The 72,089-nt window shown below is 39.2% G+C and overlaps 1 protein-coding gene across 1 annotated transcript; it reads right to left on the bottom strand.

The window, feature by feature from the left end:
- Positions 1-40,647: 40,647 nt before the first annotated feature.
- LOC128641973 (lysozyme C) lies at positions 40,648-56,839 on the bottom strand. Its single transcript, XM_053694597.1, has 4 exons — positions 56,687-56,839; positions 56,257-56,406; positions 55,428-55,506; positions 40,648-40,837 (listed from the first exon to the last, which is right to left on the bottom strand). Exons 1-4 carry the CDS (start codon positions 56,814-56,816, stop codon positions 40,777-40,779), a joined length of 420 nt encoding a protein of 139 aa, XP_053550572.1. The 5' UTR covers positions 56,817-56,839; the 3' UTR covers positions 40,648-40,776.
- Positions 56,840-72,089: the final 15,250 nt, after the last annotated feature.

Here is a 72,089-nt window from a genome sequence, read left to right as displayed (position 1 = left end):
GGAGCCTTACGCAACCCTTCAGAGAACTCTAAATACCAGTGTTGTTTAGAAGCAGCCCTAGAAAAAAAACACGCGTAGCTAACGCACCCCTTTGGCCGCAAAACTCTGAATCTAGGTGTATGTTTTTTAAAGTAGGATTTTAGAATAGACGTAACAGTTTTTTTATTTTTGGTAATTTATGTTTTTCTGTAACGTTAGGTATTTTATTGTCTGTAATGTTAGTTTTTTTTCTGTAATGTTATCTATTTTATTTTTTAGGTAAAGTTAGGGTGGTTAGTTGATTAGGGGGGTTTTGTTAGTGGAAGTTTTTGGTGGGGGTTGTGGAAATTTAGGGGTTAATAGTGTAGAGGGGTATTTTGCGATGTGGGTGTGTGGCAGTTTAGGGTTAAAAGAGTAAAGGGGTAGTTTGCAACCGAGGCTGTGGCCGTTTTAGGGGTTAATGGAATAGATGGGTAGTTTGTGGTGGGGGTCGTGGCAGTTTGAGGGGTTAATAGTGTAGAGGGATAGTTTGCAATGGCGTTTATAGTTGTTTAGTGCAACTGTTTCCTCTGGTCAAACTCTTTTACATGCCTTTAAGGTCTTATAAAAAGTTTGAGCGTTAAATTCGATTGCCTTAGTGTGATCGCATTTACTTTCAACTTGTAATACAAGCGGAAATTGCCGCTCATCGCTGTTCAACGCTGCCTCATAGAAAATATGGGAAGTGCAAATTACAGAAAAACAAAGGATCCGCTTGTCGTCATAAAACGTTTTTTGGTCATAATGTTAAAAAGCCTGAAGCTCACATACATGTAGGACGGACTTGATGAATTGGCTTACACGTTTCGGCCCATGAGCCGTAGTCATAGCCATAATGTTCAGTACATACACTCGCCTAGATTACGAGTTTTGCAATAGGCTGAAAAAGCAGCATTAACAGGTCCTAACGCTACTTTTTCACTACCGCTGTCTTGCAGGTATAGGTGTCCTGCACACTTTTTGGGCCTTACCGCAAAACGACTTATGTAAACTTCGCACACCCTTTTTTCTATGGGACTTCCATAGCGCTGGTATTACGAGTCTGTCCTGGGAGGCCAAAAAGTGAGCGGTACACCCTACCCCGTCAAGAGTCTTACCGCATCTAAAAATCAGTAGTTATGAGTTTTACACTACAACGCCGTAGCATAAAACTCATAACTAAAGTGCTAAAAAGTACACTAACACCCATAAACTACCTATTAACCCCTAAACGAGGCCCTCCCGCATCGCAAACACTATAATACATTTTTTAACCCCTAATCTGCCGCTCCTGACATCGCCGCCACTATAATAAACATATGAACCCCTAAACCGCCGCACTCTCGCCTCACAAACACTAGTTAAATATTATTAACCCCTAATCTGCTGTCCCTAACCTTGCCGCCACCTACATTATACTTATTAACCCCTAATCTGCCGCTCTGGACATCACCGCCACCTACATTATACTTATTAACCCCTAATCTGCTTCCCCCAACATCGCTGACACCGACATTATTTTTATTAACCCCTAATCTGCCGCCCCAATGTAGCCGCAACCTACCTACACTTATTAACCCCTAATCTGCCGCCCCCAACGTCGCCGCCACTATTCTAAATGTATTAACCCCTCAACCTAAGTCTAACCCTAACACCCCCTAACTTAAATATAATTACCATAAATCTAAATAAAAATTAATATTATTACATAAATAATTCCTATTTAAAACTAAATACTTACCTGTAAAATAAACCCTAAGCTAGCTACAATATAACTAATAGTTACATTGTCTCTAGCTTAGGGTTTATTTTTATTTTACAGGGAAGTTTGTATTTATTTTAACTAGGTAGAATAGTTATTAAATAGTTATTAACTATTTAATGACTACCTAGCTAAAATAAATACAAGTTTACCCGTAAAATAAAACCTAACCTAAGTTACACTAACACCTAACACTACACTACAATTAAATAAATTAACTAAATAAAAAATAAATAAATAAATTAAATTAAATTAGCTAAATCACAACCCCCCCACTAAATTACAGAAAATAAAAAACAATTTACAGATCTTTAAACTAATTACACCTAATCTAATTTTAAAAGCATTTCCCAGATATGAAATGGACAGACTGCAAAAAGAAAATATACTGATAAACCTGAATCATGGCAAATATAAGTACAAACATATATTTAGAACTTTATATATAAAGTGCCAAACCATAGCTGAGAGTGTCTTAAGTAAATGAGACATACTTACTAAAAGACACCCATCCACATATAGCAGATAGCCAAACAGTACTGAAACAAGAATCAGTAGAGGTAATGGAATATAACAGTATATCGTCGATCTGAAAAGGGAGGTAGGAGATGAATCTCTACGACTGATAACAGAGAACCTATGAAATAGATCCCCGTTAGGAGGACCATTGTATTCAATAGGTGATACTCCCTTCACATCCCTCTGACATTCACTGTACTCTGAGAGGAACCGAGCTTCAACATGCTGAGAAGCGAATATCAACGTAGAAATCTATCACAAACTTACTTCACCACCTCCATAGGAGGCAAAGTTTGTAAAACTGAATTGTGGGTGTAGTGAGGGTGTATTTATAGGCATTTTGAGGTTTGGGAAATTTTGCCTCTCCTGGTAGGATTGTATATCCCATACGTCACTAGTTCATGGAGTCTTGCCAATTACATGAAAGAAATAAAAAACAAATTACAGATCTTTAAACTAATTACACCTAATCTAATAGCCCTATCAAATTAAAAAAAAGCCCCCCTAAAATAAAAAAAACCCTAGCCTAAACTAAACTATCAATAGCCCTTAAAGGGACATAATACTCATATGCTAAATCACTTGAAACTGATGCAGTATAACTGTAAAAAGCTAACAGGAAAATATCACCTGAGCATCTCTATGTAAAAAAGGAAGATATTTTACCTCACAATCTCCTCAGTTCAGCAGAGTTAGTTCTGTGTAAAAAGTTATACTTCACCTGCTCCCAGCTGCAGGTAAAAATAAAAATAAAATGAAGAAATGAACAGCAGCCAATCAGCATCAGCAGTGCTGAGGTCATGAACTCTTACTGTGATCTCATGAGATTTGACTTAACTCTCATGAGATTTCATACTAAGCTTCCTTTACCTGATTGGTGAAATAATATGAGAGTTCACGAGGCTCATCCTTTCAGCTGTCCCAGGACAGACACACTAAAATGCTGCTTAGAAATCCTTTACAATAGGAGGTGGCTACTGAGGAACTTTTGAGGTAAAATATCTTTCTTTTTTACATAGAGATGTTCAGGAGATATTTTCAGCTTTTTACAGCTATGCTGCATCACTTTCAAGTGTTTAAACATTTGGGTATTATGGCCCTTTAATGCCCCAAAGTAATCAGCTCTTTTACCTGTAAAAAAAATACAAACAACCCCCCAACAGCCAATAGGATTGAGCTTGCATCAGCCAATAGGATTTTTTCTCCATTAATTCCGATTGGCTGATAGAATTCTATCAGTCAATCGGAATCGAAGGGACGCCATCTTGGATGACGTCACTTAAAGGAACCGTCATTCAGTAAGAAGACTCCAGATGAAAAGGATGCTCCGCTTCGGATGTCTTGAAGATGGAGCCACTTCGCGTTGGATGGATGACGATAGAAGATGCCGTCTGGATGAAGACTTCTGCCCGTCTGGAGAACCACTTCGCCCGGTTGGATGAAGACTTCTGCCGCTTCCTTGAGGATGGATGTCCGGTTTTCAGAACAGTAAGTCGATCTTCAGGGGGTTAGTGTTAGGTTTTTTTAAGGGTGTATTGGGTGGGTTTTATTTTTAGCTTAGGTCTTTGGGCCGCAAAAGAGCTAACTGCCCTTTTAAGGGCAATGCCCATCCAAATGCCCTTTTCAGGGCAATGGGGAGCTTAGGTTTTTTTAGTTAGTATTTTATTTGGGGGGGTTGGTTGCGTGGGTGGTGGGTTTTACTGTTGGGGGGTTGGTTTTTTGTTTTTTTTTTTACAGGTAAAAGAGCTGATTACTTTGGGGCAATGCCCCGCAAAAGGCCCTTTTAAGGGCTATTGATAGTTTAGTTTAGGCTAGGTTTTTTTTATCTTTTGGGGGGCTTTTTTTATTTTTATAGGGCTATTAGATTAGGTGTAATTAGTTTAAAAATCTGTAATTTGTTTTTTATTTTCTGTAATTTAGTGTTTTTTGTGATTTTTTAATTTAGTTAATTTATTTAATTGTAGTGTAGTGTTAGGTGTTAGTGTAACTTAAGTTAGGTTTATTTTACAGGTAAATTTGTATTTATTTTAGCTAGGTAGTTATTAAATAGTTAACTATTTAATAACTATTCTACCTAGTTAAAATAAATACAAACTTGCGTGTAAAATAAAAATAAACCCTAAGATAGATACAATGTAACTATTAGTTATATTGTAGCTAGCTAAGGGTTTATTTTAAAGGTAAGTATTTAGTTTTAAATAGGAATTATTTATGTAATAATATTAATTTTTATTTAGATTTATGGTAATTATATTTAAGTTAGGGGGTGTTAGGGTTAGGGTTAGACTTAGGTTTAGGGGTTAATACATTTAGTATAGTGGCGGCGACGACATTGGGGGCCGGCAGATTAGGGGTTAATAAATGTAGGTAGGTGGCGGCGATGTTAGGTATGGCAGATTAGGGGTTAATAATATTTAACTAATGTTTGCGAGGCGGGAGTGTGGTGGTTTAGGGGTTAATATGTTTATTATAGTGGCGGCGATGTCTGGAGCGGTAGATTAGGGGTTAATAAGTATAATGCAGGTGTTGGCGATGTCGGGGGTGGCAGATTAGGGGTTAATAAGTGTAAGATTAGGGGTGTTTAGACTCGGGGTTCATGTTAGGGTGTTAGGTGTAAACATAATTTTTATTTCCCCATAGTAATCAATGGGGCTGCGTTACTGAGTTTTACGCTGCTTTTTTGCAGGTGTTAGACTTTTTCTCAGCCGGCTCTCCCTGTTGACTCCTATGGGGAAATTGTGCATGAGCACGTATGACCAGCTCACCACTGACTTAAAAAGGACTGGTATTGAAGTGAAGTGTGGAGCAAAATTTTGCTCTACGCTCACTTTTTGTCTTTTAACGCCGGGTTTGTAAAAACCCGTAATACCAGCGCTGTAGGTAAGTGAGCGGTGAGAGAAAACTGCTCATTAGCACCGCATAGCCTCTAACGCAAAACTCGTAATCTCGCCGACTGTTATTTAAAAGTGTTAACATTTTTGCAATTGCTTAACACAACCTACTAACTCCGCCCCAATTTAAATTCACAGATGCAATTACAAGTGCTGCAGGTGAAACAGTACAAATAAAATTAATAAAAATATAGACTCCTATGAAGGAAACAATGGACAAATCGATACAGATTAATGATAACAGTAAAACTATATGTATTATAGATGTACTCCACTATATAAAATAAAAATAAAATAAAAATTGTGCAAATTATTTCCTTATATACTTATATGGTGTAATTTGAAATCTATAATTTATACAAAAAAAAAGCTGGAGAAGTTCAGCCAAACTTAGATGCACACTGTAGCATTCTAAGATAGTGGTAATATTGTGTATATAATGTTTATTATTTACTTACTCACTAAAACTCAAGATATAATATTATATGAATGGAGAAACCTAAAAAGGGGGGTATATATATGCAAACATAATCTCCTAAAACATTTAAAAAATATGAATGTCAAACATTGGGAAAATCAATAAACAAACAACAATGATCGCAATGAACAAACAACACTGAGCGCAAATTACAACCCCATTTCTGAAAAAGTTGGGACAGTATGGAAAATGCAAAAAAAAAAAAAGTCATCTAAAAATTCAATTCACCCTGTATTATAGTAAAAACACATTATTTACACATTATTTTATGTTTTACTTTGTGAATTTAATGTATTTTTGAAAATATACACTCATTTCAAATCTGATGACTGCAACGCGTTCAAAAAAAGTTAGGTATATATAGCAGAGGGGAAATTTAGGGTTAATTGTATGTGACCAGTTGAAATAAGAAGGTGATGTGAAACAGGTGAGGCAATCGTGTAATCATAGTATATAAGGAGCCTCCAAAAAGCCTAATCCTTCAAGAGCAATCTGCCAACAGATGCGTTGGCGAATAATCCAACACTTTGAGGACAACATTTCCCAAAGATAAATTGGTAGGATTTTGGGCATTTTACCTTTTACAGTACACAATATAATTAAAATATTCAAGAAATCCGGTCAAATCTCGGTGCATAAAAGGCAAGGACGAAAACTTTACATTCGTTTTCAGACTGACAGTATCACTACAGTGGCATATGTCAATCATCAAGGAGGGACTCGCAGTCCTTCAGCAATGTTAGAAGTATCTCTGATACTTTCTTGGATGGAATCCAACTCTTGTCAAATTTCTGCAATTCATATCCCAGATGTGGAAAATTGGGAAGCAGATTATCTCAGCCGTCAGACTTTACATCCGGGGGAGTGGTCTCTCCATCCAGATGTGTTCTTGTACAGATGTGGGGTTTTCGAGAAATAGATCTGATGGCCTCTCTTTTAAACAAGAAGCTTCCCAGATACCTTTCCAGGTCCAAGGATCCTCAGGTGGAGATGGTGGATGCTTTAGCAGTTCCTTGGTTTTACCAACCTGCTTACATTTTTCCGCCTCTGGTACTTCTTCCAAGGGTGATCTCCAAGATTATAATGGAACAATCTTATGTGTTTCTGATAGCACCGGCATTGCCTCACAGGTTTTGGTATGCGGATCTTGTCCGGATGTCTAGTTGCCAGTCTTGGCCATTTCCTTTAAGGCCAGACCTTCTGTCTCAAGGGCCATTTTTCTATCAAGATCTCAAATCTCTAAATTTGAAGGCATGGAAATTGAATGTTTAGTGCTTAGTCATAGAGGATTCTCTGACTCAGTGATTAGCACTATGATATAGGCACATAAGTCTGTTTCAATGAAGATTTATCATCGGGTTTGGAAAACCACTATTTCATGGTGTTCCACTCATGATTATTCTTGGCATTCTTTCAGAATTCCTAGGGTTTAACAGTTTCTTTAGGATGTTTTGGATAAAGGGTTGTGTGCAAATACTTTGAAAGGTCAAATCTCTGCTCTTTCTGTCTTATTTCATAGAAAGATTGCTAAGTTTCCTGATATTCACTGTTTTGTTCAGGTTTTGATTTGTATAAAACCTGTTATTAAATCTATTTCTCCTCCTTGGAGTCTTACGGCTAGATTTGGAGTTTTGTCGGTAACGACCCGAAAAGCTAACGCCGGCTTTTTTCTGGCCGCACCATAAAAATAACTCTGGTATTGAGAGTCCACATAAAGGCTGCGTTAGGCTCCAAAAAAGGAGCGTAGAGCATATTTAACGCAGCTTCAACTCTCGATACCAGAGTTGCTTACGCAAGCGACCAGCCTCAAAAACGTGCTCGTGCACGATTCCCCCATAGAAAACAATGGGGCTGTTTGAGCTGAAAAAAAACCTAACACCTGCAAAAAAGCCGCGTTCAGCTGCTAACGCAGCCCCATTGTTTGCTATGCGGAAACACTTCCTACGTCTGCACCTAACACTCTAACATGTACCCTAAACATCCCTAACCTTACACTTATTAACCCCTAATCTGCCGCCCCCGCTATCGCTGACCCCTGCATATTATTATTAACCCCTAATCTGCTGCTCCGTAAACCGCCGCTATTTACATTATCCCTATGTACCCCTAATCTGCTGCCCTAACATCGCCAACCCCTATATTATATTTATTAACCCCTAATCTGCCCCCCACAACGTCGCCTCCACCTGCCTACACTTATTAACCCCTAATCTGCCGAGCGGACCTGAGCGCTACTATAATAAAGTTATTAACCCCTAATCCACCTCACTAACCCTATAATAAATAGTATTAACCCCTAATCTGCCCTCCCTAACATCGCCGACACCTAACTTCAATTATTAACCCCTAATCTGCCGACTGGAGCTCACCGCTATTCTAATAAATGTATTAACCCCTAAAGCTAAGTCTAACACTAACACCCCCCTAAGTTAAATATAATTTACATCTAAATCTACATCTGATTGGCTGATAATAATAATTACAAAGTTGCCTGTAAAATAAATATTAATCCTAAAATAGCTATAATATAATTATAATTTATATTGTAGCTATATTAGGATTTATTTTACAGGTAAGTATTTAGCTTTAAATAGGAATAATTTATTTAATAAGAGTTAATTAATTTCGTTAGATAAAAATTATATTTAACTTAGGGGGGTGTTAGTGTTAGGGTTAGACTTAGCTTTAGGGGTTAATACATTTATTAGAATAGCGGTGAGCTCCGGTCGGCAGATTAGGGGTTAATAATTGAAGTTAGGTGTCGGCGATGTTAGGGAGGGCAGATTAGGGGTTAATACTATTTATTATAGGGTTATTGAGGTGGATTAGGGGTTAATAACTTTATTATAGTAGCGGTGCGGTCCGCTCGGCAGATTAGGGGTTAATAAGTGTAGGCAGGTGGAGGCGACGTTGAGGGGGGCAGATTAGGGGTTAATAAATATAATATAGGGGTCGGCGGTGTTAGGGGCAGCAGATTAGGGGTACATAAGGATAACGTAGGTGGCGGCGCTTTGCGGTCGGCAGATTAGGGGTTAATAAGTGTAGGTAGCTGGCAGCGACGTTGTGGGGGGCAGATTAGGGGTTAATAAATATAATATAGGGGTCGGCGGTGTTAGGGGCAGCAGATTAGGGGTACATAAGGATAACGTAGGTGGCGGTCGGCAGATTAGGGGTTAAAAAAATTTAATCGAGTGGCGGCGATGTGGGGGGACCTCGGTTTAGGGGTACATAGGTAGTTTATGGGTGTTAGTGTACTTTAGAGTACAGTAGTTAAGAGCTTTATAAACCGGCGTTAGCCCAGAAAGCTCTTAACTACTGACTTTTTTCCTGCGGCTGGAGTTTTGTCGTTAGATTTCTAACGCTCACTTCAGACACGACTCTAAATACCGGAGTTAGAAAAATCCCATTGAAAAGATAGGATACGCAATTGACGTAAGGGGATCTGCGGTATGGAAAAGTCGCGGCTGAAAAGTGAGCGTTAGACCCTTTTTTGAGTGACTCCAAATACCGGAGGTAGCCTAAAACCAGCGTTAGGAGCCTCTAACGCTGGTTTTCACGGCTAACGCCAAACTCTAAATCTAGGCCTTAATTTGGTATTAAAGATTTTACAGGCTCCTTCTTTTGAGCCTATGCATTCTCTGGATATTAAATTAATTTCTTGGAAAGTGTTATTTCTTTTGGCTATCTCTTCTGCTAGAAGAGTTTCTGAATTGTCTGCTCTCACTTGTGAGTCTCTTTATCTGATTTTCCATCAAGATAAAGCTGTTTTGCGGACTTTGTTTAAATTTTTGCCTAAAATTGTGAATTCTAACAACATTAAAAGGAAATTGTTGTTCCTTCCTTGTGTCCTAATCCTAAGAATACTCTTGAAAGGTCTTTACATTCTTTGGATGTGGTAAGAGCTTTGAAATATTATGTTGAGGCTACTAAAGATTTCAGAAAGCCTTCTAGTCTATTTGTTATGTTTTCTGGTTCCAGGAAATGTCAGAAAGCCTCTGCTATTTCTCTGGCATCTTGGTTGAAATTTTTGATTCACAAAGCTTATTTGGAGGCGGGGCAGTCTCCACCTCAGCGAATTACAGCTCATTCTACTAGATCAGTTGCCACTTCTTGGACTTTTAAAAATGAAGCTTCAGTTGATCAAATTTGCAAAGCAGCAACTTGGGGCACGATCCGATATACGGCGCAGGTTTCGGCGCAAGCGTGGAAACCTGCGCTGCCCATAGCTTCAGCTTGCACATCGAGCTATCTCATATACGGCGCCGGCAGTTGCTAAAGTGCCGTAAGTCTGACAAACTAGCGATGTCCAGAAATCTGCGTCAGTACAAATTTCTGGAGTCGCCAGTGACTTACGGCACTTTATAAACTGCTGCCGCCTACAAAAACTGACTAAAGTATAAAATATCCCGTAACTGTCTAACACGCCTCCCAAACATCATCCCGACACGTGTACCCCTCTATCCGCAATCCCCCCCTCTCACTCCTAACAATAAATATATTAACCCCTAATACTCACTCCGGCCTTTTAACAGCGCTAAAACCTCTACCGCATGGGAACTACAACTTTTTATTGAGCATGCCGACCGATGTGTGAATAACCCTGAAGGGCTGGGGTACTTCTTGGATTCTTCACACTACGCATATTACTGCAAGGAGAAGTCCAATTTAGATAATCACAACCGACTCCCCAGATTAGGAGTGGGATAAGCCAGAGGCCCGCTGCAGACGAAGCCGGTTCCTGTAGGTACTGTAGGATCGAGCTATTTCCCACAGATATCGAGGGAATTGACCACTTGCCCTGAGTTAGAACATGAGTGCACTGATGGGGTAGCGAGTTCTACTCTTGAAGACATATAACCAGAAAGGCACAGCTCAAGTTCAAACTATTTACGGTACAGAAACACTATGGCCATCTGGGTAACTATTGCTTCTCCCTGGCTAGAATAACTTTTACCCTAAGGTCGTCACCCTGAGCCTGATATTCCGTGGACTAGCTTTTGATATGCCAATTATTTTTCTGTTTTGTTCTTATAATGTATATGGGGTCTGCATATCTATAATTTAATTGGATTGCCCTTATCTTCACATGCCTAGGTCATTATATAACACCCCTATCATGGTTTAGAATCTAGTTAGGAATGTATGGTTCCATGTTTAATAGGTATTAGTATAAAATGGAAGTTGTCAGATGCATTTGTTGTGTGCCCTTTTTCCCCTTTATTTCAGAATTGCAGGCTAGCATGGTAGATATATCTGATTTTGACGGCCACCTTTTATGTAGTTACTGAGTCATTTTACTTGTTTGTACTATCTCTTCTAAAATATAGGAACACTAACTGACTTTTACTAATTATAACAACATTTCACTATCTTGCCCAGCTTAACTCAGGGCCAACCCTATATTACGATGATATGGTGTGAGGAAGTTTATTAAGGGGGTTTACTTCACTTGCCCTAATGTAAGTAATGGCACATAATTATTTTTATTCAACAGACCTCTGTTTATAAGATAGCTATGCAGCCAAAGGTGTAGGGCTAGGTTGCCAAAGCATGGTAAAGAAAAGTTATAGTATATCCCATTCCTATTTGCCTATAATCAGACTACTTATTAAACTCCATGCTCCTGAGCATCTCAAGTTAAATGCCATAGCACCCAAAACATATTTATAAAGATTGCCCTGAGTTAAAGAGATCCCTCTTCTCATATGTCAATGTCTGTATATTTCTCCGCCAATAACCTGGGCTGACTTATACCATATTATTGTAGTGTAGTTTATAGCAGACCATTATTATGTCCCTCTTACGCTCTGCTTCTCTTAGTGGATAATTATTTTTGTGTGTTTATAAGATGTGTCTTTTTTAGGCATACCTTACAAATTAGAACTATATACTACTCCTATAATTGATGTTATTAGCACATTAAAGGTCCAAAAGAGGCCTGATATTAATGTTACCCTCCTGCTACCCTAATTTACATGTCAGAGGTCCAAGAGCGGCCTCATTTATGTCAAGGAGGTAGAAAACTGAGGATTTTAATTTATTTTACACTTTACCATGCAGGCGGTATTTTTGCATTGGATTGTATGTTGTTGTATCTCATTCTTATTTGCATGCTCTGTCTAGGTTTTCGTGCTATTATTGTGAAACATGTTATTGCAGATAATGTAACCTGATTCTGCGCCTGTAAATTTATTTTTTATTTTTCCTCAATAAAAAGTGTTAAAATAAAAAAAATAAAAAAATATATATATTAACCCCTAAACCACCGCTCCCGGACCCGCCGCCAGCTACATTAACTATATTACCCCCTAATATGATCCCCATACACCACCGCCACCTATTTTAACTACATTACCCCCTAATCTTATCCCCCTACCCCACCGCCACCTATATTAACTATATTACCCCCTAATCTAATCCCTCTACCCCCGCCGCCACCTATATTAAAATGATTAACCCCTAATCTAATTCCCCTACACCGCCGCCACCTATAATAAATGTATTACCCCCTAAAATACTAAAATGTCCCTACCCTAAACTAAATTACAAATAGCCCTGAAAAGGACCTTTTGCGGGGCATTGCCCCAAAGTAACCAACTCTATTACCAGCCCTTAAAAGGGCCTTTTGCGGGGCATTGTCCCAAAGTAATCAGCTTTTTTACCTGTAATCTAATCCCCCTACACCGCCGCCACCTATATTAAATATATTAACCCCTAATCTAATCCCCCTACACCGCCGCCACCTATATTAAATATATTTACCCCTAATCTGACCCCCCTACACCGCCACCACCTATATTAACTATATTAACCCTAATTATATTAGGGTTAATATAGTTAATATAGTTATTATATTATATATATTATTAATATACGCCTAGATTTAGAGTTCTGCGGCCAAAGGGGTGCGTTAGCTACGCATGCTTTTTTTCCCCCGCACCTTTTAAATACCGCTGGTATTTAGAGTTCACAGAATGGCTGCGTTAGGCTCCAAAAAAGGGAGCGTAGAGCATATTTACCGCCACTGCAACTCTAAATACCAGCGTTGCTTACGGACGCGGCCAGCTTAAAAAACGTGCTCGTGCACGATTCCCCCATAGAAAACAATGGGGCCATTTGAGTTGAAAAAAAACCTAACACCTGCAAAAAAGCAGCGTTCAGCTCCTAAAGCCCCCCTAAAATAAAAAAAACCCTAGCCTAAACTAAACTATCAATAGCCCTTAAAGGGACATAATACTCATATGCTAAATCACTTGAAACTGATGCAGTATAACTGTAAAAAGCTAACAGGAAAATATCACCTGAGCATCTCTATGTAAAAAAGGAAGATATTTTACCTCACAATCTCCTCAGTTCAGCAGAGTTAGTTCTGTGTAAAAAGTTATACTTCACATGCTCCCAGCTGCAGGTAAAAATAAAAAAAAATGAAGAAATGAACAGCAGCCAATCAGCATCAGCAGTGCTGAGGTCATGAACTCTTACTGTGATCTCATGAGATTTGACTTAACTCTCATGAGATTTCATACTAAGCTTCCTTTACCTGATTGGTGAAATAATATGAGAGTTCACGAGGCTCATCCTTTCAGCTGTCCCAGGACAGACACACTAAAATGCTGCTTAGAAATCCTTTACAATAGGAGGTGGCTACTGAGGAACTTTTGAGGTAAAATATCTTTCTTTTTTACATAGAGATGTTCAGGAGATATTTTCAGCTTTTTACAGCTATGCTGCATCACTTTCAAGTGTTTAAACATTTGGGTATTATGGCCCTTTAATGCCCCAAAGTAATCAGCTCTTTTACCTGTAAAAAAAATACAAACAACCCCCCAACAGCCAATAGGATTGAGCTTGCATCAGCCAATAGGATTTTTTCTCCATTAATTCCGATTGGCTGATAGAATTCTATCAGTCAATCGGAATCGAAGGGACGCCATCTTGGATGACGTCACTTAAAGGAACCGTCATTCAGTAAGAAGACTCCAGTGAGAAAAGGATGCTCCGCTTCGGATGTCTTGAAGATGGAGCCACTTCGCGTTGTATGGATGACGATAGAAGATGCCGTCTGGATGAAGACTTCTGCCCGTCTGGAGAACCACTTCACCCGGTTGGATGAAGACTTCTGCCGCTTCCTTGAGGATGGATGTCCGGTTTTCAGAACAGTAAGTCGATCTTCAGGGGGTTAGTGTTAGGTTTTTTTAAGGGTGTATTGGGTGGGTTTTATTTTTAGCTTAGGTCTTTGGGCCGCAAAAGAGCTAACTGCCCTTTTAAGGGCAATGCCCATCCAAATGCCCTTTTCAGGGCAATGGGGAGCTTAGGTTTTTTTAGTTAGTATTTTATTTGGGGGGGTTGGTTGCGTGGGTGGTGGGTTTTACTGTTGGGGGGTTGGTTTTTTTTTTTTTTTTTTACAGGTAAAAGAGCTGATTACTTTGGGGCAATGCCCCGCAAAAGGCCCTTTTAAGGGCTATTGATAGTTTAGTTTAGGCTAGGTTTTTTTTATCTTTTGGGGGGCTTTTTTATTTTTATAGGGCTATTAGATTAGGTGTAATTAGTTTAAAAATCTGTAATTTGTTTTTTATTTTCTGTAATTTAGTGTTTTTTGTGATTTTTTAATTTAGTTAATTTATTTAATTGTAGTGTAGTGTTAGGTGTTAGTGTAACTTAAGTTAGGTTTATTTTACAGGTAAATTTGTATTTATTTTAGCTAGGTAGTTATTAAATAGTTAACTATTTAATAACTATTCTACCTAGTTAAAATAAATACAAACTTGCGTGTAAAATAAAAATAAACCCTAAGATAGATACAATGTAACTATTAGTTATATTGTAGCTAGCTAAGGGTTTATTTTAAAGGTAAGTATTTAGTTTTAAATAGGAATTATTTATGTAATAATATTAATTTTTATTTAGATTTATGGTAATTATATTTAAGTTAGGGGGTGTTAGGGTTAGGGTTAGACTTAGGTTTAGGGGTTAATACATTTAGTATAGTGGCGGCGACGACATTGGGGGCCGGCAGATTAGGGGTTAATAAATGTAGGTAGGTGGCGGCGATGTTAGGTATGGCAGATTAGGGGTTAATAATATTTAACTAATGTTTGCGAGGCGGGAGTGTGGTGGTTTAGGGGTTAATATGTTTATTATAGTGGCGGCGATGTCTGGAGCGGTAGATTAGGGGTTAATAAGTATAATGCAGGTGTTGGCGATGTCGGGGGTGGCAGATTAGGGGTTAATAAGTGTAAGATTAGGGGTGTTTAGACTCGGGGTTCATGTTAGGGTGTTAGGTGTAAACATAATTTTTATTTCCCCATAGTAATCAATGGGGCTGCGTTACTGAGTTTTACGCTGCTTTTTTGCAGGTGTTAGACTTTTTCTCAGCCGGCTCTCCCTGTTGACTCCTATGGGGAAATTGTGCATGAGCACGTATGACCAGCTCACCACTGACTTAAAAAGGACTGGTATTGAAGTGAAGTGTGGAGCAAAATTTTGCTCTACGCTCACTTTTTGTCTTTTAACGCCGGGTTTGTAAAAACCCGTAATACCAGCGCTGTAGGTAAGTGAGCGGTGAGAGAAAACTGCTCATTAGCACCGCATAGCCTCTAACGCAAAACTCGTAATCTCGCCGACTGTTATTTAAAAGTGTTAACATTTTTGCAATTGCTTAACACAACCTACTAACTCCGCCCCAATTTAAATTCACAGATGCAATTACAAGTGCTGCAGGTGAAACAGTACAAATAAAATTAATAAAAATATAGACTCCTATGAAGGAAACAATGGACAAATCGATACAGATTAATGATAACAGTAAAACTATATGTATTATAGATGTACTCCACTATATAAAATAAAAATAAAATAAAAATTGTGCAAATTATTTCCTTATATACTTATATGGTGTAATTTGAAATCTATAATTTATACAAAAAAAAAGCTGGAGAAGTTCAGCCAAAGTTAGATGCACACTGTAGCATTCTAAGATAGTGGTAATATTGTGTATATAATGTTTATTATTTACTTACTCACTAAAACTCAAGATATAATATTATATGAATGGAGAAACCTAAAAAGGGGGGTATATATATGCAAACATAATCTCCTAAAACATTTAAAAAATATGAATGTCAAACATTGGGAAAATCAATAAACAAACAACAATGATCGCAATGAACAAACAACACTGAGCGCAAATTACAACCCCATTTCTGAAAAAGTTGGGACAGTATGGAAAATGCAAAAAAAAAAAAAAGTCATCTAAAAATTCAATTCACCCTGTATTATAGTAAAAACACATTATTTACACATTATTTTATGTTTTACTTTGTGAATTTAATGTATTTTTGAAAATATACACTCATTTCAAATCTGATGACTGCAACGCGTTCAAAAAAAGTTAGGTATATATAGCAGAGGGGAAATTTAGGATTAATTGTATGTGACCAGTTGAAATAAGAAGGTGATGTGAAACAGGTGAGGCAATCGTGTAATCATAGTATATAAGGAGCCTCCAAAAAGCCTAATCCTTCAAGAGCAATCTGCCAACAGATGCGTCGGCGAATAATCCAACACTTTGAGGACAACATTTCCCAAAGTTAAATTGGTAGGATTTTGGGCATTTTACCTTTTACAGTACACAATATAATTAAAATATTCAAGAAATCCGGTCAAATCTCGGTGCATAAAAGGCAAGGACGAAAACTTTACATTCGTTTTCAGACTGACAGTATCACTACAGTGGCATATGTCAATCATCAAGGAGGGACTCGCAGTCCTTCAGCAATGTTAGAAGTATCTCTGATACTTTCTTGGATGGAATCCAACTCTTGTCAAATTTCTGCAATTCATATCCCAGATGTGGAAAATTGGGAAGCAGATTATCTCAGCCGTCAGACTTTACATCCGGGGGAGTGGTCTCTCCATCCAGATGTGTTCTTGTACAGATGTGGGGTTTTCGAGAAATAGATCTGATGGCCTCTCTTTTAAACAAGAAGCTTCCCAGATACCTTTCCAGGTCCAAGGATCCTCAGGTGGAGATGGTGGATGCTTTAGCAGTTCCTTGGTTTTACCAACCTGCTTACATTTTTCCGCCTCTGGTACTTCTTCCAAGGGTGATCTCCAAGATTATAATGGAACAATCTTATGTGTTTCTGATAGCACCGGCATTGCCTCACAGGTTTTGGTATGCGGATCTTGTCCGGATGTCTAGTTGCCAGTCTTGGCCATTTCCTTTAAGGCCAGACCTTCTGTCTCAAGGGCCATTTTTCTATCAAGATCTCAAATCTCTAAATTTGAAGGCATGGAAATTGAATGTTTAGTGCTTAGTCATAGAGGATTCTCTGACTCAGTGATTAGCACTATGATATAGGCACATAAGTCTGTTTCAATGAAGATTTATCATCGGGTTTGGAAAACCACTATTTCATGGTGTTCCACTCATGATTATTCTTGGCATTCTTTCAGAATTCCTAGGGTTTAACAGTTTCTTTAGGATGTTTTGGATAAAGGGTTGTGTGCAAATACTTTGAAAGGTCAAATCTCTGCTCTTTCTGTCTTATTTCATAGAAAGATTGCTAAGTTTCCTGATATTCACTGTTTTGTTCAGGTTTTGATTTGTATAAAACCTGTTATTAAATCTATTTCTCCTCCTTGGAGTCTTACGGCTAGATTTGGAGTTTTGTCGGTAACGACCCGAAAAGCTAACGCCGGCTTTTTTCTGGCCGCACCATAAAAATAACTCTGGTATTGAGAGTCCACATAAAGGCTGCGTTAGGCTCCAAAAAAGGAGCGTAGAGCATATTTAACGCAGCTTCAACTCTCGATACCAGAGTTGCTTACGCAAGCGACCAGCCTCAAAAACGTGCTCGTGCACGATTCCCCCATAGAAAACAATGGGGCTGTTTGAGCTGAAAAAAAACCTAACACCTGCAAAAAAGCCGCGTTCAGCTGCTAACGCAGCCCCATTGTTTGCTATGCGGAAACACTTCCTACGTCTGCACCTAACACTCTAACATGTACCCTAAACATCCCTAACCTTACACTTATTAACCCCTAATCTGCCGCCCCCGCTATCGCTGACCCCTGCATATTATTATTAACCCCTAATCTGCTGCTCCGTAAACCGCCGCTATTTACATTATCCCTATGTACCCCTAATCTGCTGCCCTAACATCGCCAACCCCTATATTATATTTATTAACCCCTAATCTGCCCCCCACAACGTCGCCTCCACCTGCCTACACTTATTAACCCCTAATCTGCCGAGCGGACCTGAGCGCTACTATAATAAAGTTATTAACCCCTAATCCACCTCACTAACCCTATAATAAATAGTATTAACCCCTAATCTGCCCTCCCTAACATCGCCGACACCTAACTTCAATTATTAACCCCTAATCTGCCGACTGGAGCTCACCGCTATTCTAATAAATGTATTAACCCCTAAAGCTAAGTCTAACACTAACACCCCCCTAAGTTAAATATAATTTACATCTAAATCTACATCTGATTGGCTGATAATAATAATTACAAAGTTGCCTGTAAAATAAATATTAATCCTAAAATAGCTATAATATAATTATAATTTATATTGTAGCTATATTAGGATTTATTTTACAGGTAAGTATTTAGCTTTAAATAGGAATAATTTATTTAATAAGAGTTAATTAATTTCGTTAGATAAAAATTATATTTAACTTAGGGGGGTGTTAGTGTTAGGGTTAGACTTAGCTTTAGGGGTTAATACATTTATTAGAATAGCGGTGAGCTCCGGTCGGCAGATTAGGGGTTAATAATTGAAGTTAGGTGTCGGCGATGTTAGGGAGGGCAGATTAGGGGTTAATACTATTTATTATAGGGTTATTGAGGTGGATTAGGGGTTAATAACTTTATTATAGTAGCGGTGCGGTCCGCTCGGCAGATTAGGGGTTAATAAGTGTAGGCAGGTGGAGGCGACGTTGAGGGGGGCAGATTAGGGGTTAATAAATATAATATAGGGGTCGGCGGTGTTAGGGGCAGCAGATTAGGGGTACATAAGGATAACGTAGGTGGCGGCGCTTTGCGGTCGGCAGATTAGGGGTTAATAAGTGTAGGTAGCTGGCAGCGACGTTGTGGGGGGCAGATTAGGGGTTAATAAATATAATATAGGGGTCGGCGGTGTTAGGGGCAGCAGATTAGGGGTACATAAGGATAACGTAGGTGGCGGTCGGCAGATTAGGGGTTAAAAAAATTTAATCGAGTGGCGGCGATGTGGGGGGACCTCGGTTTAGGGGTACATAGGTAGTTTATGGGTGTTAGTGTACTTTAGAGTACAGTAGTTAAGAGCTTTATAAACCGGCGTTAGCCCAGAAAGCTCTTAACTACTGACTTTTTTCCTGCGGCTGGAGTTTTGTCGTTAGATTTCTAACGCTCACTTCAGACACGACTCTAAATACCGGAGTTAGAAAAATCCCATTGAAAAGATAGGATACGCAATTGACGTAAGGGGATCTGCGGTATGGAAAAGTCGCGGCTGAAAAGTGAGCGTTAGACCCTTTTTTGAGTGACTCCAAATACCGGAGGTAGCCTAAAACCAGCGTTAGGAGCCTCTAACGCTGGTTTTCACGGCTAACGCCAAACTCTAAATCTAGGCCTTAATTTGGTATTAAAGATTTTACAGGCTCCTTCTTTTGAGCCTATGCATTCTCTGGATATTAAATTAATTTCTTGGAAAGTGTTATTTCTTTTGGCTATCTCTTCTGCTAGAAGAGTTTCTGAATTGTCTGCTCTCACTTGTGAGTCTCTTTATCTGATTTTCCATCAAGATAAAGCTGTTTTGCGGACTTTGTTTAAATTTTTGCCTAAAATTGTGAATTCTAACAACATTAAAAGGAAATTGTTGTTCCTTCCTTGTGTCCTAATCCTAAGAATACTCTTGAAAGGTCTTTACATTCTTTGGATGTGGTAAGAGCTTTGAAATATTATGTTGAGGCTACTAAAGATTTCAGAAAGCCTTCTAGTCTATTTGTTATGTTTTCTGGTTCCAGGAAATGTCAGAAAGCCTCTGCTATTTCTCTGGCATCTTGGTTGAAATTTTTGATTCACAAAGCTTATTTGGAGGCGGGGAAGTCTCCACCTCAGCGAATTACAGCTCATTCTACTAGATCAGTTGCCACTTCTTGGACTTTTAAGAATGAAGCTTCAGTTGATCAAATTTGCAAAGCAGCAACTTGGGGCACGATCCGATATACGGCGCAGGTTTCGGCGCAAGCGTGGAAACCTGCGCTGCCCATAGCTTCAGCTTGCACATCGAGCTATCTCATATACGGCGCCGGCAGTTGCTAAAGTGCCGTAAGTCTGACAAACTAGCGATGTCCAGAAATCTGCGTCAGTACAAATTTCTGGAGTCGCCAGTGACTTACGGCACTTTATAAACTGCTGCCGCCTACAAAAACTGACTAAAGTATAAAATATCCCGTAACTGTCTAACACGCCTCCCAAACATCATCCCGACACGTGTACCCCTCTATCCGCAATCCCCCCCTCTCACTCCTAACAATAAATATATTAACCCCTAATACTCACTCCGGCCTTTTAACAGCGCTAAAACCTCTACCGCATGGGAACTACAACTTTTTATTGAGCATGCCGACCGATGTGTGAATAACCCTGAAGGGCTGGGGTACTTCTTGGATTCTTCACACTACGCATATTACTGCAAGGAGAAGTCCAATTTAGATAATCACAACCGACTCCCCAGATTAGGAGTGGGATAAGCCAGAGGCCCGCTGCAGACGAAGCCGGTTCCTGTAGGTACTGTAGGATCGAGCTATTTCCCACAGATATCGAGGGAATTGACCACTTGCCCTGAGTTAGAACATGAGTGCACTGATGGGGTAGCGAGTTCTACTCTTGAAGACATATAACCAGAAAGGCACAGCTCAAGTTCAAACTATTTACGGTACAGAAACACTATGGCCATCTGGGTAACTATTGCTTCTCCCTGGCTAGAATAACTTTTACCCTAAGGTCGTCACCCTGAGCCTGATATTCCGTGGACTAGCTTTTGATATGCCAATTATTTTTCTGTTTTGTTCTTATAATGTATATGGGGTCTGCATATCTATAATTTAATTGGATTGCCCTTATCTTCACATGCCTAGGTCATTATATAACACCCCTATCATGGTTTAGAATCTAGTTAGGAATGTATGGTTCCATGTTTAATAGTTATTAGTATAAAATGGAAGTTGTCAGATGCATTTGTTGTGTGCCCTTTTTCCCCTTTATTTCAGAATTGCAGGCTAGCATGGTAGATATATCTGATTTTGACGGCCACCTTTTATGTAGTTACTGAGTCATTTTACTTGTTTGTACTATCTCTTCTAAAATATATGTGGTAAGAGCTTTGAAATATTATGTTGAGGCTACTAAAGATTTCAGAAAGCCTTCTAGTCTATTTGTTATGTTTTCTGGTTCCAGGAAATGTCAGAAAGCCTCTGCTATTTCTCTGGCATCTTGGTTGAAATTTTTGATTCACAAAGCTTATTTGGAGGCGGGGCAGTCTCCACCTCAGCGAATTACAGCTCATTCTACTAGATCAGTTGCCACTTCTTGGACTTTTAAGAATGAAGCTTCAGTTGATCAAATTTGCAAAGCAGCAACTTGGGGCACGATCCGATATACGGCGCAGGTTTCGGCGCAAGCGTGGAAACCTGCGCTGCCCATAGCTTCAGCTTGCACATCGAGCTATCTCATATATGGCGCCGGCAGTTGCTAAAGTGCCGTAAGTCTGACAAACTAGCGATGTCCAGAAATCTGCGTCAGTACAAATTTCTGGAGTCGCCAGTGACTTACGGCACTTTATAAACTGCTGCCGCCTACAAAAACTGACTAAAGTATAAAATATCCCGTAACTGTCTAACACGCCTCCCAAACATCATCCCGACACGTGTACCCCTCTATCCGCAATCCCCCCCTCTCACTCCTAACAATAAATATATTAACCCCTAATACTCACTCCGGCCTTTTAACAGCGCTAAAACCTCTACCGCATGGGAACTACAACTTTTTATTGAGCATGCCGACCGATGTGTGAATAACCCTGAAGGGCTGGGGTACTTCTTGGATTCTTCACACTACGCATATTACTGCAAGGAGAAGTCCAATTTAGATAATCACAACCGACTCCCCAGATTAGGAGTGGGATAAGCCAGAGGCCCGCTGCAGACGAAGCCGGTTCCTGTAGGTACTGTAGGATCGAGCTATTTCCCACAGATATCGAGGGAATTGACCACTTGCCCTGAGTTAGAACATGAGTGCACTGATGGGGTAGCGAGTTCTACTCTTGAAGACATATAACCAGAAAGGCACAGCTCAAGTTCAAACTATTTACGGTACAGAAACACTATGGCCATCTGGGTAACTATTGCTTCTCCCTGGCTAGAATAACTTTTACCCTAAGGTCGTCACCCTGAGCCTGATATTCCGTGGACTAGCTTTTGATATGCCAATTATTTTTCTGTTTTGTTCTTATAATGTATATGGGGTCTGCATATCTATAATTTAATTGGATTGCCCTTATCTTCACATGCCTAGGTCATTATATAACACCCCTATCATGGTTTAGAATCTAGTTAGGAATGTATGGTTCCATGTTTAATAGTTATTAGTATAAAATGGAAGTTGTCAGATGCATTTGTTGTGTGCCCTTTTTCCCCTTTATTTCAGAATTGCAGGCTAGCATGGTAGATATATCTGATTTTGACGGCCACCTTTTATGTAGTTACTGAGTCATTTTACTTGTTTGTACTATCTCTTCTAAAATATAGGAACACTAACTGACTTTTACTAATTATAACAACATTTCACTATCTTGCCCAGCTTAACTCAGGGCCAACCCTATATTACGATGATATGGTGTGAGGAAGTTTATTAAGGGGGTTTACTTCACTTGCCCTAATGTAAGTAATGGCACATAATTATTTTTATTCAACAGACCTCTGTTTATAAGATAGCTATGCAGCCAAAGGTGTAGGGCTAGGTTGCCAAAGCATGGTAAAGAAAAGTTATAGTATATCCCATTCCTATTTGCCTATAATCAGACTACTTATTAAACTCCATGCTCCTGAGCATCTCAAGTTAAATGCCATAGCACCCAAAACATATTTATAAAGATTGCCCTGAGTTAAAGAGATCCCTCTTCTCATATGTCAATGTCTGTATATTTCTCCGCCAATAACCTGGGCTGACTTATACCATATTATTGTAGTGTAGTTTATAGCAGACCATTATTATGTCCCTCTTACGCTCTGCTTCTCTTAGTGGATAATTATTTTTGTGTGTTTATAAGATGTGTCTTTTTTAGGCATACCTTACAAATTAGAACTATATACTACTCCTATAATTGATGTTATTAGCACATTAAAGGTCCAAAAGAGGCCTGATATTAATGTTACCCTCCTGCTACCCTTTATAATTTACATGTCAGAGGTCCAAGAGCGGCCTCATTTATGTCAAGGAGGTAGAAAACTGAGGATTTTAATTTATTTTACACTTTACCATGCAGGCGGTATTTTTGCATTGGATTGTATGTTGTTGTATCTCATTCTTATTTGCATGCTCTGTCTAGGTTTTCGTGCTATTATTGTGAAACATGTTATTGCAGATAATGTAACCTGATTCTGCGCCTGTAAATTTATTTTTTATTTTTCCTCAATAAAAAGTGTTAAAATAAAAAAAATAAAAAAATATATATATTAACCCCTAAACCACCGCTCCCGGACCCGCCGCCAGCTACATTAACTATATTACCCCCTAATATGATCCCCATACACCACCGCCACCTATTTTAACTACATTACCCCCTAATCTTATCCCCCTACCCCACCGCCACCTATATTAACTATATTACCCCCTAATCTAATCCCTCTACCCCGCCGCCACCTATATTAAAATGATTAACCCCTAATCTAATTCCCCTACACCGCCGCCACCTATAATAAATGTATTACCCCCTAAAATACTAAAATGTCCCTACCCTAAACTAAATTACAAATAGCCCTGAAAAGGACCTTTTGCGGGGCATTGCCCCAAAGTAACCAACTCTATTACCAGCCCTTAAAAGGGCCTTTTGCGGGGCATTGTCCCAAAGTAATCAGCTTTTTTACCTGTAATCTAATCCCCCTACACCGCCGCCACCTATATTAAATATATTAACCCCTAATCTAATCCCCCTACACCGCCGCCACCTATATTAAATATATTTACCCCTAATCTGACCCCCCTACACCGCCACCACCTATATTAACTATATTAACCCTAATTATATTAGGGTTAATATAGTTAATATAGTTATTATATTATATATATTATTAATATACGCCTAGATTTAGAGTTCTGCGGCCAAAGGGGTGCGTTAGCTACGCATGCTTTTTTTCCCCCGCACCTTTTAAATACCGCTGGTATTTAGAGTTCACAGAATGGCTGCGTTAGGCTCCAAAAAAGGGAGCGTAGAGCATATTTACCGCCACTGCAACTCTAAATACCAGCGTTGCTTACGGACGCGGCCAGCTTAAAAAACGTGCTCGTGCTCGTGCACGATTCCCCCATAGAAAACAATGGGGCCATTTGAGTTGAAAAAAAACCTAACACCTGCAAAAAAGCAGCGTTCAGCTCCTAACGCAGCCTCATTGTTTTCTATGGGGAAACACTTCCTATGTCTGCACCTAACACTCTAACATGTACCCCGAGTCTAAACACCCCTAACCTTACACTTATTAACCCCCAATATGCCGCCCCCGCTATCGCTGACACCTGCACATTATTATTAACCCCTAATCTGCCGCTCCGTACACCGCCGCAAACTACATTATCCCTATGTAACCCTAATCAGCTGCCCCTAACACCGCCGACCCCTATATTAAATTTATTAACCCCTAATCTGCCGCCCCCAACGGCAGATTAGGAGAGCGGAATCAGCCAATCAGATTCAAGTTCAATCCGATTGGCTGATCGGATCAGCCAATCGGTTTGAACTTGAATCTGATTGGCTGATTCCATCAGCCAATCAGAATTTTTCTACCTTAATTCCGATTGGCTGATAGAATCCTATCAGCCAATCGGAATTCGACAGACGCCATCTTGGATGACGTCATTTAAAGGAACCGTCATTCGGCGAGTAGGCGTCGGTAGAAGAGGATGGATCCGCGTCGGCTGGAAGATGATGGCTCCGGAAGAAAGAAGATTGGAGATGCCGCTTCATAGAAGACTTCATCCCGATGATGGACTTCTTCAGCGCCCGCTTGGATCAAGACTTCAGCCCGATGATGGATTTCTTCAGCCGCCGCTTGGATCCAGACTTCAGCCCGAGGATGGACGTCACTCTTCAGCCCCCGCTTGGGCTTGGATGAAGATTTCGGAGGCTCTTCTGGACAGATCGGGACCCGGTGTGGTGAAGACAAGGTAGGGAGATCTTCAGGGGCTTAGTGTTAGGTTTATTTAAGGGGTGTTTGGGTTAGATTAGGGGTATGTGGGTGGTGGGTTGTAATTTTGGGGGGGGTATTGTATGTGTTTTTTTTACAGGCAAAAGAGCTGAATTATTTGGGGCATGCCCCGCAAAGGGCCCTTTTCAGGGCTGGTAAGGTAAAAGAGCTTTGAACTTTTTTAATTTAGAATAGGGTAGGGCATTTTTTTATTTTGGGGGTCTTTGTTATTATATTAGGGGGCTTAGAGTAGGTGTAATTAGTTTAAAATTGTTGTAATATTTTTCTAATGTTTGTAAATATTTTTTTATTTTTTGTAACTCAGTTCTTTTTTATTTTTTTGTACTTTAGTTAGTTTATTTAATTGTATTTATTTGTAGGTATTGTATTTAATTAATTTATTGATAGTGTAGTGTTAGGTTTAATTGTAGATAATTGTAGGTATTTTATTTAATTTATTTATTGATAGTGTAATGTTAGGTTTAATTGTAACTTAGGTTAGGATTTATTTTACAGGTAATTTTGTACTTATTTTAACTAGGTAGCTATTAAATAGTAAATAACTATTTAATAGCTATTGTACCTGGTTAAAATAAATACAAAGTTGCCTGTAAAATAAATATAAATCCTAAAATAGCTACAATATAATTATAATTTATATTGTAGCTATATTAGGGCTTATTTTACAGGTAAGTATTTAGCTTTAAATAGGAATAATTTATTTAATAAGATTTATTTTATTTTGTTAGATTTAAATTATATTTAACTTAGGGGGGTGTTAGTGTTAGGGTTAGACTTAGCTTTAGGGGTTAATACATTTATTATAGTAGCGGTGTGGTCGGTCGGCAGATTAGGGGTTAATAATTGTAGGTAGGTGGAGGCAACGTTGGGGGCAGCAGATTAGGGGTTAATAAATATAATATTGGGGTCGGCGATGTTAGGGGCAGCAGATTAGGGATACATAGGGATAATGTAGGTTGCGTCGGTGTACGGAGCGGCAGATTAGGGGTTAAAAAAATATGCAAGTGTCAGCGATAGCGGGGGCGGCAGATTAGGGGTTAATAAATATAATATAGGGGTTGGCGATGTTAGGGGCAGCAGATTAGGGGTACATAGGGATAACGTAGGTGGCGGCGATGTACGGAGCGGCAGATTAGGGGTTAAACATTTTTAATAGAGTGGCGGCGATGTGGGGGGACCTCGGTTTAGGGGTACATAGGTAGTTTATGGGTGTTAGTGTACTTTAGAGCACAGTAGTTAAGAGCTTTATAAACCGGCGTTAGCCCAGAAAGCTCTTAACTACTGACTTTTTTCTGCTGCTGGAGTTTTGTCGTTAGATTTCTAACGCTCACTTCAGCCAAGACTCTAAATACCGGCATTAGAAAGATCCCATTGAAAAGATAGGATACGCAAATGGCGTAGGGGGATCTGCGGTATGGAAAAGTCGCGGCTGCAAATTGAGCGTTAGACCCTTTCCTGACTGACTCCAAATACCAGCGGGCGGTAAAAACCAGCGTTAGGAGCCTCTAACGCTGGTTTTGACGGCTACCGCCCAACTCTAAATCTAGGCCATAGTTAATAATTAATATAGTTATTATATATATTAACTATATTAACCCTATCTAACCCTAACACCCCTAATTTAATTATTATTGCAATAAATCTAAATAATATTAATCTTATTAACTAAAATATTCCTATTTAAAACTAAATACTTACCTATAAAATAAACCTTAAGATAGCTACAATATAATTAATAATTATATTGTAGCTATTTTAGGGTTTATATTTATTTTACGGGTAACTTGGTATTTATTTTAACTAGGTACAATAGCTATTAAATAGTTAATAACTATTTAATAGCTACCTAGTTAAAATAATTACCAATTTACCTGTAAAATAAATCCTAACCTAAGTTACAAATACACCTACACTATCAATAAATGAATTAAATAAACTACAATTATCTAAACTAAAATATAATTAAATACACTAAACTAATTTACAAAAAATAAAAAAAGATTACAAGAATTTTAAGCTAATTACACCTAATCTAAGCCCCCTAATAAAGTCTTCTTCCAGGTGGCGACCTCTTCTTCTTCCAGGAACCAGCCGGCATGAAGCTATATAGTTAATATAGGTGGCGGCGGTGTAGGGGGGTCAGATTAGGGGTAAATATATTTAATATAGGTGACGGCGGTGTAGGGGGATTAGATTAGGGGTTAATATATTTAATATAGGTGGCGGCGGTGTAGGGGGATTAGATTACAGGTAAAAGAGCTGATTACTTTGGGACAATGCCCCGCAAAAGGCCCTTTTAAGGGCTGGTAATAGAGCTGATTACTTTGGGGCAATGCCCTGCAAAAGGCCCTTTTCAGGGCTATTTGTCATTTAGTTTAGGGTAGGGACATTTTAGTATTTTAGGGGGTAATACATTTATTATAGGTGGCAGCGGTGTAGGGGGATTGGATTAGGGGTTAATCATTTTAATATAGGTGGAGGCGGGGTAGGATGATTAGATTAGGGGGTAATGTAGTTAAAATAGGTGGCGACGGTGTAGGGGGCTCACATTAGGGGGTAATAATTTTAATATAGATGGCTGCGGTGTAGGGGATTACATTAGGGGTTAATAATTTTAATGTAGGTGGCAGCGGTGTAGGGGGATCACATTAGGGGGTTAGACATTTAATGTAGGTGGCGGCGGGGTCCGGGAGCGGTGGTTTAGGGGTTAAGCACTTTATTAGGGATTGCGGCGGGGGATTGCGGTTGACAGGTAGATAGACATTGCGCATGCGTTAGGTGTTAGGTTTTATTTTGCAGGTAGTTTAGGGAGTTACGGGGCTCCAATACTCAGCGTAAGGCTTACTACGCCTGCATTTTGTGGCGAGGTGAAAATGGAGTAAGATTTCTCCATTTTCGCCATGTAAGTCCTTACGCTGTATATTGGATACCAAACTGCATGGGTTTGGTATACCTGTCTATGGGCCAAAAAACTACGTCCGAAGGCAGAAATATGCGAGCGTAACTTCTATGTTACGCCGTATATGTGATACCAAACCAGCGCAAAATTTGGCGTCTTTTGCGGGCGACGCTGCATATCGGATCGGGCCCATGGTCTTCTTTACATACATTTACTAAATTTTACCATTTTGATGTGTTTGCTTCTTCGGAAGCAGCCTTTGGTAGAAAGGTTCTTAAGGCAGCTATCTGTTTGATTCTAGTGCCTTTGATTTGAGTTTTTTGAAATTTTTACGAAAACGTCATTATTTTTTTTTGGATTTAATTTCTCAGTGGATATACCTGTTTTTATTTTATCCCTCCCTCTCTAGTGACTTGTGGACCTCCACATCTTGGGTATTATATCCCATACGTCACTAGCTCATGGACTCTTGCCACTTACATGAAAGAAAACATAAGTTATGTAAGAACTTACCTGATGAATTCATTTCTTTCATAGTGGCAAGAGTCCATGAGACCCACTCTATTTTCTTTCATGTAATTAGCAAGAGTCCGTGAGCTAGTGACGTATGGGATATACATTCCTACCAGGAGGGGCAAAGTTTCCCAAACCTCAAAATGCCTAAAAATACACCCCTCACCACACCCAGAATTCAGTTTTAAAAACTTTGCCTCATGTGGAGGTGGTGAAGTAAGTTTGTGCTAGATTCTTCGTTGCTTCGCAGCAGGCTGGAGCCCGGTTTTCGTCTCAGAGTGCAGTGAATGTCAGAGGAATGTGAAGAGAGTATTGCCTATTTGAATTCAATGGTCTCCTTCTATGGGATCTATTTCATAGGTTCTCTGTTATCGTAGAGATTCATCTCTTACCTCCCTTTTCAGATCGACGATATACTCTTATATACCATTACCTCTACTGATTCTCGTTTCAGTACTGGTTTGGCTGTCTACTATATATAGATGAGTGTCTTAGGGTAAGTAAGTCTTATTTTATTATGACACTCTAAGCTATGGTTGGGCACTTTATATGTAAAGTTCTAAATATATGTCTTTAAACTTATATTTGCCTTGATTCAGGATAATCAGTATTCCTTATTTTCAGACAGTCAGTTTCATTATTGGGATAATGCATATGAAATATTTTTTTCCTACCTTAAAAGAATTTTTTTTAATTGACCTTTTTTCCCTGTGGGCTGTTAGGCTCGCGGGGGCTGAAAATGCTTCAATTTATTGCGTCATTCTTGGCGCGGACTTTTTTGGCGCAAAAAATTCATTTCCAGCGCCCTAATTGACGCCGGAAGTTTATGCATGGTTGCGTCATTTTTTGACATTCAGAGGTTTTTTTGCACCAAAATTGTGGGCGTCGTTTTTTTTCGGCGTCACAGGATGTGGCGTCATACTTGGTGCCAAAAAATATGGGCGTTGTTCTTGGCGCCAATAATGTGGGCGTCATTCTTGGCGCCAAAAAATGTGGGCGTCATTTTTGTCTCCACCTTTTTTTCATTATTTCAGTCTCATTTTTCATTGCTTCTGGTTGCTAGAGGCTTGTTCATTTGGCATTTTTTCCCATTCCTGAGACTGTCATTTAAGGAATTTGATAATTTTGCTTTATATGTTGTTTTTTCTATAACATATTTCAAGATGTCTCAACATGACCCTGGATCAGAATCTACTTCTGGAAAGACGCTGCCTGATGCTGGTTCTACCAAAGTTAAGTGCATCTGTTGTAAACTTTTGGTAACTGTTCCTCCGGCTGTTGTTTGTGATGCCATTTTTTATGTCATTAGAATTGATGTCAGGTATATGCCTTTAGCTATTTTAGCTAGAAGAGCTTTATGGCTTAAATCTTGGAATGCAGATATGACTTCTAAGTCAACTTTGCTTTCTCTTTCTTTCCAAGGTAATACATTATTTGGTTCACATTTGAATTCTATTATTTCAACTGTTACTGGGGGGAAAGGAACCTTTTTTCCACAGGCCAAAAAATCTAAAGGTAAATTCAGGGCTAATCGTTTTCGTTCCTTTCGTCAGAACAAGGAACAGAAGCCTGACCCTTCCCCTAAAGGAACGGTTTCCGTTTGGAAGCCTTCTCCAGTCTGGAATAAATCCAAGCCTTTTAGAAAGTCAAAACCAGCTCCCAAATCCGCATGAAGGTGTGGCCCTCATTCCAGCACAGCTGGTAGGGGGAAGGTTATGATTTTTCAAAGATATTTGGATCAATTCGATTCACAGTCTTTGGATTCAGAACATTGTTTCACAAGGGTACAGAATAGGTTTCAAGGTAAGGCCGCCTGTGAGAAGATTTTTTCTCTCACGCATTCCAGTAAACCCAGTAAAGGCTCAGGCATTTCTGAAATGTGTTTCAGACCTAGAGTTGGCTGGGGTAATTGTGCCAGTTCCAGTTCTGGAACGGGGTCTGGGGTTTTACTCAAAGCTATTCATTGTACCAAAGAAGGAGAATTCTTTCAGACCAGTTCTGGATCTAAAAATATTGAATCGTTATGTAAGAATACCAACATTCAAAATGGTGACTATAAGGACTATTCTGCCTTTTGTTCAGCAAGGGCATTATATGTCCACAATAGATTTACAGGATGCATATCTTCATATTCCAATTCATCCAGATCACTATCAGTTTCTGAGATTCTCTTTTCTAGACGAGCATTACCAGTTTGTTGCCCTTCCGTTTGGCCTAGCAACAGCCCCAAGGATCTTTTCAAAGGTTCTCGGTGCCCTTCTCTCTGTTGTCAGAGACCAGGGTATTGCGGTATTTCCTTATTTGGACGATATCTTGGTACTTGCTCAGTCTTTACATTCTGCAGAATCTCATACGAATCAACTTGTGTTGTTTCTTCAAAGACATGGTTGGAGGATCAATTTACCAAAGAGTTCTTTGATTTCTCAGAAAAAGGTAACCTTTTTTGGGCTTTCAAATAGATTCAGTGTCCATGACTTTGTCTCTAACAGAAAAGAGACGTCTGAAGTTGGTTTCAGCTTGTCGAAACCTTCAGTCTCAGTCATTCCCTTAGGTAGCTTTTTGCATGGAAATTCTAGGTCTCATTACTGCTGCATCGGACGCGATCTCATTTGCTCGTTTTCACATGAGACCTCTTCAGCTTTGTATGCTGAACCAGTGGTGCAGGGATTATACAAGGATATCACAAATAATATCCTTAAATCCCAATGTTCGATCTTCTCTGACTTGGTGGTTGGATCACCATCGTTTAATTCAAGGGGCCTCTTTTGTTCGTCCAACCTGGACTGTGATCTCAACAGATGCGAGTCTTTCAGGTTGGGGAGCTGTATGGGGATCTCTGACAGCGCAGGGGGTTTGGGAATCTCAGGAGGCGAGATTACCAATCAACATTTTGGAACTCCGTGCGATTTTCAGAGCTCTCCAGTTCTGGCCTCTTCTGAAGAGAGAATCGATTATTTGTTTTCAGACAGACAATGTCACATCTGTGGCATACATCAATCATCAAGGAGGGACTCACAGTCCTCAAGCTATGAAAGAAGTATCTTGGATACTTGTATGGGCGGAATCCAGCTCCTGTCTAATTTCTGCGGTTCACATCCCAGGTGTAGACAATTGGGAAGTGGATTATCTCAGTCGCCAGACGTTATATCCGGGCGAATGGTCTCTTCACCCAGATGTATTTCTTCAGATTGTTCAAATCTGGGGACTTCCAGAAATAGATCTGATGGCCTCTCATCTAAACAAAAAACTTCCCAGGTATCTGTCCATATCCAGGGATCCTCAGGCGGAAGCAGTGGACGCGTTGTCGCTTCCTTGGAATTACCATCCTGCCTATATCTTTCTGCCTCTAGTTCTTCTTCCAAGAGTGATCTCCAAAATTCTAATGGAACGTTCGTTTGTACTGCTGGTGGCTCCAGCTTGGCCTCACAGGTTTTGGTATGCGGATCTCATTCGGATGGCCAGTTTCCAACCTTGGACTCTTCCGTTAAGACCAGACCTTCTATCTCAAGGCCCTTTTTTCCATCAGGATCTCAAATCATTAAATTTGAAGGTATGGAAATTGAACGCTTGATTCTTAGTCATAGAGGTTTCTCTGACTCAGTAATTAATACTATATTAAAGGCTCGTAAATCTGTGTCTCGGAAGATTTATTATCGAGTCTGGAAGACTTACATTCCTTGGTGTTCTTCTCATAAGTTCTCCTGGCATTCTTTTAGAATTCCTAGAATTTTACAGTTTCTTCAGGATGGTTTGGATAAAGGTTTATCTGCAAGTTCTTTGAAAGGACAAATCTCTGCTCTTTCTGTTCTTTTTCACAGAAAGATTGCTAATCTTCCTGATATTCATTGTTTTGTACAGGCTTTGGTTCGTATCAAGCCAGTCATTAAGTCAATCTCTCCTCCTTGGAGTCTTAATTTGGTTCTGAGGGCTTTACAGGCTCCTCCGTTTGAACCTATGCATTCTCTGGATATTAAATTACTTTCTTGGAAAGTTTTGTTCCTTTTGGCTATCTTTTCTGCTAGAAGAGTTTCTGAGTTATCTGCTCTTTCTTATGAATCTCCTTTTCTGATTTTTCATCAGGATAAGGCAGTGTTGCGGACTTCATTTCAATTTTTACCTAAGGTTGTGAATTCTAACAACATTAGTAGAGAAATTGTTGTCCCTTCATTGTGCCCTAATCCTAAGAATTCAAAGGAGAGATCTTTACATTCTTTGAATGTAGTAAGAGCTTTGAAATATTATGTTGAAGATACTAAAGATTTTAGAAAGACTTCTAGTCTATTTGTTATATTTTCTGGTTCCAGGAAAGGTCAGAAAGCTTCTGCCATTTCTTTGGCGTCTTGGTTAAAGTCTTTGATTCATCATGCTTATGTGGAGTCGGGTAAATCCCCGCCTCAAAGGATTATGGCTCATTCTACTAGGTCAGTTTCTACTTCCTGGGCTTTTAGGAATGAAGCTTCTGTTGATCAGATTTGCAAAGCAGCAACTTGGTCTTCTTTGCATACTTTTACTAAATTCTACCATTTTTATGTGTTTTCTCTTCTTCTGAAGCAGTTTTTGGTAGAAAAGTACTTCAGGCAGCTGTTTCAGTTTGATTCTTCTGCTTATGATTTCAGTTTTTTTCATTATTTAGATTAAAACTTTTTGATTTGGGTTGTGGATTATTTTTTCAGCGGAATTGGCTGTCTTTATTTTATCCCTCCCTCTCTAGTGACTCTTGCGTGGAAGTTCCACATCTTGGGTATCTACTATCCCATACGTCACTAGCTCCATGAGACCCACCCTTTTTGTGGTGGTTATGATTTTTTTGTATAAAGCAAAATTATTCCAATTCCTTATTTTGATGCTTTCAATCCTTTCTTATCACCCCACTTCTTGGCTATTCGTTAAACTGAATTGTGGGTGTGGTGTATTTTTAGGCATTTTGAGGTTTGGGAAACTTTGCCCCTCCTGGTAGGAATGTATATCCCATACGTCACTAGCTCATGGACTCTTGCTAATATGAAAGAAATGAATTTATCAGGTAAGTTCTTACATAAATTATGTTTTTTGTGGTTTTGATTTTTTGTATAAAGCACATTCGGCTAGATTACGAGTCTTGCGTTAGCCTTATAAAGCAGCGTTGAGAGGTCCCAATGCTGCTTTTTTCCTAACGCTGGTATTACGAGTCTTGCAGGTACAGGTGTACCGCTCACTTTTTTGGCCAGACTCGACAATACCGCAAATCCACTTACGTCAATTGCGTATCCTTCTTTTTTCAATGGGATTTGCCTAACGCTGGTTTTATGGGCTAACGCTGTAGTATAAAACTCTTAACTAAACTGCTAAAAAGTACACTAACACTCATAAACTACCTATTAACCCCTAAACCGAGACCACGCCACATCACAAACACTAAATAAAGTTTTTTTAACCCCTAATCTGCCAAACCGAACATTGCCGCCACTATAATAAATATATTAACCCCTAAACCACCGCACTCCTGCATCGCAAACACTAGTTAAATATTATTAACCCCTAATCTGCCTGCCCTAACATCGCTGACACCTACCTACATTTATTAACCCCTAATCTGATGCCCTCAACGTCGCTGCCACTATATTAAAGTTATTAACCCCTAATTCTAAGTCTAACCCTAAACCTAACACCCCCCTAACTTAAATATAATTTAAATAAATCTAAATAAAAAACTACAATTAAATAAATGATACCTATTTAAAACTATATACTTACCTATAAAATAAACCCTAAGCTAGCTACAATATAACTAATAGTTACATTGTATCTATCTTAAGGTTTATTTTTATTTTACAGGCAAATTTGTATTTATTTTAACTAGGTACAATAGTTATTAAATAGTTATTAACTATTTAATAGCTAACTAGTTAAAATAAAGACACATTTACCTGTAAAATAAAACCTAACCTATGTTACAATTACACCTAACACTACACTATAATGAAATAAATTCCCTAAACTAACTACAATTAAATACAATTAAATAGAATTATCTAAAGTACGGAAAAAAAAACACTAAATTACAGAAACTAATAAAATAATTACAAGTTTTTTAAACTAATTACACCTAATCTAATCCCACTAATAAAATAAAAAAGCCCCCCAAAATAATAAAAAGCTCTACCCTATACTAAATTACAAATAGCCCTTAAAAGGGCCTGTTGCGGGGCATTGCCCCAAAGTAATCAGCTCTTTTTCCTGAAAAAAAAGTACAACCCCCCCCCAACATTAAAACCCACCACCCACACACCCAACCCTACTCTAAAACTCACCCAATACCCCTTAATAAAACCTAACACTAACCCCTTGAAGATCACCCTACCTTGAGATGTCTTCACCCAGTCGGGCCAAGTCCTCAACGAAGCCGGGCGATGTGGTCCTCCAGACGGGCAGAAGTCTTCATCCAAGCCGGCCAGAAGCGGTCCTCCAGATGGGCAGAAGTCTTCATCCAGGCGGCATCTTCTATCTTCATCCATCTGGCACGGAGCAGCTCCATCTTCAACACATCCGATGCGGAGCATCCTCTTCCCTCAATGTCCAAATGAAGAATGAAGGTTCCTTCAAATGACGTCATCCAAGATGGCGTCCCTTGAATTCTGATTGGCTGATAGAATTCTATCAGCCAATTGGAATTAAGGTAGAAAAAATCCTATTGGCTGATGCAATCAGCCAATAGGATTGAGCTTGCATTCTATTGGCTGATCCAATCATCCAATAGAATGCCAGCTCAATCCTATTGGCTGATTGCATCAGCCAATAGGATTTTTTCTACCTTAATTCCGATTGGCTGATAGAATTCTATCAGCCAATCGGAATTCAAGGGACGCCATCTTGGATGACGTCATTTAAAGGAACCTTCATTCTTCATTTGGACGTCGATGGAAGAGGATGCTCCGCATCTGATGTCTTGAAGATGGAACTGCTCTGTGCTGGATGGATGAAGATAGAAGATGCCGCCTAGATGAAGACTTCTGCCAGTCTGGAGGACCACTTCGCCCGGCTTCGTTGAGGACTTTGGCCCAGCTGGGTGAAGACATCTCAAGGTAGGGTGATCTTCAAGGGGTTAGTGTTAGGTTTTATTGAAGGGTATTGGGTGGGTTTTAGAGTGGGGTTGGGTGTGTGGGTGGTGGGTTTTAATGTTGGGGGGGTATTGTACTTTTCTTTCAGGTAAAAGAGCTGATTACTTTGGGGCAATGCCCCGCAAAAGGCTCTTTTGAGGGCTATTTGTAATTTAGTATAGGGAAGGGCTTTTTATTATTTTGGGGGGCTTTTTTATTTTATCAGTGGGATTAGATTAGGTGTAATTAGTTTAAAAAAACTTGTAATTATTTTTAATTTTCTGTAATTTAGTGGGGGTTTTTTCGTACTCTAGATAATTTTATTTAATTGTAGTTAGTTTAGGGAATTAATTTAATTATAGTGTAGTGTTAGGTGTAATTGTAACTTAGGTTACGTTTTATTTTACTGGTTAATTTGTCTTTATTTTAACTAGGTAGCTATTAAATAGTTAATAACTATTTAATAACTATTCTACCTAGTTAAAATAAATACAAAGTTTCCTGTAAAATAAAAATAAATCCTAAAATAGCTACAATGTAACTTTGAATTATATTGTAGCTAGCTTAGGGTTTATTTTATAGGTAAGTATTTAGTTTTAAATAGGAATCATTTGTTTAATTGTAGTTTTTTATTTAGATTTATTTAAATTATATTTAAGTTAGGGGGGTGTTAGGGTTAGACTTAGATTTAGGGGTTATTAACTTTAATATAGTGGCGTTGACGTTGGGGGCGGCAGATTAGGGGTTAATAAGTGTAGGTAGGTTGCGGCGACATTGGGGGTGGCAGAGTAGGGGTTAATACATATAATGTAGGTGGCGGCGGTGTCTGGAGCGGCAGATTAGAGGTTAATAATATAATGCAGGTGTCTGCGATGTCGGGGGCGGCAGATTAGGGGTTAATAAGTGTAATATTAGGGGTGTTTAGACTCGGGGTTCATGTTAGGGTATTAGGTGTAGACATAAATTTTCTTTCCCCATAGGAATCAATAGGGCTGCGTTAGGAGCTTTACTCTGCTTTTTTGCAGGTGTTAGGTTTTTTTTCAGCTGGCTCTCCCCCATTGATTCCTATGGGAAGATCGTGCATGAGCACGTTTTGCCAGCTCACCGCTACCGTAAGCAGCGCTGGTATTGAGATCAGATGTGGAGCTAAATTTTGCTCTACGCTAACTTTTTTGCGGCTAACGCCGGGTTTCTAAAAACCCGTAATACCAGCGTTGTCTGTAGGTGAGCGGTGAGGGAAAACTGTGCGTTAGCACCGCACAGCCTTACCGACAAAACTCGTAATCTAGGTGAAAGCTGTTCCTCTTTTGTATGCTTTTTACTCCTTTTTTTTTTTTTTTAAATAACACCTTGCTACTTGGCTATACGTTAAACTGATGTATGAGTGAGGTAGGAGGTGTATTTATAGGCATTTTGAGTTTTGGGAAACTTTGCCCCCTCCTGGTAGGAATGTATATCTCATATGTCACTAGCTCATGGACTCCTGCCACTATGAAAGAAATGAATTTATCAGGTAAGTTCTTACATAAATTGTTATTTTGTAAACATTTACACCTTCTCAAAGTTTTTTCTTGCAATTTAAAATACTCAAAATAACTAATTACATATGCATATGAAAATAACAGTAAATTAAAGGTATTTGCATTGCATTGAAAACAGTGTCATTTGATTTGTATTAGATGTAATATTAGTTTTAACATATGCTGGGGTCTCCCTCTGTACTTTGTCCTCATTTGCAAATTTTTACCTAACAGATAATTCTCATTATTTATATGAGAGACATCTCACCACTCGCAGGGACAGCCCCTTTTTTTCATAGAATTCCATGAGGACTGCCCCTGCGAGTGTGGAAAATCACCTCTAAACCGAAGAATTCTATAGAATTAGCTCCGTAGTGAGAGTTGAGAGGACTTCATGGACACCAGAGAAACACACCTGTCAAGCCCACTCTCTGAAATCGCAAGTCTTATTTCACATGGAAACAATACAAAATACAATGCTATTTGAAAGGTATACATTGAAATATACAAAGCATGATCATAATTTGTTAAATATACACAGAAACATTTATTCATACAAATCACAGTCATAAATACATTGTTATAAAATCTAAATGCATTAAAACATAAAATAGAAAGCAAAAAGTTTAAATGTAATATAACTTAAAAGACACAATCTGATTTCTCAAGTAAATTAAAATACAAAACACACATTTGTATTGTGCTGGTCTCTCATTCACATCTGGAAATGCAGGAAACATCCAGATCTCATAGTGTTGATGAATATTAAATTATTAGATAATCTTGCATGAGAAAACATTTTCAGAGAATCAGGCCCATAGTGTTGACCTTCACAAAGTATTATGGGGTGGCACCAATGTGAACTATTTCAGTAAAGTGAAAAAAAACTATAGACTAATATCTACTATCTACTAACTTTCTCTCACTCTACCTGTAGCATCATCATTAGTCTACAAAGAAACTGCTGTCTTTCAGTAACTTAAATTATTTATTCCAAATGGATTCCTCTGTTTTCTAACATCTTTACCCTCTCCTGCCCAGACCTTGTGGTCTTGCAATACAATTCTGTGCTCAAATTAATATTTTATAATCCAGCACCCTCTACAATTTGCTATTATATACTTAACAACAACCACAACACACCAAACAGACCCACTATCTCTAAAGATGTTCAAAGGCTGCTGAATGTCAGTGAAGAAAACCATCCACCTATGCAAATATCCACCATTACAAATGTATCCTCTGACCAAACAAATCTATTTATCAACCATCATTTCAACTCATTTGTCCAATCCCAGATGACTGCTTTCCACCTTTTGCTCCCTCTCCTGTCTGCCTGTACACACCCACTACCAAACCCCCGCCCCAAATCACTTTAGAAATAAAAGTGATACAATTAGAAGCAACCTCTCTCCCTCAGTCTGCCCTTCTACCCACTTAATCTACCAATCAAACACTCTTACTTACACTCTTACTTCTTAAAGGACCAGTCAACACAGTAGATTTGCATAATCAACAAATGCAAGATAACAAGACAATCCAATAGCACTTAGTCTTAACTTCAAATGAGTAGTAGATTTTTTCTGACAATTTTAAAAGTTATGTCTTTTTCCACCCCCCCACTGTGCCATGTGACAGCCATCAGCCAATCACAAATGCATAAACATACCATGTGACATCCATCAGCCAATCACAAATGCATACACGCTTATTCTGTGAATTTTTGCACATGCTTAGTAGGAGCTGGTGACTCAAAAAGTTTAAATATAACAAGACTGTGCACATTTTGTTAATGGAAGTAAATTGGAAAGTTGTTTAAAATTGCATGCTCTATCTGAATAAGGAAGTTTAATTTTGACTTGAGTGTCCCTTTAACACACAACCTGTGCCCCTATTCTCCTATTCTTCCCTCTTTGCTTAACCTGAGACATAACTCATCTTTTTAACCTGCCACTCTCACCATTGGCATATTTCCTGATGCTAATCACATTAATCCTAAAAAGCACTCTCTCAATTCCACCACTCCCTGTAATTATTGGCTGGTCTCTCAGCTAATGCTTCATTTTGTCATCTCCATTCTGTTTTCTGCCATAAACACTCTTAATAAAGTAACCAATGATCTGCAACTACTACTTAATTGTTCTTCTAGATCCATCTGACAATTGACACAGTTGACCATTCTCTCCTCTCAAAGATGTCCCATTCTTTTGGCATCTGAGTCACCACTCTCCTTTGCCTATCTCAGCCTTGGGTTCCTTGCTCTTCTTAATATATACATCATCTTTTGGAAACATATCTTCCTTTCATTTCCTTTACCAACTCTTCTTCTTTTGTTATCTCTCCCTCTTTACTCAACCAGGTCACCAGCTTTCTCTTTGCAATTTTCTCTTTATTTGAAAGAAAGACTGCCATTTCAAATGAGGTGTTTCATGTTCTTGTAATATTCAAGCAATCTCTATAAAATGTGCTGTTTACTCTGAGGGGCATTTAAGGAGTCTCTATATTCACCCTGTTTCTGATAGAGGTACAAGTAACCCCTCATTTGAGTGCCCCTAGTATGCAGCTAATCTCTATAGAAAAAAGGCGATGCACTGCCCCTCTAGAAATCACCTGTATGGTTGGGATATATTATAAAGTCTATATATCCCTGTATGACTTAATTTGAGAGATAAGACCCCCCAAATATTAAAAAGGAAATTCTCCTTTTTTTAAATGTTTGGTTCACACCCCCATCTTATTCTCTGGCAGTGACCTTCCTCAAGTACACAATTGTGCAGTGTTTGATGAGGGGGAGGGTGCACTTTTATATCCTCTACCCTGCACCCATTTAAAACAGAGAACAGTTTGAGAGCCTAGTTTACAAAATTGAAATTTAGTTTAACAACTAAAACAGCTTTAGTGTGTGAAATGGCCCCACAGAAAAATGGTTAAAATGTTGTAACTCTTTAATACACTAGCCACTATAGCAGTACTATATCCTAAGCTATAGTGAGGGCAAAATATATTATCCTTGCAGGCAGACAGGTTTCCAAGTAGTGAACCGTTCCTCCTGCAATCGCTATTTGCTATGCTGTATTGCACTGCAAAATGTAACATTGTGAATAGGTTTCTTGTGCATTTCTGCCCCCTGGTCCTGCACAACCAATTGCGCTAGAGCAGGGCATGTCAATCACCCTGACTGAGTGAATGTTGAGGTGATTGATCGCACGACCTCTTAGGTGAGGGAGAGGAAAAGATGCAGTTTTAGCTTCTTAAATATGTGGCGGCAGGCTCACTCATTGTCACCCTGCTCCATATAGCACAGAAAGCTGCAAATACAGCTTCATAAATCTACCCTTAAATCTCCAAAAGCTCTTTTTATGGCTCTTTTTAATAATGATGTCACCCTTGGTCCATCTTGCATCTATATAAGTGTAAGGTATTCACAAATACAATACATGTGAAGGAACAGCATGGGGTGAGGGCGTGTGCACATGCTGTCAGATAAAATGTATAATTTACAAGGCTTTACAAAACATAACTTGATAAAACAATTTATTGTTCAGTTGTTTGTATTTATTTTCAGCTGAAGAAAAACTACAAGTAGCATTTTCCTTGCATTAAACAACATAATACTAGATAAAGTGCATCTTCTCTTGATGGATTCTTAACATCCACTGGTGAAACGGCTTAGGTCCCTTCCTTGACAATTATTTCTCCAAGCGCTCCTATAAATAAATTTGATAAAATGATTATTAGACCATTAAGAAAAATCAGAGTTCAGAACAAAATGTGATATGTGAACTGTAGCATTTACAGGACAAGTTACATAGGAATTGTTATGGGGAAGATTATATTGGGCCCTAGGACTATCTATAGGAAAGGGTTATATGGAGGCATTTCATCATGCTCAATTAGGACTTTTAGGAAGAAGTCACCTGCAGGAACAGTTGAGTTATATATTTTAAAAAATGAAAATTATATGTCTGAGGGAATGCATGTGCAGCCCACTATCCATCCTTCTACTTTGGGTGCAAGGAGTGCACGCACTACTGGCCTGCAGCTTCTGTCCTATGAAGGTATAAATATATAATCTGATTTCTCCCATGAAAAACCCTTGGGTTTTCATTGCCCTCCCTCTTTCAGACACAGCATATAAGAACAAAGAGAAAAATAATTCTGAATCCTAATATATTCTTAGTAATAGAAAAACCTAGTAGATTTGAATGCAGCTTTTGACAATGAGAGTTGTAAAAAATGTTAAGTATTTTCTGATCCACACGTTTTTTTCTTTTTTTAATTTCATGTATTTTAATTCATAGAAACTTGCTGCAGGTATTTTAATTCATAGAAACTTGTTGAAACCAACAGTTTGATGGCAGATTAGACCTATATTTTGATGACATAGAACCATAGGCCCAACAAGTCTGCCTGCATTTCAATGGGTCTAGATAGACACTTGCTGAATTCTTTGTTTTCAACACAGGTGAAATGTGTTCACAAATAAGCTCTGATTGTAACCTTTCATTTGTTGATGTAGATTAAAATAAACATGCTTTTTGAGATGATAACCTTATACTAACAACACTTCTGTCAGAAAACCTTGACAGGACATGAAATTCATTAATTAATTAAGTTAAATCTCCACAAAATAGTATATTAAAGGGACAGTCAAGTCCAAAATAAACTTTCATGATTAAGATAGGGCATGCAATTTTAAACAACTTTCCAATTTACTTTCATCACCAATTTAGCTTTGTTCTCTTGGTATTCTTAGTTTAAAGCTAAACCTACGTAGGCTCATATGCTAATTTCTTAGACCTTAGACCTTATGCTAATTTCTTAGACCTCTAAGCTGAACGCATTTTGACAGTTTTTCACCACTAGAGGATGTTAGTTCATGTGTGTCATATAGATAACACGCACGTGAAGTTACCTAGGAGTCAGCACTGATTGGCTAAAATGCAAGTGTCAAAAAAACTAAAATAAGGGGGTAGTTTGCAGAGGCATAGATACAAGATAATTACAGAGGTAAAACGTTTATTATTAGAACTTTGTTGGTTATGCAAAACTGGGGGACGGGTAATAAATGGATTATTCTTTTAAAAAGCAAAAATGTTGGTGTTGACTGTCCCTTTAACAATAGTTTGAAAAAACATGCAATATATCTTGCATCATGCTACACAGGGACGGCTTAGATCAATTCACTAACTAATTTACTTTTAGCCATTGTCATTGTTAGCTAATGTAAAAGTCAGAATATTTACTCTTTTATATTGGTAACAAAAATGCTGCAACCACTTTTGACGTTTTTATTTTTTTGCAAGGTACAGTTCCTTGTTATTTTTGGGCCTCATTAAACGAGTGTATGTTTCCCTGTAAATGTGTACTTCATTTCTTTCATGTAATTAGCAAGAGTCCATGAGCTAGTGACGTATGGGATATACATTCCTACCAGGAGGGGCAAAGTTTCCCAAACCTCAAAATGCCTATAAATACACCCCTCACCACACCCACAAATCAGTTTTACAAACTTTGCCTCCCATGGAGGTGGTGAAGTAAGTTTGTGCTAGATTCTACGTTGATATGCGCTTCGCAGCAGGCTGGAGCCCGGTTTTCCTCTCAGAGTGCAGTAAATGTCAGAGGGATGTGAAGAGAGTATTGCCTATTTGAATTCAATAATCTCCTTCTACGGGATCTATTTCATAGGTTCTCTGTTATCGGTCGTAGAGATTCATCTCTTACCTCCCTTTTCAGATTGACAATATACTCTTATATATACCATTACCTCTACTGATTCTCGTTTCAGTACTGGTTTGGCTTTCTACTATATGTAGATGAGTGTCCTGGGGTAAGTAAGTCTTATTTTTTGTGACACTCTAAGCTATGGTTGGGCACTTTTATATAAAAGTTCTAAATATATGTGTTTAAACATTTATTTGCCTTGATTCAGGATGTTCGATATTCCTTATTTCAGACAGTCAGTTTCATTATTTGGGATAATGCATATGAATTAATAAATTTTTCTTACCTCAAAATTTGACTTTTTTTCCTGTGGGCTGTTAGGCTTGCGGGGGCTGAAAATGCTTCATTTTATTGCGTCATTTTTGGCGCAAAAATTTTCTTTGTCATTTCCGGCGTCATACTTGTCGCCGGAAGTTGCGTCATGTTTTTGACGTTTTCGCGCCAAAAATGTCGGCGTCACCGGATGTGGCATCATTTTTGGCGCCAAAAGCATTTAAGCGCCAAATAATGTGGGCGTCTTTTTTGGCGCTAAAAAATATGGGCGTCATTATTGTCTCCACATTATTTAAGTCTAGTTGTTTATTTGCTTCTGGTTGCTAGAAGCTTATTCATTGGCATTTTTTCCCATTCCTGAAACTTTAAGGAATTTGATCAATTTTGCTTTATATGTTGTTTTTTCTATTACATATTGCAAGATGTTTCAGATTGACCCTGAATCAGAAGCTACTTCTGGAAAATCGCTGCCTGATGCTGGATCTACCAAAGTTAAGTGTATTTGCTGTAAGCTTGTGGTAACTGTCCCTCCGGCTGTTGTTTGTGATGAATGTCATGATAAACTTGCTAATGCAGATAATATTTCCTTTAGTAATGTTCAATTACCTGTTGCTGTTCCATCAACATCTAATACTCAGGGTGTTCCTGTTAATATAAGAGATTTTGTTTCTAAATCTATTAGGAAGGCTATGTCTGTTATTCCTTCTTCCAGTAAACGTAAATTTTCCAGATTAATTTTTAAATGAACATCATCATTCTGATTCTGTTTCTGATGATGATTTGTCTGGTTAAGAGGATTCTGTTTCAGAGATTGACACTGATAAATCTTCATATTTATTTAAAATGGAATTTATTCGTTCTTTACTTAAAGAAGTCTTAATTGCATTAGAAATAGAGGAATCTGGTCCTCTTGATACTAAATCTAAACGTTTAAACACAGTTTTTAAACCTCCTGTAGTTATTCCGGAGGTTTTTCCCGTCCCTGATGCTATTTCTGAAGTAATTTCCAGGGAATGGAATAATCTGGGTAATTCATTTACTCCTTCTAAACGGTTTAAGAAATTATATCCTGTGCCATCTGACAGATTAGAGTTTTGGGACAAAATCCCTAAGGTTGATAGGGCTATCTCTACTCTTGCTAAACGTACTACTATTCCTACGGCAGATAGTACTTCCTTTAAGGATCCTTTAGATAGGAAAATTGAATCCTTTCTAAGAAAAGCTTATTTGTGTTCAGGTAATCTTCTTAGGCCTGCTATATCTTTGGCGGATGTTGCTGCAGCTTCAACTTTCTGGTTGGAGGCTTTAGCACAACAAGTAACAGATCATAATACTCATAGCATTGTTAATCTTCTTCAACATGCTAATAACTTTATTTGTGATGCCATCTTTGACATCATTAGGGTTGATGTCAGGTATATGTCTTTAGCTATTTTAGCTAGAAGAGCTTTATGGCTTAAAACTTGGAATGCTGATATGTCTTCTAAGTCAACTTTGCTTTCCCTTTCTTTCCAAGGTAATAAATTGTTTGGTTCACAGTTGGATTCTATTATTTCAACTGTTACTGGGGGAAAGGAACTTTTTTATCTCAGGATAAAAAATCTAAAGGTAAATATAGGGCTGCTAATCGTTTTCGTTCCTTTCGTAACAATAAGGAACAAAAGCCTGATCCTTCCCCTACAGGAACGGTATCAGTTTGGAAACCATCTCCAGTCTGGAATAAATCCAAGCCTTTTAGAAAGCCAAAGCCAGCTCCCAAGTCCACATGAAGGTGCAGCCCTCATTCCAGCCCAGCTGGTAGAGGGCAGATTATGTTTTTTCAAAGAAATTTGGATCAATTCGATTCACAGTCTTTGGATTCAGAACATTGTTTCTCAAGGGTACAGAATATGTTTCAAGATAAGGCCTCCTGCAAGAAGATTTTTTCTTTCTCGCGTTCCAATAAATCCAGTGAAGGCTCAAGCGTTTCTGAAATGTGTTTCAGATCTAGAGTTGGCTGGAGTAATTGTGCCAGTTCCAGTTCTGGAACAGGGTCTGGGGTTTTACTCAAATCTATTCATTGTACCAAAGAACATGGTTGGAGGATCAATTTACCAAAGAGTTCGTTGATTCCTCAGACAAGGGTAACCTTTTTAGGTTTCCAGATAGATTCAGTGTCCATGACTCTGTCGTTGACGGACAAGAGACGTCTGAAATTGGTTTCAGCTAGTCGAAACCTTCAGTCTCAATCATTCCCTTCGGTAGCCTTATGCATGGAAATTCTAGGTCTTATGACTGCTGCATCAGACGCGATCCCCTTTGCTCGTTTTCACATGCGACCTCTTCAGCTCTGTATGCTGAACCAGTGGTGCAGGGATTATACAAAGATATCACAATTAATATCTTTAAAACCGAACGTACGACACTCTCTGACGTGGTGGACAGACCACCATCGTTTAGTTCAGGGGGCTTCTTTTGTTCTTCCGACCTGGACTGTGATCTCAACAGATGCAAGTCTGATAGGTTGGGGAGCTGTATGGGGGTCTCTGACAGCACAGGGGGTTTGGGAATCTCAGGAGGCGAGATTACCAATCAACATTTTGGAACTCCGTGCGATTTTCAGAGCTCTTCAGTCGTGGCCTCTTCTAAAGAGAGAGTCATTCATTTATTTTCAGACGGACAATGTCACAACCGTGGCATATGTCAATCATCAAGGAGGGACTCACAGTCCTCTGGCTATGAAAGAAGTATCTCGAATACTTGTATGGGCGGAATCCAGCTCCTGTCTAATTTCTGCGGTTCACATCCCAGGTATAGACAATTGGGAAGCGGATTTTCTCAGTCGCCAAACATTACATCCGGGCGAATGGTCTCTTCACCCAGAAGTATTTCTTCAGATTGTTCAAATCTGGGGACTTCCAGAAATAGATCTGATGGCTTCTCATGTAAACAAGAAGCTTCCCAGGTATCTGTCCAGATCCAGGGATCCTCAGGCGGAAGCAGTGGATGCATTGTCACTTTCTTGGAAGTATCATCCTGCCTATATCTTTCCCCCTCTAGTTCTTCTTCCAAGAGTGATTTCCAAGATTCTAAAGGAGCGTTCGTTTGTTCTGCTGGTGGCTCCAGCATGGCCTCACAGGTTTTGGTATGCGGATCTTGTTCGGATGGCTACTTGCCAACCGTGGACTCTTCCGTTAAGACCAGACCTTCTATCGCAAGGTCCTTTTTTCCATCAGGATCTCAAATCCTTAAATTTGAAGGTATGGAGATTGAACGCCTGATTCTCAGTCATAGAGGTTTCTCTGACTCTGTAATTAATACTATGTTACAGGCTCGTAAAACTGTATCTAGGAAGATATATTATCGAGTCTGGAAGACTTACATTTCTTGGTGCTCTTCTCATCATTTTTCCTGGCATTCTTTTAGAATTCCTAGAATTTTACAATTTCTTCAGGATGGTCTGGATAAGGGTTTGTCTGCAAGTTCTTTGAAGGGACAAATTTCTGCTCTTTCTGTGTTGTTTCACAGAAAGATTGCTAATCTTCCTGATATTCATTGTTTTGTTCAGGCTTTGGTTATCAAACCTGTCATTAAGCCAATCTCTCCTCCTTGGAGTTTGAATTTGGTTCTGGGGGCTTTACAAGCTCCTCCGTTTGAACCTATGCATTCTCTGGACATTAAATTACTTTCTTGGAAAGTCTTGTTCCTTTTGGCCATCTCTTCTGCTAGAAGAGTTTCAGAGTTATCTGCTCTTTCTTGTGAATCTCCTTTTCTGATTTTTCATCAGGATAAGGTGGTGTTGCGAACTTTATTTAAATTTTTACCTAAAGTTGTGAACTCTAACAACATTAGTAGAGAAATTGTGGTTCCTTCATTGTGTCCTAATCCTAAGAATTCTAAGGAAAGATCGTTGCATTCAATGGATGTAGTTAGAGCTTTGAAATATTATGTTGAAGCTACTAAGGATTTCCGAAAGACTTCTAGTCTATTTGTTATCTTTTCCGGTTCTAGGAAAGGTCAGAAGGCTTCTGCCATTTCTTTGGCATCTTGGTTAAAATCTTTGATTCATTATGCTTATGTCAAGTCGGGTAAAACTCCGCCTCAAAGAATTACAGCTCATTCTACTAGGTCAGTTTCTACTTGCTGGGCGTTTAGGAATGAAGCTTCGGTTGATCAGATTTGCAAAGCAGCCACTTGGTCTTCTTTGCATACTTTTACTAAATTCTACCATTTTGATGTGTTTTCTTCTTCTGAAGCAGTTTTTGGTAGAAAAGTACTTCAGGCAGCTGTTTCAGTTTGATTCTTCTGCTTATAATTTCAGTTTTTTTCTTTATAAGATTTAAACTTTATTTTGGGGTGTGGATTATTTTTTCAGCGGAATTGGCTGTCTTTATTTTATCCCTCCCTCTCTGGTGACTCTTGCATGGAAGCTCCACATCTTGGGTATTTATTATCCCATACGTCACTAGCTCATGGACTCTTGCTAATTACATGAAAGAAAACATAATTTATGTAAGAACTTACCTGATAAATTCATTTCTTTCATATTTTTTTTTTGTAATTTTAATTTTTATTCAAACATTGGAGAATGTACAACAGAAGAGATTACATAGTCAATAGTCAATTTTGTTACATGTTACAGTTTACATTCCGTAGTCTCATTAAATTATAAATATTCCATTTCCGTTTTATTTTCTAATCATAAGCTTCCTTTGTCGACATATAAAAAAAAACACTTTACATTACTTCCATGAATATATATGTATAAGTAATTAGGGAAAGAGAAGAGAAAAAAAAAAATAAGAAGTTTTCCATTAGCAGGCTTCTCTATATGTCTAAAATAATTCTTCTACAACTCCAATATTTTATTTTCTAAGCTAATCTAAGCAGGATTAGGGTTGTTGCCCTATCCTTAAACAATATGTCCATACGCATACATAAAGATTCGGATCATCCTAGTGATTGACATAATGCTAACAAGAGAGTACCAGAATCGGCACTTGAGAGTGGCCACAGAAAAAGGAAAGAAAAAAAAAAAAAAAAAAAAAAAGGAATAAAGAAAGACAGTACAGAAGACTCATTTCCTCACCTCTCTCTACCCCTCTCCCCCCTCCCCTCCCTCTCGTTTATATCTGGCTCCTCTGCAAAATATAGTCCACGTATTTACATGTAAGAAAGGGATCTAAGAATTTAGCTTGTGTATTTGTATCATAGGTTTTTATAAAACTATACCATTTGATACAGTATTTCTTGATACATGACTCAGAGCCAGCAGAACAATCAAATTGTTCCATTATAGCTTGTTTCATCATCAGATATGTTAAATTGTGTATTGAAGGGGCTTTTTTATCTTTCCATCCTTTAAGTATCAGATATCTACCACCTAATATAATACAATTAATAAAGCGCGCATTTTTTTGGCTTCTATTGTCATAGTCAACCAAAAAAAATATATGTCTTTTTTCCAATTTGACAGTAACTTTTAGTATTTTGCTTAGCCAATAGCTTGTCTTGGCCCAGAATTGGTATATTTTGGGACACATCCAAAACATATGCATTAAATCGGCATTACTACTTGCGCATCTGGGACATACATATTCGGTATTATGAAACCATTTACTTAAAGTAGCCGGTGTGATATAGCTTCTATTAATCAGTTTAAAGTGGCTTTCTCTCCAACTCGCTGCCAAGGTAGCATTTTCTGCTTTCTGTATACTTCTACTAATATCTTCTATTTGTATATCTTGAAACTCTGATGACCAGATATGGGCCAATCGCCTGCGGTTCTCCTCACCTGTCTGTTCCAGTATCACTTTGAGCCAATATTTTGAGGAGTGGATACCAGCTTGATATAAGATTATTCCAGAGTGTATTTTAGGGTTTACCCAACTCTGATTTGGTCTCCTGATTATTGAGTTATACCAATATCGTATTTGCAAATAAGCATAGAAGTCTCGGTTAGATAGGTCATATTGCTGCCTAAGCTCTGAAAACTTTTGTATATTAGGGCCAGCAGATTCTTTAAATTGGTAAATATACTTTAAGCCCCTATTGGCCCAATTTTTAAACAACTTATTATTAATTCCGGCAACAAAATACGGATTCCCTACTATTGGTAGGTAATTGGAGACCGTATAATCAGTTTTAAGCCAGCCACATATACCGTGCCAGGCTTTAAGAATACTACATATAGTCATATATTTTTTTGCCTTGGCTGGCAAATTTCTTACATGGCAATGTAATAATGCTTGTAAATTATATGGGGCTACTATATGTTCTTCCGCCTCCAAAGAAGCGATGTAGCTGCCATGGGTGAGCCAGTCTAGAGCTACTTTCCCTAGACAAATACTATTATATATCTTAAGTGAAGGGAGTGATAGACCCCCCATATTTTTAGCTTGCATTAGTGTATTCAGTGCAATTTTATTGCGTCCCTTGCCCCATAAAAAAAGTCTAAAATTTTTGTATACGTTTTCAATATCCTTTTTGGGCATCAGAGCTGGTATATTATGCATAAGATATAGAAACTTAGGTATCAATATCATTTTAATTAAGTTTACTTTGGCAGTGAGTGAGAGTGGTAGTTTAGCCCAACTTTCCAGATCTCGCTTGATTTTATTAGTTAGTGGCGTATAGTTTATTTTATACCATAATTCGGGATCGCTACATATATTTATACCCAGATATGTAAATTGTGTATTAACTTCTTTGAATGGGGTTTGCATAGTTCGCTTCACACTTTGCAATATCCAGAAAAGCTCTGATTTTGCTATATTAATCCGATATCCGGAGAACGAACCGAATTGATGTATAATCTCTAATACTTTACCCATTTCTAAGTTAACATCTTTAATATATAGAAGTAAGTCATCCGCATAAAGTGACAATATGAATTTCTGCTTTCCTAATGATATTCCTTCTAAGCGCTCTCTAAGCTTAATTGCTAGTGGCTCGATTGCCAAGTTAAACAGTAATGGGGATATTGGGCATCCTTGTCTTGTCCCTTTTGCTAGATCAAAGTTATTCGTTCTGTTACCGTTAATTATTAGGGCCGATGATGCTTTAGAATATATCGATTTAATACATTCAACAAATTGATACTTAAACCCAAACCGTCCCAGCGTGCCAAACAAGTGATCCCAGATTATTGAATCAAATGCTTTTTGTGCATCAATTGATAATATAGCAGAGTTCCGTAATGTCCTATATTCCTTACTATTTTTTGGTAGATTTGTACAGAAGTCTAATAATAGGAAAATTTTACGTAAATTGGCTGACGGGTTACGATTAGGCATAAATCCCGTTTGATCTATATTTACCAGAGGAGAGATAACCTTTTTCAATCTTTTAGCCAGAATACTAGTGAATATTTTATAATCGGCGTTCAATAGGGAGATAGGTCTATACGAGTCTATGAGTTCAGGATCTTTGCCTTTCTTATGTATCATTGTGATTAAAGATTCTGAGAAAGATCTCGAAGGAACCTCTCCCTTGATAAGATAGGAATTGAAGAGATTCCTCAAACTGGGAGCAATTTGAGCTTTCAATATTTTATAAAATTCCCCAGGTAATAGGTCCGGCCCTGCTGCCTTATTCATTTTTATATTATCAATCGCCTCCATTACTTCTGTAAGAGATATTGGTATATTTAAAGTTTCTAAATTTTCTATACCTAGTTGTGGTAGGCGAATATCCTGCCAAAAACTATCCTTGTTTGACACATTTATTTCTGGGTTAGAGTATAATTTTTTAAAGAATTTAAAAAATTCCTCCTGTATCTTGGCCGGATCTGTTATATATTTATCATTAATTTTAATCCTCTTGATGACATTTTTTGTGCTCTGTATCTTAACACAGCCAAGAGTTTTCCGATTTTATCCCCAAAGCGATAGAATTTCGCTCTGAGTCTAAGATCCTTAATATTATTTTTTTGTTCTGTTATTATTGCCCATTCCGCTCTTGCTTTTATATATCTGTCCCAATTTTCTTTTGTAGGCGAGCCAATATAGGCGTTATATCTATTTTTTAAATAACTTGAGCACTGATTTTCTTTCCGATTTGCATCTTTCCTAGCATTAATAGCGTATTTTCTGATTTCCCCCCTTAGGACAGCTTTAGCTGTTTCCCAAAAGGTTTCCTCTTTGTAATTATCTGCTGGATTATTTAGTTTATATACATGCCATTGCTGCATTATCCAATTCTTAAATTTAACATTGGATGTAAGATATATTGGAAACTTGTAGCTTCTGGCTGTATCGTATATCCGTTCCCCCCAAAGCATCTTAAGCGAGATTATAGCGTGGTCTGATATTGTAAAGTCTCCAATCTCTAATTCTGGTTTTAAGCCTAATACAGCTGTTGATACTAAGAAAAAGTCAATTCTAGACAGTGATTTATACTTTTTAGCTTGACATGTATATGCTCGTGTGGTGGGATTATACAGACGCCACGCATCAGTTAAATTAAGATCTTTACAGAATTTCTTAAGCACTTTATTTGACGTTCTATTTTCCATCTCCTTATTTGCGGTTTTCAATCTATCTAAGTTATTAAATGTCATGTTAAAGTCACCTGCTATTATCATAGTGAAGTCTAGAAATTGATATAACATTTCTTAAATCTAACCAAAATATTTGATCATTTTTATTTGGGCCATATACATTACAGATTACAAATATTCTATCCTTAACTCGAATTTTAATTATTATATATCTTTCTTTAATATCGACCTCTTTTAATAGAATTTGATATTCCAAATTTTGATGCAATAGAATTGCCACTCCCCTTTTCCTAGATGTACATGGTGTGGCTATTACTTCTTGGACCCAGTTTACCTTTAATTTATCACTTTCAGCTTTGGTGAGGTGCGTCTCTTGGATTAGCGCTATATCTGCTTTACTTTTTTTAATATCAGCAAGTAAACGCTTCCTCTTTATTGGGCTGGTTATTCCGCCCACATTCCATGATATTATTTTAGTATTAGCCATACCTAAAGCTTAATTCTATATCCCTGAACAAGAGTGGGAGAGAAGAGGAGGAGGGAGGGGGGACAAAAGAGAGAGGGAGAGAAAAAAAAAAAAAAAAAAAAAAAAAAAAGGGAGAAAAAGTAAAATAACCAGACTAAAATTTTTATATAAAACCATTTTTCAGTGGCTCCCGCCGCCATTCTTTTTTAAAAATTCTGATACCTCCTGACTGGATCTGAGAAAGCTAATTTTATCTTCTGCAATGATCTTAATATTCGCAGGGTATACCATTCTAGCTAAGAAGCCTTCCTGTATCAATTTTGTGCAATATGGAGCCATTTCTCTCCTTTTAAGCATAGTCTGGGCCGAGAAATCTTGAAAAATTAAAACCTTATTTTTTGCTATTTCCAGATTATTAACTCCTCTATAGGCTCTAAGAATGCTTACTTTATCTTGAAAATTCAAGAACTTAATCATTATTGGTCTCCTATATGTTCCATTTTCTGATTACTTTTGAGTAACCTGTTCTATGTGCCCTCTCTATTGGTATAACTCTATCCTGTGTGTTTATTCCCAAAGACTCTGGTAAAGTAGTAGATGCAAACTTCATCAAATCCTGAAAATCTATTGACTCGGGTACTCCTATAACCCTCAGGTTGTTCCTACGTGACCTGTCTTCGAGTTCCTCAATCTTCCTCTGCATGTCTGCAATTTGCTCGCTATGTGTTTGTACACTCTGTTCCTGTGTGACCAGTGTATCCTCTAATGTTGAGATCCTATTTTCTGCCTCTATAATTCTTGATATGAACTGTTTGGTTTCTATTGTTAATGCTGCCACATCTTGTCTGATTTTATCGAATTGGGGTAGCAACAGATTTGCTACTTGCTTTGATATTTCATTTATATCTGCAGGGTTGATACCTGTACTTACTGTTTCTGTCCTAATCTCTGCGCTATTCTCTACACTATTCCTCATTGTTGCCCTTTTATCTCTATTTCTAGCAGGCATTCCAGGTGATTTATTAGATAAAAATCTATCCATATGTGACTATGAAAATCAGTGAAAAAAAGAGAAAAGTGAAATAGGAAAAAAGGTGTGAATATATATATGTGTGTGTAGTGATGTATACTTTGAAATTGTGTCTCAAAGATAGAGATAGAGAAAAAAGAGAAGTGTCATTAATATGAGATACTTTTTTTTTTTTTTTTTTTTTTTTTTTTTTTTTTAATAGAAAAGTGCAATGGTGCATTATATAAAAAAAAACGATGTGAGTGTTTGTGCACAGTATTTAACAATGCCCTGCAAGGTTCATAGCATTTTTGAGGTGTCTAGACATAACCTTCAGTTATTATTTTCCACACAGTGATTGATTAGGGTTCTTATGTATATATGTATAGATATTTACATTTACCCCTATTTATATGCTATAGGCACAGTTTAATTCTAGCTCTATCAACAACACCCCTACAGCAGTATAGCACTTATGCACAGCTAAGATATAGCCTCTTACTCATAGTGACAGACATTTAGAGCTTAGATAGTTACATATCATTCTAATTTATAACAAGAACCTATGTGCAACATATTCCACAGTTTTCTCTTTACATAGCCTTCAGCTATTATTTTCCACACAGTGATTGGTTAGGATTCTTATGTATATATGTATAGTTATTTACGTTTACCCCTATACATGCACCTGTACATCTATACACCACACATATATAGGTTTCTGTAATACATGCTAGATTCAGATAACCTCCTCTATTAGTATTTATATGCTATAGGCACAGTTTTATTCTAGCAGTATAGAACTTATACACAGCTAAGTTATAGCCTCTTACTCATAATAGCTAACATTTCGTGCTTAGATAGTCACATAGCATTCTAAATATGACATGAACCTATATGCAATATTAAACAAATTCCAGAATTTTTCCACTTTACAAGGTCTTCCTCATAAGGGTCCCAGGTTGGATTTTGGTTTCTTTTTATAGCACCCTTTCCCCTTGTTAGGGTTAAAATCCAATATCCTTTAATCCAATATTCATATCAGGCCCTGATGCTAATAGGTTAGAGTGTCTTATGTCTCAAGTTTGAGGCTCCTTTGGGCTCCGTATTACCCCAGTGATGAATGTTAATGTTATTTTATTCTGTTAATGCCTTTTCTATCGTGTCTCCCTGCTTCTGGAGCTGTTTATCAATAGAGGGATAATGAACACCAAAAGGACAGTTATGTAGCTTCTCTTAATGCCTCTTATGTATGCAGGGGCAGCACAGCCTTTTCCAAGTATTTAACAAAAAAAAAACAAGGCGACTAAGGAATGAGTCAGTGAGCCAACACAGGTAGTTCTCAATTTCCCAGAAAGTGTCTCTTTTTTTTTTTTCTCTCAAGCCCTCTTATTTCCTAGGGCCCCATAGATGTCCCATACAAAAAGTCAGCTTGATGTATTTTATATGGTATGGCCCTACTTATATCAGGGTACCTTCTCACCTCCACCAGCTCTGATCCAGTCCTGCTACCGGCTGCTACACCTATCCCGTAGGCTGTCCCCCCTCCAGCTGATTCCTCCGCAAGAGGGAAAGGACTGCCTAAGCGGTGTCCACGGTGTGTCCTGGAGCGGTGTCTCTGCCTCCTGGCGTAGGGCCAAATACCAGCTGTTATGCGGCCTCCACGCCTCCGGTCCGTATGCGATGGGCTACCGTGAGTATTCTCACTCGCGGTTCTTTAATGTGGGCTTCAGGACCAACAAGTGTCCTTGCTAGGTGAAGTCTTTCCGGCCTGTCCAGATCCTCTGTGATCCCGGTCTAGGAAACTGTAGCGGTGTTTGTTGGCGCACTCAGCCACGCGCTCCTTCTTCCTCAAGCGCCTCCTCCTCAGCAGCGTGACGCCAAACACCGGAAGCCCCCCCCCCTTTCATATTAGCAAGAGTCCATGAGGCCCACCCTTTTTTGTGGTGGTTATGATTTTTTTGTATAAAGCACAATTTTTCCAATTCCTTATTTTTTATGCTTTCGCACTTTTTTTCTTATCACCCCACTTCTTGGCTATTCGTTAAACTGATTTGTGGGTGTGGTGAGGGGTGTATTTATAGGCATTTTGAGGTTTGGGAAACTTTGCCCCTCCTGGTAGGAATGTATATCCCATACGTCACTAGCTCATGGACTCTTGCTAATATGAAAGAAATGAATTTATCAGGTAAATTCTTACATAAATTATGTTTTTATGTCATGTGACTGTATATTCCAGTGAGTGTCTCAGCGGTTATATGTTACCGAGCACCTGTGAATTTTTATGACTGTGTATAAATGGTCCTAAGGAAACAATAGCAAAGGTTTTCTTTCATGTTTACTTACCAAGCTCCAAGTCCATTAGGATCGTTTACAATTCTTTTTAAGCACCTTATATCATCACCAAGGTACCTTCCCAGTAAATCTGCACAAGTAACAGTAAAATATTAATCACAGACAGCTGAGTGAATCTAGAAGGTTTCACATAAGAGTGGTAATCATTACATCACACCTTTTACTGTTTTCTATATTTTATACTTTTTGCGTTACTTTTTCTTCTAAACATCCCACACCTGATGCTTTAATAAGATCATTACTAAAATCAACATGAAAATATTTAACAAAACTTCAGAGAAGCCTAAAGTGTCTGTGGTATCTGTCTGTGTCATTGCTGTAATGGGATCTGCAGCTTAATGACAGTGGTGGATGTCATTTATTTATCCACCTACCCTAATACTTATTAAAATATTTCATGCTGTTCTGCATTGTACCTTAGCAGGTTATACAATATCTATACAGATCTACAGACACATACATGCTTCATACATTGTGATCCCTACGTTATATGTTGCTTCATTATCTTAAATGCATGTCCTGTGACTGCTCATATAATCCCTTTACATAATCATGCAACAAACAGCTATAAAACTCAGTGAACACACTTTTGATAAACAAACATTCAGCAATTACTATGCTAATTATATTTATGACCACTCAGATAACCACAGCTTACAGCTTCTTTGCAAATGATTCACCGACTGCTCCTAGATTTGTAACATCTCCTATTGCATTTGTAAGTTTCTCCTATAACTTAGCCACTATTTGTTCTTAGAATTATTCCTTTACTTCCCTAAATGTGTGTAATGTGTACAAACAGTGCATGTGTATTACGTACTTCTGCAGGGTACTCCACAGAGGTTCTTGCGTCCTACAGTTCGGCCATCATCACACCACCAATAGCTGTTGATCTGGAAGATCCCATACTCAGAGGGACTTCGGTTTAGGTATTCATCATAGTAACTTGCATAGTGGACTAAGCACACATCTGACAAAGACAAATGCAGTTGAGTAAGAAATGAGAATAGGGTGAAAGTCAAACAGAGAGCTCAAGAATCTATAAGAATATACACAAGAGAGAGACATTAAATAGTTATGCTTTTTATAGGTGAGATAGTAACAAAATCAGTGGAAGAGAGAAACAAATATACGTAAGTGGGATGAAAAGGGAACAGAGAAAAGGAAATGCAGATAAATGTGCTACATAAGAAATAAAAGGAGACACATTGTACAGTAGAGAAGAGAACAAGACATAAAACTGTACTTACAGTCTCCCAGAGTATAGCCTTTTATCCCAACAACACCTCCATTCCTCAGTGCCCTGACCACACTGCATCTATCCATGGCAAAGCTGTTACCAGCAAGGGCTACCAGAACCAGCACTAGGTACATCTGCATCTTGGCAAGACTGTGTTTAACATGTAATTTGCTCTGCTAACATTTATAGCCAAAGGTGAAGCAATTGGCAGAAATCAACAAACATTTTGGCAGCAATAGGTGGGATAAAGCCAGGAACCTGTTTAGAAACAATTCCCCTCAGTAATCAATAAACTGCTGAATAATCAGTATCAGCAAAGTCCTTATTTTGAAGTACAAGTGTTAACAATATCTTACAGTAAGTTTTTTTTTTTAAATTATAACTATTCAGCTGTTCTGTTATCAAATATTTATCTATTTACTGTCCCCTAATCCAGTAAATGCATTTTATAGGACACAAATTATAATTTTATTTATATAAACAATGTTGTCAGGTAGTGTCTGGAGTACTATTTCCACCTAATGCTTTTGCAAATATGCAACATTGTTAAAAGTATTCTTGCAAAATTGCTGCCAGATATAGCTCCTGAGCCTGCTTACCTACTTTTCAACAAAGAACCCATTACCCAAGAGAAAAAGAGTCATGACATAAATATTTTTGTTTCATGCCTCTTTATATGGAGGAATCGTATCGCTACTGCACTAAGAATGGAAAAAAATAATCATTTTGCATTAAGCTCATTCATTATGCCTGTTTTTTTGCATCTTGGGTATTAAAGGGACACAGACAAAATGAATCTCATTATTTAGATAGAGGGCTCTATTTATTAAGCAGCACAGGCTGCTTTGGAGGCCTTGATGAGTTTGCCATCTCACAGGTTCATTAGGGTGTTTGCCAAGCAGGGGGGTAGCTACACAAGAATTTACTTGTGATAATTGTGAGCAGCAGGCGTACAGTCATTGCTGGCCACTCGCCATAAACAAAGGTGGACATGTTCCCTAACTGGGAACATTGTCTATACATCTAATGATAAATTGAAACCGGAGAATACAATTCCCAAAACTTTCCAATATTTTTTTTAAAACTTTTTCTCTCTTTCTCCCTTTATCCTTTGTTTGAATTTGTATTGAGCACTGCAATAATAGCTTAATTATAAACATTTTTGTAAACACTGCTGTTATATAGTGCTTAAGATGTTCATGCTCCTGAGCCTATAGAAAAAATTTGCTTTGAAGTGAAGCGCTGGACTGTCCCCCACTTGCCAATCTAATTGTACTACCTACTTCCTAGGTAGTAATAACAAAGTACTATACAAATAAAAGATTTAGATAGCGCTAAAATAAGCTGTGGGTTTATCAAATCTGGTTCCCTCTAATTTGTATATAGACTTTTCAGAAATCTTCCCAAAATTCTTTAGTCACTATGTCACCTTAACTCAATCCCTTTAAAGTAATTCTTACAATAAATCCCTTTATGAATAAATCTTCTGAATACTGGTATGGGTTGTGTTGCAAGAAAAATATTTATTAGACAAATCTCTCAAAAACATTAATATTATTAAAACCAACCATTCATTCAATTTGGCCAAAAACTTCCATTCACCACTCAATTATCTCTACACAATTGTCTCCAGTTAATAATAAATGAACAATTCTAAACAAATAGAAATCCCTATAAAAAATTAGTTTAAAATCTTCTGAATCTACAATAAAAATGCTCCTATCCCAAAACCTAAATAATAATGCTAAAAACCTTGGCAAAAGCCCCTGTACTTAATCTGAATTAACAGAGCTGTCTTTAAACATATTCACCATAATATATATCTCAGTCCGGGGAATTTCATATAGATCTCTGCTGTGCTGCATTTTCAATATACACAGCTTTTTAGCGATAATTCGGTTGTCAAAATAACTTGTACCAGTATTGTCCGGCTCTCTTGACACCACCTCTCTACTGTTATGTACACTTCCAGAGGAGTCTGCGTATCCCGTTACAAGCAATACCTGTCTGATGGCAGAAGCTCAAACAGACCTGACGTCAAACACGTCACCAAGTTCACAATTGTATCCGATTTCAGTTTATGCAGGGAACTTTATGTTATCAAACAGTCACGCTCTCACCTGCTTGGCTTTAATTGTATCCTCCGGTCGCTCCACTTGGAAGCACTGCTCTTACTGCTTCCCCAAACGCCGATGCCTACATTATTATGCTCTCAGTGAAAAAAACTAAATTATGATAAAAGATAACTTCAGCGTGCTCCTTTGAAGTTTTTGGGAAGAAGTTAACGCGGTCGCAATATCCGAAGTCTTGAAGTTAGTGTGCATTGGGTTTTGTTCACACACAAACTTTTTATTTTTAACTTGTACTAATCTGCAAAGTTTGCGCGGGAACGGAGAAATAAAGGGCGCCACTTGTAAATATAACTCTATATTGATATATATGCTTATTTATTGCAATAAATAAGCAGCTTCTTCTAGCCTGCTCTCCTTCCTGCTTGTCTCTCCCATGCCACTGCCCTGCCCCCCACCTACCAGCACAGCACAGTTAACTCCCTTTGTTAACTTTCTTTCTACAGCCACTGCCCTGCCCCCCGCCTCCCAGCCCTTCCACCTCCCAGCACCTATTTAATGGAGGTTGCTGCACGCCTGAGCAGCGGGCGCATAAGGCGGGTGCGGCACTAGCGCGCCAAAGGCAAGGCCATCTGCGCCCATCCGCGCCTGGACCGCATCCAGTGCCACTAACCCTGGCTCCTACAACTACCGCCACTACGACGCCAGCACCCTCCTCCATCTCAACACCGGTAGATCATCTGCCTGCCACCACGCATCCCCGACCAACACCATAGGACTCTTCACCTGCCGCAACTGCGCCTTCTCCTCCCTCCGAACCACTAACCTGCCAGTCACCTCACGCGCCTTCTCCTCCCACAGAACCACTAACCTGCCAGTCACCTCACGCAAAAACAACTGCAACTACCTCAACTGCATCCTCCTCAACACCTGCTCCGTCCGCAAGCATGCCGTCGAAATCTGGAACCTGCTCAACTCCACCTCCCCAGATGTTGCCTTCCTTACCGAAACCTGTCTGAACCCCACATCAATGCCTGATATTGCCATCGCCATCCCCGATGGATACATGATCTCCCACAAGGACCGCAGCAACCGACCGGGAGGAGGAATTGCGATCGTCCACAAACACTCCCTCCACGTCACAACCACCTCCGACTACCACTCACCAGGCTTGGAACACCTACACTTCAAGATCCAGGTCAGTCCCAACACCACCCTCTGTGGCACCCTCATCTACAGACCTCCCGGACCTCGTCCTGCTTTCTGTGACTCCATCACCGACCTCATCACACCCCACGCCCTCCCCTCAACAGACTACATCCTCCTCGGTGACCTCAACTTCCACCTAGACAACCCCAATGACCACAACACCGCTAACCTCTTAGAAAACCTTGGAACCATCGGACTAAAGCAACTCATCAACTCCCCAACACACTTAGCCAGACACACACTCGACCCTATCTTCTCTGCAGCCAACCACATCTCAGTCAACCACATCACCTAACTCCATTGGACCGACCACCATTGCATACACTTTTCCTTCAACAAACCCACCACACACCACCGACAGCACCACCCACCCCGCAGAAACTGGATCAACATCACCGAAGACCAACTGCACTCCACCCTGAACAAGTGCCCCCCAGCTACCTCCACAGATGCCAACTCCTCTGCCCGCAACCTCCACCACTGGCTCACAGACTGCGCCAACACCCTCGCCCCTCTCAAGAAACCGTCCAACCGCTAACCCACCAACAAGGCTAGTTGGTTCACCCCTGCCCTCCAGGACTCCAAACGCCACTGCAGGCAATTGGAAAGGACCTGGAGATGCAGCAAGACCCCCACAAATAAAACAGCCTACAAAGTAGCCATCACTTCCCACCACCACCTCATCAAAACCACCAAGAAGACAGCCATCCAAGATAGAATCAATGCCAATGTCCACAACAGCAAGGAGCTATTCACAGTCATCAAGGAATTCTCCAATCCCAACAGCAACATCAACGACATCCCGCCCTCCCAGGACCTCTGCGATAACCTCGCAATGTACTTCCACCGCAAGATCATCGACATCTATGACAGCTTTGCGCCCCAGAACTCACCCACCACCGTCTACCCACCAACTCCCACCGATACCTCACCCAAATACACCACCGCCTACCCCCCACGGACCATCTGGAGCCCCCTCACCACAGAGGATACCATCAGAATCATGAGATTGATCCACTCCGGAGCACCCTCAGACCCATGCCCACATCACATTTTCAACAAAGCGGGTGACACCATCACCCCCGAGCTCTGCAGCACCATCAACTGCTCCAACGAAACCGGCACCTTCCCTGATGATTAAAACCCAGAATTAAAACCCCTACTGAAAAAACTCACGGCTGACCCCAATGATCCGAAGAACTACCACCCAATCTCTTTGCTCCCCTTTGCGGCCAAAGTCATCGAGAAGTCCATCAACACGCAACTCGTCGACTACATCGAAGCCAACCACACCCTGGACTCCTCCCAATCCGGTTTCAGGAGCAACCACAGCACCGAGACCGCCCTCCTCGCCGCCACAGACGACATCCTCGCCCAACTCGACTGAGGAGAGACCGCCGTCCTCATTCTCCTAGACCTCTCAGCAGCATTCGACACTGTCTCCCACCTCACCCTCCGCAACCGACTACACGATGCCGGCATACGCGACAAAGCCCTGGAATGGATCACCTCCTTCCTCACCGGCAGAACCCAGAAAGTTAGACTCCCACCCTTCACCTCCAAGCCCACAGAAATCGGCTGCGGTGTACCCCAAGGCTCTTTGCTGAGCCCCACCCTATTCAACATCTACATGGCCCCTCTCGCCGCCATCGCCCGACGACACAACCTCAACATTGTCTCCTATGCTGATGACACCCAGCTAATCATCTAACTCACCAATGACCCCACCACCGCCAAGAGAAACATCCACGAAGGGCTGACAGCAGTCACCACCTGAATGAGCTACAACTGCCTAAAGCTGAACGCAGACAAGACCGAAGTCCTCCTCCTTGGTCCCACCATATCCACTTGGAATAACTCCTGGTGGCCCACAGCCCTCGGACACCCTCCAACCCCCACCGACCATGCACGAAATCTAGGCGTCATCCTGGACTCATCGCTCTCCATGGACTGGCAAATCAACGCCGTCTCTTCTGCATGCTTCCACACACTTCACCTGCTGCGAAAGATCTTCAAATGGATCCCAACCGAAACCAGGAAGACTGTCACATGCCCTCGTCAACAGCCGACTGGACTATGGTAATGCACTCTACGCCGGCACCACCATAGAGCTCCAAAAGAGACTACAGCGCATCCAGAACGCCTCGGACAGACTAATCCTTGACATCCCTCGTCAATGCCACATCACCAAACACCTGCGGGACCTGCACTGGCTCCCCATCAACAAAAGAATAACCTTCAAGCTTCTCACCCACGCATTCAAGGCCCTCCACAACATCGGTCCCGAATACTTGAACCACCGCATTACCTTCTACACCCCTGCCAGACAACTTTGTTCGGCCGACCAAGCCCTCGCAGTCATCCCCCACATCAGGAAAACCAAAGCGGGAGGCAGATCCTTCTCTCACCTGGCAGCCAAGACTTGGAACACCCTCCCGCTGCACCTCAGACAAGCTACCGCCCTAACTAAGTTCAGAAAGGACCTCAAGACCTGGCTCTTCAACTGAACTGCAACCCTCAGCACCTTGAGACCCTTACGGGTGAATAGCCGCGCTTTACAAGAACCCAATAGATAGATAGATAGAATATTCTGCGATTTTTTTTTTTAATGTAAATTACTTTTATTGAGGTCTAAAGGCTCATCGTTACCCCCAGTTGAGGAGAGTCCTAAATTTATAACATTTGTTAAAAAGAAACAAAATACAGGTAGCCCTCAGTTTACGCCGGGGTTAGGTTCCAGAAGGAATGGTTGTAAATCAAAACCGTTGTAAATTGAAACCCAGTTTATTATGTAAGTCAATGGGAAATGAGGGAGTTAGGTTCCAGGCCCCTCTCAAAATTGGGATAAGTAACACCTAATACATTATTTTTAAAGCTTTGAAATGAAGACTTTAAATGCTAAACAGCATTATAAACCTAATAAAATAATCACACAACACAGAATATATAATTAAACTAAGTTAAATGAACAAAAACATTTGCTAAACAGCATTATAAACCTAATAAAATAATCACACAACACAAACTTTACTTGCATTTTTCTGCAAACCGTCTTTCTATGCATTCCAATCTGGACTGATTTATAGACAGGAAGATCTTGTTCCTTTGAAATCTGCTCAATAGCTCAGGTCTGGTTAAACTGATTAATTTCAGCTAGCTTGGCTTTGCTGCAACACAAGCGGACAGCTCCACCTACTGGCTATTTTAATAAATGCACTGCTTCTCAATGCTTTTCAATAGCAGTCACATGACTGGAAAAAAAGGTTGTTATTCTGAAACGGTGTAAATTGAACCGTTGTAAAACGAGGGCCCCCTGTAATAAAAAAATGAATGTTTGATTGTAATAGATAACATGAAATGCACTCATTACCAAAAATATAAATAGTAATTTATTTGTTTAATGAATCCTCTTACCAGCTGCTATGTGGACAAAACTGGGCGTATTGTGTAACAGTTATTAAGAAACATTTCCCATCAGAAGTGATATAAATAAATAACCTAGTTATTATCTTTTGTATTTATAAAATTCTTGCAAAGTATAATGTGAAAATAATACATAGTTTCAATTTTATTAGGGAAATGCACTTTGTTTAACCCCTTAAGGACCGGGCATTTTAGACAAAAACTTCCCCAAAATACTAGAGCATTTTTAGCATTTTTGCCATCACTACATTTAAACCGAAATTGAGCCTTCTTTATATTTGCCTATCAAAACTATATACATTTTTTAGTAGACAACTCAAAGTATTGATCTAGGCCCATTTTGGTATATTTCATGCCACCATTTTACCGCCAAATGCGATCAAATAGAAAAAAATTGTTAACTTTTTCACAATGTTAGGTTTCTCACTGAAATTATTTACAAACAGCTTGTGCAATAATGGCACAAATGGCTGTAAATGCTTCCCTGTGATCCCCTTTGTTTAGAAAAAGCAGACATACAGTATATGGCTTTGGCATTGCTTTTTGGTAATTAGAAGGCCGCTAAATGCTGCTGCACACCAAACTTGTATTATGCCCAGCAGTGAAGTGGTTAATTAGGTAGTTTGTAGGGTTAATTTTAGCTTTAGTGTAGAGATCAGCCTCCCACCTGACATATCCCACCCCCTGATCCCTCCCTGACCCCCCTCAAACAGCCCTATTCCCTCCCCCACCTTACAATTGTCACCACCATCTTAAGTACTGGCAGAAAGTCTGCCAGTATGAAAATAAAAGCCTTTTTTTTTTTTAAAATATATTTTCTGCAGTGTAGGTTCCCCCCTAACCCCCCAAACTCCCTTTCCCCCCCCAAAAAAAAACTCTCTAACCCTCCCCCTTCACATAATTGCCACCATCTTAGGTACTGGCAGCTGTCTGCCAGTACCCAGTTTGCTGCAATTTAGGCATTCCCATCACTAACCAATATAACCAGGATCCCCCCTCTCCCTCTCCCTCTTTCCCCCTTCCCCCTCCCTGCCGCTTTCAGAGGGATTTTTTTCCATCTCAATAGTCGTGCGAAACTCCCGCCCCCCTCCCGCCTCTCTCCAGCGATAGGCCGCCCACCTGCCTCCCTCCTTAGCCTCCCACCCACCAACGATCGGCACTACCGCTGTGCGATGCAGAGAGGGCAAATCTATTTCTGCAGTGCCCCACTCGTGGGGCATGCAGAATTAGCGTGATCTCGCAATTTTGAGCGAGATCGTGGCAGAGAGAATCCCAGGACTCCTTAAGGGCATAACGATCAGCGTCGTACCCTGGTTAAAGGGACTCTCAAGTCCAAAATAAACTTTTATGATGCAGACAGATCATGCAGTTTTAAGACACTATCCCATTTACTTCCATTATAACATTTTGCACAATCTTTTTATATTCACACTTTCTGGGGAACAAGATTCTACTGAGCATATGCACAAGCTCACAGGGTATACATATACTAGTCTGTGATTGGCTGATGACTGTCACATGATACAGGGGGCCGGAAAATGGGAGAAAAAAATAATTTGTCTGAAAAAAATCTACTGCTTATTTTAAATTCAGTGTTATTGCATTGTCTTTTTTATTATGAACTTGGTAATTATGTAATTCTACTGCATTGAGTGGTCCTTTAACATTATGGGCTCGATCACATATGCGGCAGCGTCTTCAAAAGCTGGTGATGCCGGTTTTTAGTCCAGTATTGCAATCACATATACGGTGCCGCATATATATGCGGCTTGTATATTTTACCCGTTGCCCGCTAATTTTACTCTCATAAACTAACATACAACCACGTCGCAAGTCAGTATCACATATTCAACGAAAATTTAGAAATTTTACTCTATTTCTTTCATGTAATTAGCAAGAGTCCATGAGCTAGTGACGTATGGGATATACATTCCTACCAGGAGGGGCAAAGTTTCCCAAACCTCAAAATGCCTATAAATACACCCCTCACCACACCCACAAATCAGTTTTACAAACTTTGCCTCCCATGGAGGTGGTGAAGTAAGTTTGTGCTAGATTCTACGTTGATATGCGCTTCGCAGCAGGCTGGAGCCCGGTTTTCCTCTCAGAGTGCAGTGAATGTCAGAGGGATGTGAAGAGAGTATTGCCTATTTGAATTCAATGGTCTTCTTCTACGGGATCTATTTCATAGGTTCTCTGTTATCGGTCGTAGCGATTCATCTCTTACCTCCCTTTTCAGATCGACGATATACTCTTATATACCATTACCTCTACTGATTCTCGTTTCAGTACTGGTTTGGCTATCTACTATATGTAGATGAGTGTCTTAGGGTAAGTAAGTCTTATTTTTTATGACACTCTAAGCTATGGTTGGGCACTTTATATGTAAAGTTCTAAATATATGTGTTTAAATTTATATTTGCCATGATTCAGGGTAATCAGTATTCCTTATTTCAGACAGTCAGTTTCATTATTTGGGATAATGCATATGAAATATTTGTTTCTTACCTTAAAGAATTTTTTCAATTGACTTTCTTTCCCTGTGGGCTGTTAGGCTCGCGGGGGCTGAAAATGCTTCAATTTATTGTCCTCATTCTTGGCGCGGACTTTTTTGGCGCAAAAATTTTGTCATTTCCGGCGCCCTAATTGACGCTGGAAGTTTGCATATGGTTGCGTCATATTTGACGTTCAGACGTTTTTTGCGCCAAAATTGTGGGCGTCGTTTTTTTCAGTGTCACAGGATGTGGCATCATACTTGGCGCCAAAAAATATGGGCGTTGTACTTGGCGCCAATAATGTGGGCGTCATTCTTGGCGCCAAAAAATGTGGGCGTCATTCTTGTCTCCACCTTTTTTTCACATTATTTCAGTCTCATTTTTCATTGCTTCTGGTTGCTAGAGGCTTGTTCATTTGGCATTTTTTCCCATTCCTGAAACTGTCATTTAAGGAATTTGATAATTTTGCTTTATATGTTGTTTTTTTCTATTACATATTGCAAGATGTCTCAACATGACCCTGGATCAGAATCTACTTCTGGAAAGACGCTGCCTGATGCTGGTTCTACCAAAGTTAAGTGCATCTGTTGTAAACTTTTGGTAACTGTTCCTCCAGCTGTTGTTTGTGATAACTGTTATGATAAACTTTCTAATGCAGATTGTATTTCCATTAGTAATAATCCATTACCTGTTGTTGTTCCTTCAACATCTAATGTTCAGGATGTCCCTGTTAATGTAAAAGAATTTGTTTCTAAATCTATTAGGAAGGCTCTGTCTGTTATTCCTCCTTCCAGTAAGCGTAAAAGGTCTTTTAAAACTTCTCATATTTCAGATGAATTTTTAAGTGACCGTCATCATTCTGATTTATCTGTTTCTGATGAGGATCTATCTGGTTCAGAAGATTCTGCCTCAGATATTGACACTGATAAATCTTCATATTTATTTAAGATGGAGTTTATTCGTTCTTTACTTAAAGAAGTGTTAATTGCATTAGATATGGAGGAGTCTAGTCCTCTTGATACTAAATCTACTAAGCGTTTGAATTCGGTTTTCAAACCTCATGCAGTTATTCCTGAAGTTTTTCCAGTTCCTGATGCTATTTCAGAAGTAATTTCTAGTGAATGGAATAGTTTGGGTACTTCATTTACTCCTTCTCAAAGGTTTAGGAAATTGTACCCTGTGCTATCTGATAGATTAGAGTTTTGGGATAAAATCCCTAAAGTTGATGGGGCTATTTCTACTCTTGCTAAGCGTACTACTATTCCTACGGCGGATAGTACTTCATTGAAGGATCCTTTAGACAGGAAGCTTGAATCCTTTCTAAGGAGAGCTTAGGTCTTCTTAGACCTGCTATTTCTTTGGCTGATGTTGCTGCAGCTTCAACTTTCTGGTTGGAGGCTTTAGCGCAACAAGTGTCAGACCATAATGCTTATAGCATTGTTAAACTTCTTCAACATGCTAATAACTTTATTTGTGATGCCATTTTTTATATCATTAGAATTGATGTCAGGTATATGTCTTTAGCTATCTTAGCTAGAAGAGCTTTATGGCTTAAATCTTGGAATGCAGATATGACCTCTAAGTCAACTTTGCTTTCTCTTTCTTTCCAAGGTAATAAATTATTTGGTTCACAGTTGGATTCTATTATTTCAACTGTTACTGGGGGGGAAAGGAACCTTTTTGCCTCAGGACAAAAAATCGAAAGGTAAATACAGGGCTGCTAATCGTTTTCGTTCCTTTCGTCAGAATAAAGAACAGAAGTCTGACCCTTCCCCTAAAGGAACGGTTTCCGTTTGGAAACCTTCTCCAGTCTGGAATAAATCCAAGCCTTTCAGAAAGTCAAAACCAGCTCCTAAATCCGCATGAAGGTGCGGCCCTCATTCCAGCACAGCTGGTAGGGGGCAGGTTACGATTTTTCAAAGATATTTGGATCAATTCGATTCATAGTCTTTGGATTCAGAACATTGTTTCTCAAGGATACAGAATAGGTTTCAAGATAAGACCTCCTGTGAGAAGATTTTTTCTCTCTCGCATTCCAGTAAACCCAGTGAAGGCTCAGGCATTTCTGAAATGTGTTTCAGATCTAGAGTTGGCTAGGGTAATTGTACCAGTTCCAGAACGAGGTCTGGGCTTTTAATCAAATCTATTCATTGTACCAAAGAAGGAGAATTCCTTCAGACCAGTTCTGGATCTGAAAATATTGAATCGTTATGTAAGAATACCAACTTTCAAAATGGTGACTATAAGGACTATTCTGCCTTTTGTTCAGCAAGGGCATTATATGTCCACAATAGATTTACAGGATGCATATCTTCATATTCCAATTCATCCAGATCACTATCAGTTTCTGAGATTCTCTTTTCTAGACAAGCATTACCAGTTTGTTGCCCTTCCGTTTGGCCTAGCAACAGCTCCAAGGATCTTTTCAAAGGTTCTCGGTGCCCTTCTCTCTGTAATCAGAGAACAGGGTATTGCGGTATTTCCTTATTTGGACGATATCTTGGTACTTGCTCAGTCTTTACATTCTGCAGAATCTCATACGAATCAACTTGTGTTGTTTCTTCAAAAACATGGTTGGAGGATCAATTTACCAAAGAGTTCTTTGATTCCTCAGACAAAGGTAACCTTTTTGGGCTTTCAAATAGATTCAGTGTCCATGACTTTGTCTCTAACAGAAAAGAGACGTCTGAAGTTGGTTTCAGCTTGTCGAACCCTTCAGTCTCAATCATTCCCTTCGGTAGCTTTTTGCATGGAAATTCTAGGTCTCATGACTGCTGCATCGGACGCGATCCCCTTTGCTCGTTTTCACATGAGACCTCTTCAGCTTTGTATGCTGAACCAGTGGTGCAGGGATTATACAAGGATATCACAAATAATATCCTTAAATCCCAATGTTCGGTCTTCTCTGACTTGGTGGTTGGATCACCATCGTTTAATTCAAGGGGCCTCTTTTGTTTGCCCAACCTGGACTGTGATCTCAACAGATGCGAGTCTTTCAGGTTGGGGAGCTGTATGGGGATCTCTGACAGCGCAGTGGATTTGGGAATCTCAGGAGGCGAGATTACCAATCAACATTTTGGAACTCCGTGCGATTTTCAGAGCTCTTCAGTTCTGGCCTCTTCTGAAGAGAGAGTCGTTTATTTGTTTTCAGACGGACAATGTCACAACCGTGGCGTATGTCAATTATCAAGGTGGGACTCACAGCCCTCAAGCTATGAAAGAAGTATCTTGGATACTTGTATGGGCGGAATCCAGCTCCTGTCTAATTTCTGCGGTTCACATCCCAGGTGTAGACAATTGGGAAGCGGATTATCTCATTCGCCAGACGTTACATCCGGGCGAATGGTCTCTTCACCCAGAGGTATTTCCTCAGATTGTTCAAATCTGGGGATTTCCAGAAATAGAACTGATGGCCTCTCATCTAAACAAGAAACTTCCCAGGTATCTGTCCAGATCCAGGGATCCTCAGGCAGAAGCAGTGGACGCGTTGTCGCTTCCTTGGAATTATCATCCTGCCTATATCTTTCCGCCTCTAGTTCTTCTTCCAAGAGTGATTTCCAAAATTCTAATGGAACGTTCGTTTGTACTGCTGGTAGCTCCAGCATGGCCTCACAGGTTTTGGTATGCGTATCTCATTCGGATGGCCAGTTGCCAACCTTGGACACTTCCGTTAAGACCAGACCTTCTATCTCAAGGCCCATTTTTCCATTAGGATCTCAAATCATTAAATTTGAAGGTATGGAAATTGAACGCTTGATTCTTAGTCATAGAGGTTTCTCTGACTCAGTAATTAATACTATGTTACAGGCTCGTAAATCTGTGTCTAGGAAGATTTATTATCGAGTCTGGAAGACTTACATTTCTTGGTGTTCTTATCATAAGTTCTCCTGGCATTCTTTTAGAATTCCTAGAATTTTACAGTTTCTTCAGGATGGTTTGGATAAAGGTTTATCTGCAAGTTCTTTGAAAGGACAAATCTCTGCTCTTTCTGTTCTTTTCCACAGAAAGATTGCTAATCTTCCTGATATTCATTGTTTTGTACAGGCTTTGGTTCGTATCAAGCCTGTCATTAAGTCAATCTCTCCTCCTTGGAGTCTTAATTTGGTTCTGAGGGCTTTACAGGCTCCTCCATTTGAACCTATGCATTCTCTGGATATTAAATTACTTTCTTGTAAAGTTTTGTTCCTTTTGGCCATCTCTTCTGCTAGAAGAGTTTCTGAGTTATCTGCTCTTTCTTGTGAATCTCCTTTTCTGATTTTTCATCAGGATAAGGCGGTGTTGCAGGCTTCATTTCAATTTTTACCTAAGGTTGTGAATTCTAACAACATTAGTAGAGAAATTGTTGTCCCTTCATTGTGCCCTAATCCTAAGAATTCAAAGGAGAGATCTTTACATTCTTTGGATGTAGTAAGAGCTTTGAAATATTATGTTGAAGCTACTAAAGATTTTAGAAAGACTTCTAGTCTATTTGTTATCTTTTCTGGTTCCAGGAAAGGTCAGAAAGCTTCTGCCATTTCTTTGGTGTCTTGGTTAAAGTCTTTGATTCATCATGCTTATGTGGAGTCGGGGAAGTCCCTGCCTCAAAGGATTACAGCTCATTCTACTAGGTCAGTTTCTACTTCCTGGGCTTTTAGGAATGAAGCTTCTGTTGATCAGATTTGCAAAGCAGCAACTTGGTCTTCTTTGCATACATTTACTAAACTCTACCATTTTGATGTTTTCTCTTCTTCTGAAGCAGTTTTTGGTAGAAAAGTACTTCAGGCAGCTGTTTCAGTTTGATTCTTCTGCTTATGATTTCATTTTTTTTTCATTATTGAGATTAAAACTTTTGATTTGGGTTGTGGATTATTTTTTCAGCGGAATTGGCTGTCTTTATTTTATCCCTCCCTCTCTAGTGACTCTTGCGTGGAAGTTCCACATCTTGGGTATCTGCTATCCCATATGTCACTAGCTCATGGACTCTTGCTAATTACATGAAAGAAAACATAATTTATGTAAGAACTTACCTGATGAATTCATTTCTTTCATATTAGCAAGAGTCCATGAGACCCACCCTTTTTGTGGTGGTTATGATTTTTTTTGTATAAAGCACAATTATTCCAATTCCTTATTTTTGATGCTTTCGCTCCTTTCTTATCACCCCACTTCTTGGCTATTCGTTAAACTGAATTGTGGGTGTGGTGAGGGGTGTATTTATAGGCATTTTGAGGTTTGGGAAACTTTGCCCCTCCTGGTAGGAATGTATATCCCATACGTCACTAGCTCATGGACTCTTGCTAATATGAAAGAAATTAATTTATCAGGTAAGTTCTTACATAAATTATGTTTTTCACCTCACCACACATAGGCAGGCGCAGCAAGCCATACGCTGAAAATGTGAGCACCGTAACTCACTGAAAATATTAACTAACACCTAAGGCATGCGCAGTATCTACCTGTCAACCGCCATCCCCCACCGCAATAACTAATAAAATATATTAACCCCAAACCGCCAACCCCCTACGTCGCAATAAATCTAATTAAACTATTAACGCCTAATCCGCCAACTCCCACAATGCAAATTACTAATTTAATTACTTAGCCCCCTTACCTAACACCGCCTAAATAACCCCAACTGCATTAAATTAATCTAAAACTTACAAAAAATAAAAAAAAGTCTAACATTACATAAAAAAATAAACCAAATTATCAAAAATTAAAAAATTAAACCTAATCCCTATGGAAATAATAAAGCCCCCCCAAAATAAAAACATCCCCTAAACTAAACTACCAATAGCCCTTAAAAGGGCCTTTTGTAGGGCATTGCCCTAAGTTAAACAGCTCTTTTACATGTAAAAAATACTGTCCCCCCCAACAGTAAAACCCCCCACCCACCAAACCCCCCAAAATAAAAAATAAGCTCTTTCACAGCCCAAATAAACCCTGATCTAAAAAAAAATCAGCCAATAGGATTTCATTAGCTCTTATACTATTGGCTGATTTGAAAATATCAGCCAATAGGAATGCAAGGCACCCCATTTTTAAATGGGTACCTTGAATTCAATCCTCAGTGTGCGGCGGTGATCGTAGGAAGAGGATCTTCACACTGAATGGCTCCGCGGTCGCCGGTCTTGTTCCGCGGTCACCTTTGCTCTGCGTCCCTTGGTCCTGGATGAAGCTAGAAGAGGTCCCCATGCTGGAAGAAGATGTCACCGCTTCCAAGAAGACTTTACTGCCT

This window comes from Bombina bombina, chromosome 1, assembly GCF_027579735.1.
Source record: "Bombina bombina isolate aBomBom1 chromosome 1, aBomBom1.pri, whole genome shotgun sequence".
Classification (NCBI taxonomy): domain Eukaryota; kingdom Metazoa; phylum Chordata; class Amphibia; order Anura; family Bombinatoridae; genus Bombina; species Bombina bombina.
Note: the sequence above shows the minus strand (reverse complement) of the source record. Positions and strands in the feature narration are given on the sequence as shown.

Excerpts from the sequence above, each read along its gene's own strand:
- LOC128641973 (XM_053694597.1), bottom strand. The coding sequence starts at position 56,816 with ATGCAGATGTACCTAGTGCTGGTTCTGGTAGCCCTTGCTGGTAACAGC. Across the intron at positions 56,407-56,686 it reads AGGCTATACTCTGGGAGACT|ATGTGTGCTTAGTCCACTAT; the intron begins GTAAGTACAGTT and ends TGTCTTTGTCAG. Across the intron at positions 40,838-55,427 it reads CCTAATGGACTTGGAGCTTG|GAGCGCTTGGAGAAATAATT; the intron begins GTAAGTAAACAT and ends ATTTATTTATAG.